The sequence below is a fragment of the Pecten maximus genome, chromosome 10 (assembly GCF_902652985.1).
Source record: "Pecten maximus chromosome 10, xPecMax1.1, whole genome shotgun sequence".
Taxonomy (NCBI): domain Eukaryota; kingdom Metazoa; phylum Mollusca; class Bivalvia; order Pectinida; family Pectinidae; genus Pecten; species Pecten maximus.
The window spans coordinates 27,242,866-27,314,954 of NC_047024.1; the positions used below are offsets into that span (position 1 = coordinate 27,242,866).

Here is a 72,089-nt window from a genome sequence, read left to right on the forward strand (position 1 = left end):
TGTGAAATATGTGATATTTTACGGGAAACGAATAACTTCTGTATTTTCAAAGTGGGTATAGATTGTATTAACTGCAGTAGTTGCTGCATTTTTTTTATCATAAAATTTCATCAAAACTTGTATTATCTTAATAAAATATCATGCTTATAATATATCTCAAACGATAGTCTAAGCGAGTGATTTTGCTTCTTGTTACTTCAACCACGGACTTAGATAACACACACTAATATATGTCCATGCTTTAACCTAAAAACAAAACCAAAACCCAACAGATGCATAAAATAAAAGATGATATAGATATACCTCGCAAGTTTTGATTGTAACTAGTTTATTGATACGATTGCCTTCCAGCTTCCTTTAGCTCAGTCAGTAAAGCAGCTGACCATTTAAGTCATGCAGTGGTCGCGGGCTCGATCCCGGTGGGGGCACACTACTTGCGTTTCTGTTACATTGGTTGACCACTCCAAGTGCAAGCTATAGGGAAATGAGAGGATTCGTCGGGGATAAAACCTGGGTTAATGTGTGTTCGGGGCAAACACGTTTGAAAAGTGAGGAATAGTGAGGCAGGTTTTAATTGTAAATAGTGTACATAGTGATTTCAAGTGGGGAAATTTCCCTTAAGCTTATTCGGTAGAGCGACGGACCAGTAAGCAGAGGGTCGCGGGTTCAATCCCTCGTGGAGTCAATATATTCGCTTTCCTGTTATATATATCATGGGAATATTGTTGCATTGTCTGCCCTTTTACGTTTTTAGTAACATATGAAATATGGCAGTAGAATACTGATGTCATTATTCAGTGCACATGTCATCACGGATATAATATGTACGATCACTTGGAATCAGACAATGCAAAGTAATTAAGACAATGAAAGTCACATCAGGACAAACAATAAGAATTTCAGCTGATATATGTATAGATGTACAGATGTATAGATGTAATACATAGTTTATGTTACAATGTGTTTACACGTTTAGATTTAGATTTTTTTAAATGGGGGAGGGTATAATCACCTATTATATTTTGGCCTAGTTTGTAGCATATTTTGTGTGTCATTCCCCCCCCCCCCCCCCCCCCCCCCCCCCCCCCCAAAAAAGAAATGAGTCTGAATTTCTAAAATGTGGTAGTATATACACACTGCGATATGTCCAAGTATACACGTACATGTTCATAAACTTTAATGATTAACGGCGAGTGATTACTGTCATAGCTGCGCTCTTCTAAGGCTTTGCCTTCATTCATATTAAGAGCGCAGCTCATCTTTAAGACAACACGTGTATAAGCTATATTTCCAATCAATATTCTATGCCCCTTCAACTTTGAAATCGTGTCCCGCGGGAAATGTCTCGCACCTCCAGTAGAGGCAGCCATGTTTGAAATCTCGTTCCCTTCACGTCGAGATCTGAATGATTTCTCTCTCGTCGAAACAAATAACTGAAAGTTTATTCAAATTACTTAATTCTAGAAATATCCACACAACCCATGTCAAAGACCTGATTAATTCAAATGTTACCATTTCTATTTTTCTTTTGACTGACGAGGTATATGTATTTTGCGAATTTGAGATATTTCATTGGTTACCTAAATCGGAACCCTCCCAGTTTCGGTGGATGCGAGAGTAGAATAAGACTGGGTTATTTTTCAGCATATGTGCGTTATATAGAACAGTTTTTAATTGTATTGTCATTAGATAACAGCATTGTAAGCACAACTTTCCAGGTTACAACCGGAAACCCTGAAATATTACTGAGTTGAACACCCCATTCAGAATGGTGCTGTATTGTCTGTATTGTCGTCAAGCGTGACGTCATAAGAATTCAACGTCAAAGATTATGCCACTGTTTCCCGCGCCTTCTCAGCGCATATATTTTAAGAGTTTTTAAACATTGACTACAATAAACTATTAGTAATCAACAATTTGTTTGGATTACAGCTATAAAGTACCTTAATTGGCAAATTACAATTGCACCCAAAATTCCGACGGGGAAAATCTCTCTCCAATATCTTAATCCGACGGGGAATATCAGTACACAAAGTCGCGACTGTGTGATACTTAAGCATTGGGCTTCTTTCATTTGGAAGTTATGGGCTGATGAATGCCAACTGGACAAAGGCAAATTTAATGAAGCGCGCTAGCTCTTCATGTTGAATTTTCCTTTGTCCAGTTGGCATTCATCAGCCCATAACTTCAAACTAAAAGCAGTTCAATACTTATATTTACATTTTACAACGATTGTTAAAGACTATATCCAGGAATTTTGCTCCAACGATGAATGGACAAATTATTATTGTCAAAGACGGAACCACCTTTTCAACAGCCATCTTTCGTTATCGCCGACGTGACAATTATGACGTCACTATAGTAATGACGTTATGGACTCGTAACCTTCAAGTGAGTTTGGTAAAGTGATATAGTGGGGCTGCAGTGTAAATGTAAATATAGACATGTACAAGTATGTCAAGCATCGTACAGTGTGTGTATTGCGCTACACGCGTGTTCAGGGTTCAGTTATCAAAATGTAATAAGTCTAACTGAAAACTGTATGGGTCAAGTTGCTTTCGATCTTATGAAGCTCAATTCCACTTATGATATTGTTCAGAATTAGCGAAACTGCCAACAAACTAAAAAAACAAAACAACCAGAATCTTCCGATAACTGGGTAAATATAGAATTATCTGGAAATAAATGAAAGCATGTGTCATATTGATTACAAATATTTGATATCTGAATAAAAATCAAATAAAAGCCTGTGTACTGATATTCCCCGTCGGATTCAGATATTGGAGAGAGATTTTCCCCGTCGGAATTTTTTCGTGTCATTATAATTGGCCAATTAAGGTCTTTATAGCTGTAATCCAAACGAATTGTTGATTACTTATAGTTTATTGTAGTCAATATTTAATGCCAAAACTCTGTCCATCGTGTTTTGATCGCGATTATTGGGTATTTTTGACAAAAATCATAGCAAATTCGTCGTTTGACAGTAGGGCAACCGGATAATATTGAGCATCAATCAAATACGGCAAGTTTATGAGATTAACGAATTACTGATGTGTATAAAGTAAATAGCGTAGAATTTCGTGGGTACCATCATATTTCCGATTGTATGATAAAATGCCATGTATCACTATAAAACATACCCCAGCCATGTCCTTACGCCCTTCGGGTAGATACTCCCCGTCGGATTTGTAGATACTCCCCGTCGGATTTGTAGATACTCCCCGTCGGATTTGTAGATACTCCCCGTCGGGTTCGTAACTTGCGGTATCACCCGGTGCATATCTTCTGTATTTTCTAAGTGGGTATAGACTGTATTAACTGCAGTACTTGTTGCATTTTTTCATCATAAAATTTTATCAAGACTTGTATTTTATCAATAAAACTTCATAATTAAAAAAATCTTACTGTGTCGACCTCTTTACACCCTGACTTTAAATTACTAGATATTATGATTAACAAGGCATCGTGAAAAATATAGCATAAGTTATTGTACAGTTTGCATCAAAACATTTTTGAATGAGGAGACTTCATTCTGTTTGTATTAGTCTAACTTTCCAAAATCTATGTGATGTTCTATTACAAACTTCCACATTATATTTCTCATTGTCTAGTGAGATAGCACTTTAAATCGGCAAAAGGTCCGGCCTATCACAAGAAGACATGGCACGAACATACCACAGCCTCCCAAAACACAAACACACACTCACCACACGCATGCATGTTGCACGCACGGGAGGCCGTCCTTAAATGACCTTAGCTGTTAATAGGACGTTAAACAAAATAAACCAAACCAAACCAATCATTGTCTAAAGCATACAGTGAGGACGTTAAGTATACCAAAATTCCCAGGAGAAAACAGACTTTGTAATTTGTTTGTGTGGAAAATGAAGCCTGTTTTTCACAACTTGTCCAATACCCACTCTCTTCAGATTAAAAACCTCGATGTTCATAATATATCTCAAATAATAGTCTAAGTGAGTGATTTTGCTTCTTGTTACGTCCTTGCTTCAAAAACAAAACCAAAACAAAACCAAAACCCAAAACATGCATAAAACAAAAGATAATATACATATACTTCGCAAGTTTTAAATGTAAATAGTTTATATAGTGATACGGTTGCCTTCTAGCCCTTTAGCTCAGTCTGTAAAGCGGCTGACTATTAAAACCGGGCGTCGGGGTTCGATCCCGGTAGAGGCACACTACTTGCTTTTCTGTTACATTTGGTGCCGTTGACCACTCCAAGTGCAAGCTATAGGAAAATGAGAGGCTTCATTGGGGATAAAACCTGGGTTAATGTGTGTTCGGGGCAGGTTTTAATTATAAATAGTGTACATAGTGATACGGCAGTCTTGCTTCTAGTGTCGGTGATTGGGGAATGTCCCTTTAGCTAATTATATAAGTCAGTAGAGCGGCGGACCAGTACGTAAGCAAGGGTCGCGGGTTCGATCCCTCTGCACTTTTACGTTGTTAGTAGATCTAGCATATGAAATGTGGCAGTAGAATAATTATGTCATTATGTAGTGTACATGTCATCACGGATATGATATATGCGATCATCTGGAATCCGACAATGCAAAGTGAAGACAATGTAAGACACATCAGGACAAACAATTAGAATTTCAGCCGATATACGTATAGATGTTCTTAGACTGTTATTCTCAGGTCCCTGTGTTTCCTTCTTGATTAACGGTGAGTGATTCAGGTGATTATAGCTGCGCCCTTCTGAGGCTTTGCCTTCATTCATATTAAGAGCGCAGCTCATCGCGCCCAAAGGGCGCGAGAGCGAAGCTCTCTTTCAGACAACACGTGTATAAGCTATATTTTCAATCAATTCTATAACCCCTTCAACTTTGAAATCGTGTCCCGCGGGAAAAGTCGCGCGCCTCCAGTAGAGGCAGCCATGTTTGAAATCTCATTCCCTACACGACGAGATCTGAAAGATTTCTCTCTCGTCGAAACAAATAACTGAAAGTTAGTTCAAATTACTTAATTCTTGAAATATCCACACAACCCATGTCAAAGGCCTGATTCATTTAAAAGTTACCATTTCTATTTTTCTTTTTACGGACGAGGTAAATGCATTTTGCGAATTAGATTGGCTTTAGATATTTCGTTGGTTACCTAAATCGGAACCCTCCCAATTTCCGTGCTGATCAAATTGGATGCGAGAGTAGAATAAGACTGGGTTATTTTTCTGCATATGTGCATTATATAGAACAGTTTTTAATTGTATTATCATTAGATAACATCATTTTATGCACAACTTTCCAGGTAACAACCGAAAACCTAGACTGGATTACCTGCCGTAGTTTTCTACTCTCCGCTAGGCTTCGCTTCGAAAACACAGTAGTAGTCATGAGCGCAGCGTAGCGGAGAGAAATGGTACTAAGGCAGGTAATCCAGTCTACCGAAAACCCTGAAATATTACTGAGTTGAACAACCCATTCAGAATGGTGTTGTATTGTCGTCAAGCGTCATAAGAAGTCAACGTCAATTCTCCGCGCATATATTTTACGAGTTTTTCATCGTCCAGATTTCTGTGAAATATGTGATATTTTACGGGAAACGAATAACTTCTGTATTTTCAAAGTGGGTATAGCAGGTCTCTGGGTATAGATTGTATTAACTGCAGTAGTTGCTTCATTTTTTTATCATGAAATTTCATCAAAACTAGTATTATATTAATACAATTTCATGATTTGTCCAATATGCACTCACTTCAGATTAAAAACCTGGATGCTTATAATATATCTCAAATAATAGTATAAGCGTGTGATTTTGCTTCTTGTTACTTCAACCACGGACTTAGATATACATGCTTTAACCTAAAAACAAAACCAAAACCCAACAGATGCATAAAATAAAAGATGATATAGATATACCTCGCAAGTTTTAATTGTAACTAGTTTATTGATACGATTGCCTTCTAGCTTCCTTTAGCTCAGTCAGTAAAGCAGCTGACCATTTAAGCCATCCAGGGGTCGCGGGCTCGTTCCCGATGGAGGCACACTACTTGCTTTTCTGTTACATCGGTTGACCATTCCAAGTGCCAGCTATAGGCCTAGGGAAATGAGAGGATTCGTCGGGGATAAAACCTGGGTTAATGTGTGTTCGGGGCAAACACGTTTGAAAAGTGAGGAATAGTGAGGCAGGTTTTAATTGTAAATAGTGTACATAGTGATTTCAAGTGGGGAAATTTTCCCTTAAGCTTATTCGGTAGAGCGACCGACCAGTAAGCAGAGGGTCGCGGGTTCAATCCCTCGTGGAGTCAATATATTCGCTTTCCTGTTGTAATGATCGTGTATTTGTTGCACGTATGGCAAGCCGTTTTAACATTTAATCCCATTTCCTCTTAAGGGGATGTTTTTTCACTTAAGTGAAAAAGGAATTTCACTTAAGTGAAAAAAACATAATGCAAATAATTTATTCACCTTAAGGTGAAAAGAATTTCACTTAAGTGAAATTCTTTTTCACTTAAGTGAAATAAAACATAATGCAAATAAATGTTAATATCCCTTAAGACAAAAAGAATTTCACTTAAGTGAAAAAAAATTATGTGCAGACATAATGCAAAATACTTGTCCCTTAAGTGAAATTCTTTTCATCTTAAGGTAAATAAAACTGACCATATGTCCATAAAGTCACTCTGTCCTCCTATCCACCCCATGGTATAATGGAATCAACCCCTTGGACCTGTCAACTAAGAAACAGCGTGAGTAAACTTTAACTTTGATACGTTCTTATCACTTATCATAAGGGAAATAAATAAAACATAGATTTAATGGAATTAAAACATAAGTGAAAGTAAATCATATGGGAAATAGTATTGATTTTACTAACAACAAATGAAGTAGAGAAAAGGTCTCGAATTGGTCAGAAATTAAACCCCCAATGCTTGGTCAATAGATGGACTAGTCCATATCTGATTCATGAGAGTGGGTGTCCGATTTACTCAACAACAGCATTTGCATTATGTTTATTTCACTTAAGTGAAAAAGATTTTCCCTTAAGATGATAAAATTTATTTCACTTAAGTGAAATTCTTTTTCACTTAAGTGAAATCAGAGACATATACTGTATATATGTCTCTGGTGAAATAAAACATAATGCAAAACAAGAAATATCTTTATAAAAGATAAACGGCATAGTTTTAATGCTGGTGGTTATAATGTAAAACTACTGGTGACCAAACCCCAACAAGGGCATAAAATGAAAGATATATAATTGTAAGTAGTTTATAGTGATACCATTGCCTTCTAGCATCGCGTTAGTCCCCTTTAGCTCAGTCGGTAAAGCAGCTGTGCAGTAAAGCCGGGGGTCGCGGTTCGATGTCGTTGGAGGCACATTACTTGCTTTTCTGTTACATCGGTTAAACACTCCAAATGCAAGCTATTTGAAAATGAGAGGCTTCAATGGGGATAAAACCTGGGTTAATGTGTGTTCGGGATGAACACGTTTGAAAAGTGAGTAGTGAGGCAGGTTTTAATTGTAAATTGTGTACATAGCGATTTCTAGTGGGGATTTCCCTTTAGCTCAGTCGGTAGAGCGTCGGACCAGTAAGCAGAGGGTCGCAGGTTCGATCCCCTGTGGCGACAATTATATTCGCATTCACGTTATATATGAAAATCTTGTTGTATCGTCTGCCCTTTTATGTTGTTAGTAGCATATGAAATGTGGCAGTAGAATAGTGATGCCAATATTCAGTGCACATGTCATCACGGACGGGATATGACATGTACGATCATTTGGAATCCAGCAAAGTAAGGACAATGAAAGTCACATCAGGACAAACAAAAAGAAAATGATATACATGTAGATGTAATACATTGTTAATTTTACAAGGTGTTTATATGTTGTTGGGTATTTTGTTTTTGTTTTTAAGGATGTATAATTTACAGTCTATATGACATTGTATTAGATTAGGACTTTATATTTGCCTAGTTTGTAGCATATTTTGCAGACGCGTTGTGTCATTTTTTTTAAATTAACATCCTCTCCCCCTCCCCCCCCCCCCCCCCCCCCCCCCCCCCCCCCCCCCTCAAAAAAAAAAAAAGAAGAAAATATGGTACATGTTCTTTGACTGTTATTCTCATGTCCCTGTGTTTCCTTCTTGATTAACGGTGAGTGAGTCAGGTGATTATAGCTGCGCTCTTCTAAGGCTTTGCCTTCATTCATATTACGGCTATGCCGAAAAATATTGAGGAAAAATCTACTGATGCACTTGTGATACGCCCCCTGTCATCGTTCAGTTTGGATATGGCCCCCATATACAAAGCATCTCCGAAACGTTGATGTACGTATATTTCACTTCCGGTATACTGCTTGTCCTGGTGCATAGGCCTGCTTTATTATGATCGTACTTTCAGCATGTCTTTGCTCCTTACTAACTACGAATACAAAAAACTATATTGTAATTAAGTTTGTCTTACTGATTTTTTTTTCATTCTTGAAAATACTTCCGGTCATCATCATGTCAAAGCGTCTTAGAAACATTGACAACGGAAGTTGAGTTTTCAATTAAAGCCAAACAAAAACGTACGGGTAGTGTGTAAATGTTGGAATGAGTGCAAAACTGCATACCATTTGGCAAATTTATGAACGGTGGGCCGCTGTTGCATCGAGACTTGGTTGAAACCGTTCAAATAGACATTTAGTAAGTATATTTTGCTTGATTTTACATACGATTTGTTGTTATAGTGTCTCTAAGCAGAAATCGTGATCAGCTGATACTGATATATGTATCTTATATTCGTAAGATTGAAAAGAAAATTGGGAAGGACAATTCGATCTCGTTGATGCCATTACGGCGCGGATTTGCCCCCGAGACTTGAAATTGTGATGACATGGAAGCAAAGCGGTTTGCAGACGACACGTATAGTTAACAATTTTCATGTTCTTTTGCGACAAAAACTGTGGTCATATGCTATCGTATGTTTATATAATTACTTCTTAGATATTCAGTTCCAGAAGTTGTTTATTCCTCAGATGAATTACTAGATTATCGACGTCACATGTCTTAATGATAACTAAAACTGCAAATTTCGGAATTTTGTTTAAATATGAAATAATTTCTATTGGGAATGGGGCCCATTAACGGCCCCAAAAAGGCAAGACTCAGGTTTTTTGAATGATTTTTTTTTCGGGCGAGTCAGGAACACCAGTTCGAAAATTTCTATTAACTACATTAATGAATATTTAGTAATACTCAAAATTTGAGTGGGTCCCACAGATACAACAGGAACCTGAGACTCAAATATCTAAAGCCCAAAAATCACTGAAATTTTGCTAAGACATATGTACTACATGTACATGTACCAGTCTCATATTGACGTCCATTGTTGACTAATTAACCACAATGCTTCCATATACGTAACTTGTGACAAATATGTTTGTTAGATAATCCATTTATATATAGCTACATGTTTGTTAGATAATCCATTTATATATAGCTACATTGTTTATGTCAATATGTAAACATATGAGCCAATCTGAAATTGCAGAGACATGTTTAGAGAGATAAGTAACATCGCTATTTCCCCGTACAAGTGGTGGCTCCCTTTATTTGTGACCACTCGAGCATATCCCTTATCGAGAGCGCCGGCCCTGTCCCCTATCAAACACACGCGAGCACAGGTAAATCGGGCTTTGCACATGTGTGTATCGATGTACTGGAACTTAATTGACATGTCCTGATTAATCCGCCATTACATCAGACCAAAACATTGTCATTTTAAATACACACAAAAAGCACATCGTTTTATTTTGGCCACTAAAAAAGTTACCACATTAACCAAAAACTATCAAACTTATGGGATATAGTCTTATTGATCATGCACATTGTTGTCATTTATCCGTATTTTCGAAAATCCATTGGGTCCTATTCGACATGTCCAAGTTTGTAATTAAGCAGCCATTACGTCAGACCAAAACATCGTCAATTTTAAACGCACACAAAAAGCACATCGTTTTATTTAGGACACTACAAAAGTTACCACATTAACCAAAAACTATCATACTTATGGGATATAGTCTTATTGATCATGCACATTGTTGTCATTTATCCGTATTTTCGAAAATCCATTGGGTCTTATCGACATGTCCAAGTTTTGTAATTAAGCAGCCATTACGTCCGACCAAAACATCGTCAATTTTAAACGCACACAAAAAGCACGTTTTATATAGGCCACTACAAAAGTTACCACATTAACCAAAAACTATCATACTTATGGAATATGGTCTTGTTTATCATGCACATTGTTGTCATTTATCCGTATTCTCGAAAACCCCATAGGGACTTTTCGAAAATTGGAGATTCCCGTCGATCTTTCCTGCTGTGTGCTTGACTTTCATACAAACACTTGGACAACAAATTGTGATATATTTCATATTGATGACACTTCTGCACTTTGATATTAATAAAATTAAAGCACATTATTGGATCTTGGTGATGATTTCAAATAGAAATTATTGATAATTATGTGCCTGGTTTTCACGATTTCTCTAATATGGCGTGAAGTGAAGACTGAACCGAGCGACCACAAAGGATTGTGGGAAGGTCAGGGGCCACTATGTTAACACAAGGGCAAATAAAGAGTTACCAATCTCTCTGTATATATATGTCTCTGGAAATTGTAAAGGCAAGTTATTCTTCGGTGTAAGAAAGGAAAAAGAAAACTATTTTAACAAGAGCACTGTATACATATGTACAGTATGTATATGATCATGTAATATATGCCTGTCTGACATTTTGAATTGACCAAGTCTGCAGGTTCTTTTAAGCATATGCTTGTTAGTATTGCAGCTTATATTAAATATATAATATATTGTTGTCAATGAATATTGAATATAATCGCAATGTATAAATTGATTAAAAACATTTCATTTCTAAATTTATACTTCATAAAATCCAAGGTTTAAAGTGCACCCCATCCCTTGGATGACACACATTTTATACAATAATAGAATTATAATATTAACATATATATATGTACTGAATATATATATTAATAATGGAACACTAAATACTAAGTAGTATTTCCTTTAATAATTATTTACAGCTCATGATCAGATAGATGGCTACTGAAACCATACACACGCATTCAAACAAGAAACTTACACAACAACTTAAACTTTAAAATGTAAAGTAAAAGAGTTCAGATTTCAGTTATTATGAAACATTTTTTTCCAACATTAGTTTTATTTTTTTTAAATTTTTATTTATTTATTTTAATTTACATTAAATGAAGATCAGCACACATCTTTGTTTTCATATACAAACTGTTGTATAATTGATATGGAATGTGCATTATCATATTTTTTTTAACTAAATGATAAATCTGCCATCACAACATGATGAACATCAGGTGAACGTCTATGTGTATTGTGTAGCTGAATGTTTTTTATTTCCTTTCCTAGAGAATGGGTCGTTACTCAGGGAAGACATGTCGACTGTTGACCATGTTGTCGATGACAGCCTCCTTCTTCTTGGTGGAGATTATTGTTGGTTATGTCACAAACTCCATCGCTCTTGTCGCCGACTCATTCCACATGTTGTCGGATGTTGTTTCACTAATAGTTGGATTTGCAGCAGTTCGGGTATGTATATGTAATGGTTATATGATTTAAAGCATTGATTATGTATCCTCATATATCCTTTGGTAAGCATAAAATTGAAAATAACTGAAATTTATATAATTTTATTCCAATTAAATTGCTTAATTTGTTGCTGAAGAAATAAATAAGATGACCCTCACCATCAAAACTAGAAGATTAACCAGTTTCTTTGAATCCAAAGTGAATATACTACAACCTGTCGCAGGGAACAAATTCATTTCAGTGTATGCCAAGTTAATGGTCAACATTAATTTTTTTTGTTAGTCCCCTGCCGTTTGAAAAACGGGGGGGACTATAGGTTTACCCTCCGTCTGTCCGTCCGTCTGTCTGTCACGCAATAGTTGTCCGGACAACTCCTTCTAAAGTACTACTCCGATTTTAACGAAACTTGGTATACATGATCAGTATAACATGTAGTTGTGCGTCCCATATTTTTTTCCCCGAAAAACCAATTTTCAAAATGGCCGCCGGCTTCTCATTGGTTGAAGCGTGTCCGGACACCTCCTAAAGTACTACTCCGATTTTAACGAAACTTGGTATACGTGATCAGTATAACACGTAGTTTAAAAAATGGGAAATAAATAGGTGCACTCCTGGGTCAGGCAGGGGACTTTGTATTGCTGTTGCAATACTATCCATCCTTGTTTGTATTTATTTAAGAGAGTGACTGATCAACATCTAAAAATGTTGCCAAAACCACTATATTCTTGTGGTCTTTTAATTTGTGTACAGTATGTCATTATTAAAACATGAGGAACCATGAGCTAATTGTTTCTGACCCTTTAGATTTACAGAACAAATAAACAAATGAAAAAGTGTGTTACCTACAACATTGGGGTAACATAAACATATTGAAATTATGATAAATGTTTTATACTGCATTGTATCAATACTATAGCCGTGACTGATATTTTAGAGGATTGAAGCTAGTAAATAATATTTTCTTAAATTTCAGATTTCCAAGTGGACTACCGAGAAGAATACATATGGCTGGGTGAGAGCTGAGGTGCTGGGTGCAATGGTCAATGCAGTGTTTCTAGTCGCTCTCTGTTTCTCCATCCTTGTCGAGGCGCTCAAGCGTCTGGTCGAAGTAGAAAAGATAGATGATCCGAAATTGATGCTCATTGTCGGGGGACTGGGTCTCCTTATAAATATAATTGGATTGATACTCTTTCATGACCATGGTAAGGAACTACTCAAGTAGCTGGGCATCAACATAAATACTCAATTGTATTAAATTGGAGCAGCCATAAAGCACTGGAGGATATTTTTAGTTGCATTCTTACTTAAACTTATCTTAGATTTCAAATATCATGATAATGATATGTATAATATATATATGTATGCAAGATGTCTTCAAATGTTTCTTCTAGACTGTTATAAATATTTCAAACTAATGTTTTTGTGAATCAGTGTTTATTACTCCACAGGTATTTCAAATTGATATGCAGCTTTTGAAGTTTAGAACTGAATATTTTTGGAAATTAACATTTACTACAGATGCTGACATGGTTAAATATTGTTTAGCCCACCATTTATGTAATTGTTTTTTTCTTCTATATTTTATAAATATTACAGGGTTCACTCTAGGGTGCAATTTTGCAAAATTCTGGCTGTATTTTCATAGAAATCACAATAAAGTCAGTAGTAATACGAGTAAAAAATCGCCCATGCAAAAAAAACATATTATATGGTCCCTTCATCAATCAATGTTACTAATTTAAGTCTGGAACTATTCCGGGTGTATAAAATCCTATGTGCACCTATCATAGTCACCACAGCGCTTGTAGCCTTTAGAAGTCGCATCTAAACGTTTTGATGACGAAGGCGCGATGAGGTGTCTTCTGTAAATGTAGCAAAAAAACATGTGAACTGAGGTAACGATCATGGCTTCAGTTGCCGATATTATCGCAGAATGAGATGATGATATTATGTTTTAAGATTTTGAATGTGATGGTACATGTATACCATTCAATACGTATTTAGAAGAATTGTTGCGAGATTTGACTGACAATATCGGATAGGTTACCCCTGAGACTTGGGAATACAATGTACAAATTTTACCATGAGGCTGTGTCGTAAAGTGTAACGTCAATATTTACGTGTTTGAATACTTGATGCCAAACCTGAAAATATTTACTATTCCAAATTGGGTTTCAAAGACATTTTGAAACAACAAATCATAAATACTATATGTCGCCCTGTGTATTTATTTTCGCCCCACATTCATGATGTCGGCCTGACTGAATATTTCTGCAACAGGTTATTTCAATACTTTTATTATTAGACACATTATTATACAGTTATATAGGTTTATCTACTAAATTATGTATTAACCTAAATCTAGCAGTGAGAAAAATTTCCATTCATATCTCCAAAATCGTATTGAAATTAGGGAGGAGAGATTTGTTTTCTCACTGTGCCTGAGGTCTGGGGTAAACCCTGTATTACCTAGTTAATTTTTGGTTTTTACTTACAACTTCATTTTCAACTTACGGATAGGATATGTATGTTTTTCTCAAAAGTTTCCTAATGCAGTTTTTATCAAGCCTTCTCATTGCCTCATTGTTCATGATTTATTTGTCCGCTTTCGTAGGTCACTCTCACGGAGGAGGAGGGCATTCACATGGAGGAGGACATGGTCACTCACATGGAAAAAAGTATAAACGAGAGGAGGAATCCCTGGTGAAGAAGGGTGGAGCCTCGATAGCTAACAGAGACACTATTGGGTCCAACATGCATCACACTAGTCATATATCTAACATGTCCATAGTGTCCATAGATATAGACAGTGATAATGGTGAGAGCTTGTCTTTTATACTTATCATCATACAATGTTAATTGTTCATTGTACCAAACATCTAATTAGTGAAACATCCGAGACTGTTAATGTCACATTCTTCCACTCAGGACTTTGACAATGCTTCTCAATCTCATTTGTATAATATCTCACCTTAATTTTGTACGATTTTTTGTATTACTTCAAACAACGCTTAAAAAAGAAGGAGACCTCATACTAATCACCCTCAGTCCAATGTACTGATCATGGAAGTAATTCTGTTCACCTAGTAGATGGAAGTCGACTGTGTTACTGCTAGAGATGTCACTCGACCACCCAAATCTACCCATTGTTATTGCTCTTACCACTTGAAAATCTTGGTTTATCAGAATAGCATTTTCCCTCATCTATGTAAGGTGCTGGTTAGTCAACATCTCTAGATTATTGTCATTTAAATTTTCGAAATCTGTGATAAAAATGTACACTCAGAAAATCATATAACATAGTTGTGTAGAATCTGCCATCAAGTGGGGATGTTCAGGGCCGCAAAACATCCCTCAGTTAAATCAGGGCCGCGATACATCCCACAGTTAAATCAGGGCCGCGATACATCCCTCAGTTAAATCAGGGCCGTGATACATCCCTCAGTTAAATCAGGGCCGCGATACATCCCTCAGTTAAATCAGAGCCGCGATACATCCCTCAGTTAAATCAGGGCTGCGATACATCCCTCAGTTAAAACTTAAATCAGGGCCGCGATACATCCCTCAGTTAAATCAGGGCCGCGATACATCCCTCACTTAAATCAGGGCCGCGATACATCCCTCAGTTAAATCAGGGCCGCGATACATCCCTCAGTTAAAACTTAAATCAGGGCCGCGATACATCCCTCAGTTAAATCAGGGCCGCGATACATCCCTCAGTTAAAACTTAAATCAGGGCCGCGATACATCCCTCAGTTAAATCAGGGCCGCGATACATCCCTCAGTTAAATCAGGGCCGCGATACATCCCTCAGTTAAATCAGGGCCGCGATACATCCCTCAGTTAAATCAGGGCCGCGATACATCCCACAGTTAAATCAGGGCCGCGATACATCCCTCAGTTAAATCAGGGCCGCGATACATCCCTCAGTTAAATCAGGGCCGCGATACATCCCTCAGTTAAATCAGGGCCGCGATACATCCCTCGGTTAAATCAGGGCCGCGATACATCCCTCGGTTAAATCAGCGTCAGCTTACTTATATTATAACCTCCAGTGAAGATCCCTGATGTAAAGTCTCTCAAGGGAAGCTGAGAAACAGGTCGTTCTGATCAGGGGAAGCTGAGAAACAGGTCGTTCTGATCAGGGGAAGCTGAGAAACAGGTCGTTCTGATCAGGGGAAGCTGAGAAATGAGCCAGTCTCTGCTGTCACGGTGGTATCCTTGGCTTGGAAAGGAAACTTTAACTTCATTGTTCTGGATGGCATGTGACCGGCCTTTATATGTTGTTCAGTTAGGTAGCCACCAACTACTACAAGGAGACTCCCTTTCAAAATTACCTGTCTATCCATGGGTTAATAAACCCATCAAACAAAGCCATCTTATAACAAAGTTAAACAAATAAAGAATTTCAAACGTGCCTGATATATAGAGTATTAATGGGTCCCCAAAGGAAATCTTACTTTCAAACTGCCTTCATCACCGCCTTTTATGATTTATTTTTATATAGCTGGTCCATCCAGTGCTCAGCTGAACATGAGGGGAGTATTTCTACATGTACTGGGAGATGCTCTGGGCTCAGTGGTGGTTGTTGTGTCCGGATTGGTCATCTGGTTTGTAGAAGATGACTGGAAGTATTATGTGGATCCTGCTATGAGGTAAATCCAGTTTTAATGATATTTACAAATATATTTATTACATATATCATTAAATACAGTTCTTTTGAGGTTATTTTGGAAAAGGGAAGCAAACTGTGAAATTCGTGCCATGTTTGACTAATATCTTATGTTTCTAATATTCTTTTCAGTGTTGCAATGGTTGTAATCATCCTTGCTACAACAATACCATTATGTAAGTACAGAGTCTGCTGATTTTTACAAAGATTAAGTATGAGAAGTTCAGACCACCTAACTGTGGTTTACTTTTGGTGTCTGTCATGTTTTATCATCGAAATCTTTCCCTATCGTGGTTGGGCAATTTGGCAGTTTAATTAAGTTTGATAACTAAAAAAAAGGGGGGGATAATAAATAATCATCAATTTGAAATTATTGGAAAGAAAAAAAGTTCTACTAAAGTTGCTTATATACAAATATTGCTAAAGATCATTAACTTAATACGTCCACCATTTTCTCTCTCATAATTGCATGTTATTTTCAAGTACAATTTTGACTATTGCCACTGGCACCAAATCTTCTTGCAATAGACCACTTAATTCTGGTATCTTTTAGTCAGTGGATAATGAATAAAAAATTTACAAAAATGTGAGACCTGTTATTTGTTTTATTTTTGTTCCAGTGAAAGAGTCTGGGTATATACTTCTACAAGCTGTGCCAGATCACATACAACTGAGGGAAATAGAACAGAAAATCAAAAAGGTAATCTGGCCAAGGTTTATCAATATCCTCTACAGCAGCTAACCACCATTGTCTATTACTGCATGAGCTATATAAACCGAAGAACCGCGGCTCAACATCGTCGGTTCGGTTTGTATATTCCGGATTTCGGTTCAATTCGCTTCTAAAATTATTCAATGCTTAGTTATTGCAAAATATTTGTCTCGGTCAACCAGACGCTTGTTGTCTGCCCACGTAATGATCATGCGGCTAGCTTACTGTGACTTATACAATGGCGGCGAATACGAGGCATATGTCAAAGGTGTGGGATTATTTCCAATTAAAACCAGAACCTGACGACAAAAATAAGAAATCAACCGTGTGTAACTTGTAGGGAAACACCTTTAAATATAAGCACGGCACTACATCTACTATATCATTATCTTAAGCGGAAGCATGGGGTGCAATTAGGAGATCAGCCAAGATCCAAAACCAATGTCGATGTTCTAAACGAGAAAAAAAAAGATCCAAGTCAGGTTGGTCACCGTCGGCTGCTTTAACAGTCGGAAGAATTTACTTGTAGTGTCACATTAATCTTGTTAACATGAACATAGATTCTAAACACAAATAGTGTAAAATGACTTATATATTGAATATACATTGTGTATATGGAGCCGAAAAAAACAGAAAACAGAAACAGAAAAAACCGAACTGAACCGAACCGAATAAATCCTGAACCGTCCCACCCCAATGAACATTATCTTCTGATTCTGACCTACCAGAGTTACTGCCCTTGGTTTTTTCCCGATCATATTCTCTATCAGTATGATATATAGCAATATTTAGCTTGACAGCCATTGGGGGTCAAAAATGTTCGTCTCATAATGCTTTGAATTTTTTATGTCTAGATAGAATGAAAATTCTGTTTGCTGCCCCTCGTTACCTTATTTTTTGTGTGTCTTCCCTATTCTGTTTTTCGACCATTAATAATTCCTAGAGATTTTCTGTGTATATGATATAAATGTAATAAAAAAATTGATTAAAACTTTTGTAGATTGATGGTGTAACAGACATACATGAATTCCATGTATGGCAGCTAAGTGGTAACAAACTGATTGCATCTATACATATGCCAATGCAAACTTCGAATGTTGAGGAATTTGATGCCATAGCTGTGAAAGTGAAAAATGTGTTCCACAGAGTCGGGATCCACTCCTGCACAATACAGCCTGAGTTTGGGGAGGTAATATTTCTTCACTGGTAGTCTGTGTCCAGCAAACTTTTTATCACATACATTGTAAATCCACTCGCTAAAGCAGAAAATAACTTTATTCAAATTTCTGCTTATTCATAATTAAGTGTAAATTTCAAAAATTCAGTTCAACCTAATTATGTTAAAATCCTCTTATAACTTTTGGAAGGAAAAACAACAATAAGTGTTATCAACAAGTTTTTACTGCACTTGGAAATAAAACTGTAGGCAACTACAATAGTGAAATAAAAATTAAGAATAGGAACTTTTTATTTAGATGTTTTTGTTGTTTCATTAATTGAAGGCCAAAGAGGAGAGCATCCGTCCCTGTCGATTAGAGTGTGGACCTGACAAGACCTGTCATCCGGATACCTGCTGCTCCCAGCGAAAAACCATGAAAAAACAAGATGGAAATTCCAAGTCTACCACAGGTGTACAGATGTCTTCTCTTACAGAAATCGAAGAGACAGAAATAACATCGCGTGGAGCAGTATGACACAATATTTCTCCGGACTTAGTTCAATAATGTACCAAAAATATAAAACAAAACTTGGGTTTTAATATTGTCTCTACAATAGCAGCCATTCGAACAGATCACTTCTCAAAGTGTTTGAAATCTGCAGAGTTTGTAATATTTTTTGTTTTTCACATGGTTATGAAAAGTTAAGAACTATTATATGAGTTATGGATAAAATGATTGGAGTAATTATACAGTGACATTTCCAGCATTATTGGTAGCATGTTCTGCTATTTATTGTATAGCATGGGATGTTTGTCTTTTATTTATATTCACAGTTTTCGTGGTTGTTATGGAACCTAAATAATAAGTACAGCAAAATTGGATGAAACACTTCTAAAACTACCCACAACGTTTGTACCATTTTAATAACTTGAAATCAGGAACGAAATTGCCCACGATAATTTCATGTTTTACGGTATAATTTTTGAAAATGTTTCTTCATGGCTGAGATTATGACAGTTTTACAGGATGAAAGTTCAATATACATATCAAATTCAATATCAAAGTTTTTTTGTATTTATTCAAGAGCATTCTGTTATTAAGACCCCTCCATTTCACCATAGTTTGGTTTGTTATGGTCTTTGATAAAAGTCACACTTTTCTATGTGCACTTCATCTGTTTTTGTTTCTTTTTTTTCAATAATCTTGAGGATACATTCCAAAAACCAAATTACACAAAGAGAAACGTCTCATTGTTTACAAATCCTACATTGTCTGCACTGCCCGACACGAAGGCTTTATTCTGTGTTTTTTGTGTTTTTGTAGTTGTTTTATGTTTAAATTGATCAGATATGATAAAACAACACAGTCAATACGAGGTATGAATGTATGTTTCCGAAAAAAAAGGCATGTTGCGGAGAAGACTTCAGCTTTCACTTTGTCAGTGCAATCGTGATCGCTGCTTGGATATGCTGCCATGACAATGACCAAGACTGTGGTTTTACCAGTGTTGAATCAACAAACTTGAACAATTACAACCGAACACTTCTACACTATACCTTATATCTGGAACTTATCTGTAAATAATCAATTGAATTGAAAACGGTCCATTCTATTCATCTATCAGCATTTGTTTGTTTATATATGCAGAGTTTGATACTTAAAACACTGAAGAGTTCCAATACCGGACCATGGACATTAACACTTGCTCTATAAATCGTCCTAGAGCATCCGGTTATCCAAAATCAATACTTATAAAACAGATCAGAGCGTGAAGATATTTGTATGTGAACAACGAAAAGTGCTGTACCTTCTTATGAAATTAGTCAATTAATTGGCACTTTGTCAATTAATGCCAGTTTCTAACATCGTTTAATAACTCTACATGTATAAATAGAAGAATGTACAGCAAGTGTATCACGTTTATTTCTACGAAAAATATTTTAATCGGGTGCTCTGGCCATACTTTCGTGCCGGTCACATGGCCACTCGAGACCACAAGGACTGGAGAAAACATCCAGATAAGGACGTTGAACATTGAAAATGCATGAAACTGAGGAGGAATTATTAAATAATGTATTTATTTTAAAACATAATGATTTTTGTTCTGTTCAATAAAAATTATTGTAAATGCAACATTAACCCACATGCGTTGTATCAGAAGATCTGGAATTTGAGGATTTCAACAGCGTATTTATAAAAGGTGTTGCTGGAGAAGTCTGATAACTGATAAAGAACTGACATCAGGTGTCAACTATTTCAGTCGCTTATAAATAATATACAACGTTTAAGGTGATTTAGTTTTCTTAATGATCTAACTGGTAAACTTTCTACTTAAACATGAAATGTGCAGGAGAACGTTTTTTTTTTTTCTTAATATATGTTTAATTCAAAGATTACTTATTGATAAGTGCTTTACCTCTCATTTCATGCTGTTTACCAATATGTTGAATATTTTAGTAAATTATGATATATAAATGTACCTTGTAATATTAAAAACAAAAAAAATGTGAAAAATCTGGCTGGAAGCCTTGTAAGCTGAACTGCAAGTACATACAAAGTGAAGACACAACTGTTATTTGTTTTTGTATGGTTGTAACAGTGACATAATTTCTTTTATCATTCCAGATTATTTTTTGTCTGGCAGCTAAATAAGTTATTAGTTTTTCTGTTTTTGCTTAATTCTTTATACCTGATAAATCGTAGATACCTAAATCTGGGCACTATTTCAAGGCAAGAATGAAACATTTTTTACTCATCATCTCGCCTCCCCTATCAACGGAAATCTATAAAACCCATTATTACTGCTGCTATTTTGTGTGTGAGTGGGGTGGGGGTGGGGCCTCATTAATGCTATCCAGATAGTATATTTATAGAATAGGTACAAAACAGGAATCCTGTTAAGTTTGCGGATTAGAGAAACCGGGTCACAGAGAATAATGTATGTGCCTTTCTTCCGAGACACAAGCTGAGGGATGAATATGTATACACTTATACACTGTACATAAACATATATGTGATGAGAAAGGATGGTGTGTCAAGGGACTTTTGGGCATTTTTTTTTTTTTTTTTTTTCTAGCTGTGAAATCCCAATTGCGCTTCCATCCAGGCCAACAAGAGTGATGAATACAAGTTTATAAACCTTGATATTTACTTGTTGTAAAATTGTGTATTTATTTGTTAAACAAATCCTGTCAGATAGGAAAAGACGTTCTTTATAGCATAATTTCTGAAAGCTTTGTGAAAGCAAATTGGTTTATATGTAGGTCTGTGTTTTGATTAATAAACGATTTTAAAATAATTTATTTTAATTTTAGACCAGTCATGTATATATACAGTGTATATATATATGAAGTGCTTGTTTATACATATTTGCATTTGAAGGGCCTGATTATAATATTATGTAAATGGCTGACCTTTTTAAAAAGTACTTGTGAAGGGCCTGCTTTTATTTACTGATACAACCTTAATATGTGACTGTTTACTTTACGGGTTGTGTTGGCCTTGGACCAAAAATATTGGTTGAGGGTAAACTTGTGTCGCAATAAATATATTAATATGCATGTTCAATCTTTATTGTTTCTAGTGCCAGGTCATAAGTGAGGAGTTTAACAGCTGTATGGTTATGCTCTCTTGTAATGTATCTATTATGGGGATGAAGATTGTTGATATTTTTGTTATTATCTAGTTCAAAATCTGTTTACTTTTTGTGAATTTAGTCATTTAAAACATCCAGATGCCAAATTTTCAAGTGGTGTTTTTTGTGTTTATAAAACATTTGGTTTCTAGCGTTTGCGTCACAATTATTCTGTCATGAAATTAGTCTTCTTAGACTGACATTACTTTTATAAGTTTCGAAAAATTTCTATCAAAGTACAAAAACTGAGTGAAATGGTGCTATGGTTTCAACAATTCAGCAGCTAATTCTGCTTCTTTTTCTTTTTTTTTTTTTTTATTTGGAATTTCACATTCCTTCACTTGTTTTATTAAATAATATGCCTTATTCCAAACAAATTATTTGTCAATTCTTAATGCCTGTGACTCATTTCTGTAAATATCAATTTGAACATATTATCAGTAACTGTGTTGACTCAGATGTGTATGATAAGTGTTATTGTAAATACATTGATGTGAACATTGATAAGTTATCACCAGATAGATATTGTCAACAGAACAAATGTACATTTTTTTTAGTATTTATATATATTTTTATCAGTAATGATATTTTGGTGTTCATATTGACCAACTCATTGTGGTGTACATTTTCTATCTGTCCTTCTGGTAAACAGTTATCCAACTTATAATTACAGCTTTGAGTACTGCTTAAAAATGTCCCATCATTTTTGACACCAGGGCCACAGGGGCTTGAAAACCTCACCCTCACTATAAAGTTACCCGTCACTATCACTATAGATACCACAGGGGCCTGACAACCTCACCCTCACTATAAAGTTACCCGTCACTTTCGCTATAAAGTTACCACAGGGGCTTGACAACCTCATTATAAAGTTAACCATCACTATAGTTACCACAGGGGCCTGGCAACCTTGCCCTCACTATAAAGTTACCAGTCACTATCACAATAGTTACCACAGGGGCCTGACAATCTTGCCCTCACTACAAAGTTACCTCAGGGACCTAGTACTATTACTGTAAACTTGGGACCTGATACTCTTAGTTGTGTTACCACAGGGATCTGACATCTTCACTAAGGTTTGTTTGTTTTTGTTTAACGTCCTATTAACAGCCAGGGTCATTTAAGGACATGCCAGGTTTTAAAGGTGGAGGAAAGCCAGAGTACCCGGAGAAAAACCACCGGCCTACGGTCAGTACCTGGCAACTGCCCAACGTAGGTTTCAAACTCGCAACCCAGAGGTGGAGGGCTAGTGTTAAAGTGTCCGGACACCTTAACCACTCGGCCACCGCAGCCCTCTTCACTAAGGTTACAACAAGGGCAACAAGGACATCCTCACAATAATGACCCCTCAGGGACCTGACATCTAACTTGAGTTATCACTGGGCCTAACATCCTCGTTTTAAAATTACCATAAGGGCCTGGCTCCCTATTTCTACCAGGACTTGACATTCTTGCTATAGTCTTACCATAGTGGCCTATGATGGTTATACACGTAGTCTTCCACATTTACCACTTCATTTTGTCATGCTCTGTGATGTTTGAAATTCTGCATGAGCGCTTTCATTCATTACGCAGATGCTTTACATTGTTAGGGGCCGCGGTGGCTGAGTCTCGACACTTTATCACTAGCCCTCCACCTCTGGGTTGCGAGTTCGAAACCTTCATGGGGCAGTTGCCAGGTACTGACCGTAGGTTGGTGGTTTTTCTCCGGGTACTCCAGCTTTCCTCCACCTCCAAAACCTGGCACGTCCTTAAATGGCACTGGCTGTTAATAGGTTGTTAAACAAAAACAAACAAACATTGTTAGGCTTACCTGGTTGCCTACATTATAAAGTAACAAAGTAAATGTAAAACGTCTGAAGATATAATGAAAGTGTTTTACAGATCAATGTGCTTTTATTATTTATATTTTTTTCTACCACAATACCCTGTGTTATTCAACTCTCAGACCATCAGTTAATCATTACAGCTGTTGATTAACAATCTGTTTATACCACACGTGGTATAAACTCTGTACGCATTTCGATTGGCTTACACGGTGAACTTTGACCCAAGATGCAATTGTTATTGACGTCATCAATAATCTAATGACGTCACGTCACCGGTACACTTTATTTGCATTCGCGAAAGTATACTTGGCCACGTTTCTCTTTGATTCAAGCCAATATTATTGTGGTAGAAACAGGTCACACGACTCGAAATTGTTGGATATGGAATTTATTTCACACTCGTAAGTTATTTTTTAAAAGTTTCAAAAAACACTCGCTAAAGCTCGTGTCTTTTGTAACTTTTAAAAAATAACTTACTCGTGTGAAATAAATTCCATATCCAACAACCACTCGTTGTGTAACCTCTATATATATAATATCGAACACTGAGTTTTTGGTATTTTTAGTATATACATGTATATATTTATGTATGACATATATACATGTACATTAAATAACCAGCTGAAACACATTTGGACTACCACACATCTTACTCCTGTTTCATTTCAACAAGAATATATATACATGTATGTGTGTATATATATTTTGAATTTTGTTTTCATATATATTTTGAATTTTGTTTTCAATTCTTTAAATGAATTTTCACCATTAAGTCCAAGACTACCAGTCTCTGAAACTGCCATGTTCCATAAAAGACGTGTCTAAATAGCCAACAATGCTGTTTGTATATACTGACTACTTCATATTTAGAGCAATGTGGTAGAATGCTGTTTATCCCGTAACAACGCTTGTTTCACAACTGATATGCTACGTGATAAAATTTGAAACAGTGCATATTTGTTTTTTACACACCGTGGTGTGTAAACCACTTTCAAAGCCTCCGATTGGTCATTTGTGATCCCCAACTAATCTGATTGGATAACTTCTTGCCTTTGACCATGGACTACTTTTACTACTTTCACTTATTTTTGGTTGTCAGTCTTCAAAAGATCATCATGGACATGTTGTTAATGATTTTCTGTGGGTCAATATTGGCATAACTGGGTGAAAGGGGGTGTCCTCATGGAAAGGTAGATAAATCAGGGGTTCATGTCAAACCAAATAGTAAAGGATATGGTAAAAAAGACTACACGCGGAAGTGAGATTATTGATTTGAGATATTACAATGATCATGGTGACCAAAATTGACACCTGACAAATGTAGTACAGAAGATATGAGTCATGCATCTGAAATAGATAATTTGTTTTCCTTCTTTACAAATTATATTTCTGTCTTGTAGGGATTCAGTTCACAGAATTTAGTTGCTACATTGGGATATTTTTAACTCAACCATATATTTGTAAGTAAGGAAGTGATGGGATGAACAAGTTCCTCAACTTGTGACAATTGTTTATAATTTTGTAATCTCGTTACTTAATTTTCTAATTTAGAAAATTAACTAACTAGAGTTGGATAAAAATGATAACCAACCTCCCCTCATTGGGAAATTTTTATTTTCCTTTGTAATCATCATAATCATTGTATATAAGTGTGAAATATAGAAAATATATTTGTATTGGAATGTATGGATAAATATTACTTAGATATGTTGTAAACTTGGTTTGTAGACTAACTAAATGGAATGAAAGTAGGCTTTCAGTATACGGTAAGTGTAACATATGTTTGTATGATTAAACTCACCAGGTATGAAAATCCTTCAGAAATCCGGGTCCTAAACTGAGATTATCTTGCCATCTCGGGGCTGTCTGATAGAAAGGTATTTTTCCACATGATGTTTGAATCTACAGCTACATTGATGAAATATGAAATGCTCATAAATTGCTACCTCAAAAGAAAAAGATTTCCAATCGAACTCCAGACTTATGTTTTTGTACAGCGCTAGTTCCTAAGGGTTATAACTTCATTTAGTGCTCATACATAAAAAAATTATGCTAAAATAGTGAGGAGTCATGTTGGTCTGCGACACAAGTAAAATGATTGAACTGGATGTAATACAGAAGGGAAATAACTCCTCTTTCTGTGATAAAAAGAAATATGTCAATAATGTGTTGTATTATTTTTTCATTAGTCTCCTATCAATGAAACCAGGGGAGGGGGACTATAGCTTTCCTCTGCGTCCGTTTGTCTTTCTGCCTGTGCGTCTGTCCTCTCAGTTTTTGTTTTCTGCACTTTTCTCGGCTATCGAGGGTATGTTGGCAATAGTTGGTATGCAACTTCGGTATGAGTAGCAAAGGATTGAGGATTTTGGGTCAAGGTCACTTACTATTTTTAGGTCATCCTGACCCGAAGGGCGCCGTCCGCCGTCCGCCGTCCACCGTCCGTAAACTTTTCACATTTCAATCTTCTTCTCAAGTTCCACCAGTGGGATTCACATGAAACTTGCCAGAAATGATCCTGAGATGGTCCTGACCAAGTGTTGTTATTTTTCGGGTTGGTCCGAAATCCAAGATGGCCGCCATAGCCGCCATTTTGAAAACACATTTTAAACTTCTTCTCAAGTTCCACCACTGCTGTTGGGCTGAAACTTGCCAGAAATGATCCTGAGATGATCCCGACAAAGTGTTGTTATTTTTCGGGTCGGTCTGAAATCCAAGATGGCCGCCATAGCCGCCATCTTGAAAAACACATTTTAAACTTCTTCTCAAGTTTCACCAGTGCTATTGAGCTGAAACTTGCCTGAAATGATCCTGATATGATCCCGACCAAGTGTTGTTATTTTTTAGATCAGTCCAAAATCCAAGATGGCCGCCATAGCCGCCATCTTGAAAAACACATTTTAAACTTCTCAAGTTCTACCAGTGCTATTGAGCTGAAACTTGCCTGAAATGATCCTGATATGATCCCGACCAAGTGTTGTTATTTTTCGGGTCGGTCCGAAATCCAAGATGGCCGCCATAGCCGCCATCTTGAAAAACACATTTTAAACTTCTTCTCAAGTTCCACCAGTGCTATTGAGTTGAAACTTGCCTGAGATGATCCTGATATGATCCCGACGAAGTGTGGTTATTTTTCGGGTCGGTCCGAAATCCAAGATGGCCGCCATAGCCGCCATCTTGAAAAACACATTTAAAGCTTCTTCTCAAGTTTCACCAGTGCTATTGAGCTGAAACTTGCCTGAAATGATCCTGATATGATCCCGACCAAGTGTTGTTATTTTTTAGATCAGTCCGAAATCCAAGATGGCCGCCATAGCCGCCATCTTGAAAAACACATTTTAAATTTCTTCTCAAGTTCTACGAGTGCTATTGAGCTGAAACCTGCCTGAAATGATCCTGATATGATCTCGACCAAGTGTTGTTATTTTTCGGGTCGGTCCGTAATCAAAGATGGCCGCTGAGGCCGCCATCTTGAAAAACACATTTTAAACTTCTTCTCAAATTCTACGAGTGCTATTGAGCTGAAACCTGCCTGAAATGATCCTGATATGATCTCGACCAAGTGTTGTTATTTTCGGGTCGGTCCGAAATCCAAGATGGCCGCCATAGCCGCCATCTTGAAAAACACATTTTAAACTTCTTCTCAAGTTCCATCAGTGCTATTGAGCTGAAACTTGCCTGAGATGATCCTGATATGATCCCGACCAAGTGTTGTTATTTTTCGTTATTTTTCGGGTCGGTCCGAAATCCAAGATGGCCACCATAACCACCATCTTGAAAAACACATTTTAAACTTCTTCTCCAGGTTCATTGGTGCCTTTGAGCTGGGAATGGATGAGGATGTCAAGGAAGGCGAGCCAACATAGTGTTGTTTTTTTTTGGCCTCGTAAAAACTTTGACATGGCAGCAATATGGCGGCCATTTTGTAACAAGATTGCGCAATCATGGTTTTCGTGAACAACACTTATTTCAAACTTCTTCTCAAATTCCACTGGTGGAACTCAGCTCTAACTTACCAGAAATGATCCTGAGATGGTCCTTACCAAGTGTAGCTATTTATCGGGTCGGCCAGAAATCCAAGATGGCTGCCATGACAGCCATCTTGAAAAACACATTTTATACTTCTTCTCCAGTTCCACTGGTGCCATTGAGCTGGAAATTGGTGAAGATGTTAAGGAAGCAGGGCCAACAAAGTGTTGTTATTTTTTTGGCCTCGTAAAAACTTTGACATGGCAGCAATGGCGGCCATTTTGTAACATGATTGCGCAATCATGGTTTTCCTGAACAACACCTATTTCAAACTTTTTCTCAAATTCCACCGGTGGGATTCAGCTCTAACTTACCAGAAATGATCCTGAGATGGTCCACACCAAGTGTTGTTATTTATTGGGTTGTTCAGAAATCCAAGATGGCCACCATGGCCAACAGTGCCACTATATACTTGCTACAGAGAATGCATACTACAATAATGTAAGGGTTTTAATTTAGAGTCAGATGACCGTTAAGGCCTCTGGGCCTCTTGTTAGCGGATGCCGGTAGGGGACAAGCATGCTTGTTTTCATGGTAAAGTAATGATTTTATTCTTCCATAATCTAATATTCATCATAAACTATCACTGCAAGATAGTTTGTATGACTTCATTCATGACAAAATAGTCTTTTTAGGTCATCTGACCCGAAGGGTCAGGATGACCTATAGTCATCATGTTTCGTCCGTCGTCGTGCGCCGTGCGCCGTGCGCCGTGCGCCGTGCGTCGTCCGCCGTCCGCCGTGCGTAAACTTTTCACATTTCAAACTTCTTCTCAAGTTCCACTAGTGGGATTGAGCTGAAACTTGCCTGAAATGATGCTTGGATGGTCCTGACCAAGTGTTGTTATTTTTCGGGTCAGTCTGAAATCCAAGATGGCCGCCATGACCGCCATTTTGAAAACACATTTGAAACTTCTTCTCAAGTTCCACTGGTGAGATTGAGCTGAAACTTGCCTGAAATGATCCTGGGATGGTCCTGAGGAAGTGTTGTTATTTTTCAGGTCGGTCAGAAATCCAAGATGGCCGCCATGGCAACCATCTTGAAAAATACATTTTAAACTTCTTCTCCAGTTCCACTGGTGCGATTGAGCTAGAAATTGGTGAGGATGTTAAGGAAGGAAAGCCAATAAAGTGTTGTTATTTTTCGGCTTCGTGAAAACTTTGACATGGCAGCCACGGCAGCCATTTTGTAACATTATTGCGCAATCATGGTTCTTCTGAACAACACCTATTTCAAACTTCTTCTCAAATTCCATCAGTGGGATTCAGCTCTAACTTACCAGAAATGATCCTTGGATGGTCCTGACCAAGTGTTGTTATTTTTCAAGTCGGTCAGAAATCCAAGATGGCTGCCATGGCAACCATCTTGAAAAACACATTTTAAACTTCTTCTCCAGTTCCACTGGTGCGATTGAGCTGGAAATTGGTGAGGATGTTAAGGAAGGAGAGCCAATAAAGTGTTGTTATTTTTCGGCTTCGTAAAAACTTCGACATTGCAGCCATGGCAGCCATTTTGTAACATGATTGCGCAATCATGGTTCTTCTGAGCAACACCTATTTCAAACTTCTTCTCAAATTCCATCAGTGGGATTCAGCTCTAACTTACCAGAAATGATCCTGGGATGGTCCTGACCAAGTGTTGTTATTTTTCAAGTCGGTCAAAAATCCAAGATGGCCGCCATGGCAACCATCTTGAAAAACACATTTTAAACTTCTTCTCCAGTTTCACTGGTGCCATTGAGCTGGAAATTGGTGAGGATGTTAAGGAAAGAGAGGCAACAAAGTGTTGTTATTTTTCGGCCTCGTAAAAACTTTGACATGGCAGCCATGGTGGCCATTTTGTAAAATGATTGCGCAATCATTGTTTTCCTGAACAACACCTATTTCAAACTTCTTCTCAAATTCCACCAGTGGGATTCAGCTCTAACTTACCAGAAATGATCCTGAGATGTTCCTGCCCAAGTTTTGTTATTTATCGGGTCAGTCAGAAATCCAAGATGGCCGCCATGGCAGCCATCTTGAAAAACACATTTTAAACTTCTTCTCCAGTTCCACTGGTGCGATTGAGCTGGAAATTGGTGAGGATGTTAAGGACGGGGAGCCAACAAAGTGTTGTTATTTTTTGGCTTCGTAAAAACTTTGAAATGGCAGCCACGGTGGCCATTTTGTAACATGATTGCGCAATCATGTTTTTCCTGAACAACACGTATTTCAAACTTCTTCTCAAATTCCACCCTTGGGATTTGGCTCTTACTTACCAGAAATGATCCTGAGATGGTCATGGCCAAGTGTTATTATTTTTAAGGTAGGTCAGAAATCCAAGATGGCCGCCATGGCCAACAGTGCCACTAAACCTGCAGAGAATGCATACTACAATATTATAAGGGTCTTTAATTTAGAGTCAGATGACCGTTAAGGCCCCTGGGCCTCTTGTTTTCTGAAATTTTGGTGTAATAAAAATTCTCATGAAAATAAAATTCCTACCTGTAGGAGAAGAGTTTCAACTATTATAGGATTCTCCCTGTAACCACAGAGAATGGTGGATTTTTTTGTCCTTGGTTTACAGTAATCACCTCTGAAAAATTTCATGTTTTCTCGAAAAAAATTTAGATATCAAGAAAATTAGCATGGAAATGAGTAGTAATTTTTGCATCGAATGAAATGGTGGCACAAAGATCACTTGTGCCAATTTTCATGACGATTGGTTCATTATTTCCAGCCCATGTTGTATATTTCACTTTAATTGAAGTTTGAATCTTGCTTAGGGTCAGCAGGTTAGGAGAAGTGCAAGTAAATCATTGGTGAATTTCAGTAAGAGAAACTTGATACAGAAATTGAAAGTGTTGGTCGTCACATTACAATCTATGGGAGCGTTCTTTGTAGTATGTCTAGTCTAAATTCTGTCCTTAGATCACTTCACTTCTTTTTAATAACTTTATTATTTGCATTGTTGATATCTAGGGTCAAGGTCATACTCAAAATGGTTCATTCCCACTTGGTCAACGTGTTGTAAGACAAAATTTCAGTATACTAGTAATAAATTCGGTAATCTATTTCAACATATATACAAAGCATGCATAGATCAACCTTACTCCAACAATGTTAGAGGTTTTACACGGCGAGATACTTTTGACAGGCGCCGTGTAACAGTCGGCAAAATAATATCCGATAGAAAAAGAGCCGACCAGCGGCCTCTTATGTTATAAGGGTAAGATCAACCTACTGTCCAATGTTAAAATAGGAATGTCGGATAAGTGAGGACACACTCTAGATCTCAAAATACAGTTTTAACAAAAAAAATATGGCTTGTGATCATAATACACTAGAATAACCGGCAAGGAGTTTGCCGTTTCTAGGGAAAAGATTAATGGATTCTTTCACCCCGTTGGGGGGCGAGACAGGGGAATCTGAAACCGAGGGACGATATTCTTAAGTTGCCAAACATGAGGCACACGCTATTTGACACTGCTCACAATAACGTAACGTAACATTTTAGGGAGCATTGTAGACGGTGCGATGAAAAAACTTTCATAAAAACTGAGAAAAATAGCCAAACATGGGTCTGTTCTGCGAACAAGGATATCTCGCATCAGAGTTTGGCTGGCCAGCACTGGCCAAAAAACTCGGGTTGAGATATCCCTGTCCAAGGAACCGGATCCATGTTATATTCTATTAATCTCCGATTCCTATTGTTCATGATTTCTTGGACCAGTGAAAATGTCACCAAATATATTTGTGATTTGTTTGGATGCCAATATTTGTAAATAAATCTAATTTGTTGATGGACCATGATAAAATTACCTACTGGGTATTTTTAGGTCATCTGACCCGAAGGGTAAACTTTTCACATTTCAATCTTCTTCTCAAGTTCCACCAGTGGGATTAAGCTGAAACTTGCCAGAAATGATCCTGAGATGGTCCTGACCAAGTGTTGTTATTTTTTGGGTCGGTCCGAAATCCAAGATGGCCGCCATAGCCGCCATTTTGAAAACACATTTTAAACTTCTTCTCACGTTCCACCAGTGCTGTTGAGCTGAAACTTGCCTGAAATGATCCTGATATGATCCCGACCAAGTGTTGTTATTTTTCGGGTCGGTCAGAAATCCAAGATGGCCGCCATCTTGAAAAACACATTTTAAACTTCTTAAGTTCCACCAGTGCTATTGAGCTGAAACTTGCCTGAAATGATCCTGATATTATCCGGACCAAGTGTTGTTATTTTTTGGATAGGTCTGAAATCCAACATGGCCGCCATGGCCGCCATCTTGAAAAACACATTTTAAACTTCTTCTCCAGTTCCATTAGTGCCATTGAGCTGGAAATGGGTGAGGATGTCAAGGAAGGCGAGCCAACATTGTGTTGTTATTTTTTCGGCCTCGTAAAAACTTTGAAATGGCAGCAATGGCGGCCATTTTGTAACATGATTGCGCAATCATGGTTTTCCTGAACAACACCTATTTCAAACTTCTTCTCAAATTCCACCAGTGGGATTCAGCTCTAACTTACCAGAAATGATCCTGAGATGGTCCTTACCAAGTGTTGTTATTTATCGGGTTGGCGAGAAATCCAAGATGGCCGCCATCTTGAAAAACACATATCCTACTGTCAGTATACCTTACCCCAGGGTGGAAAGATTCTAAATTCTGATTGATAAGGAAATGCAGGACACCTGTATAATTTGCCCATTTACATTGTTCATTTGGCGTTTGTAATAAGTAGATTTGTGAATTCCAGGTAGTCCGTAAATCTGACTTGTGTTCCAAGGCTTGTGACCATTATTGTGTGTTGATCAAGGTGTGTATAGCTGTTATGTGTTATTGTGATATATATATGCAAGTGGTAAACTATTGATATATATTACATATAATATACTTCTTTTATGGTGATGTTAATGATGTACGGAAAATAAAATATGCTTAAATTTTTATCAGTGATTTTTCTTATTGAAAATTTCATATTCATATTTATACTTAGATTATACATATTCTTGTTATTGCTTTCTTCTTAAGAATTATGTTACATACCTAGATCTACATGTTCAAATCTGTTACTTGATCAGGTAAACAAAATAGCTGAACAGGCAGCCATGATCTCGCACATTCTCTGAAAGTGTTGTAGAGATCATTCCGATTTTCAAATTTCATCTGTTGGTTCCTTTTTAATCTAATTTTAAGACTTATCAGAAAAATAAAAGATGGTCATCTTTGATTTTGACAAGGTAATTGCTGTTTCTTCAGAACTGGATCGATCTTTGGAATCTCATATGTAGATTCCCCTAATGCATAATGTTAAGGGTGTTTTTTTTGGACTAATCGAAAGGTTGAATTAATTCACTATCAATATGATATGTAAAATCACAGAAAACAGTAATGGTAAACATCATAAGATGGTGGCCACTTAAAGATCCATCTAGGACAGAGATAGAGGTGGAAGTTGTCAGGACAACTTTATAATGTTCAAAAATACAGGAAAATTCTTTGTCTTGTGAATTAAAGAGAGAAAGTGAGTCATGACAAAGTTTGCTGGATGGTTAATGGAAACAAGCAATCCCACAATCCATGATTTCACAGGAAACTTACGCAACTGGATTTTCTACTGAGAATGAAGTTGGTTGGACAATGGTAAAAACTGACTATCTACTGTGACGCAAACATTTCCATTGTTGTTGCGATATTTAGTTAAAAAGTAAAATAGGATTACTGTTATGCTATTGAAAAAAAAATCTGGATTTCAGACTTACCTGATTGGAAACAATAAGAAGAATTATTCACAAAGTTAATAGAAAATGTTAGCTTTTGATAAAAGTTTGAGACTGAGCTTAAAAAATCTAGGTCACTGTTACTACATAACATATTTAACAAACCTTACCTCTGTACACCAAGTGTTGATGGGTTATACAGATATTTTTTTGTATACTACTGTGTTTTGTAATCATATCTGGATTAGTTACCAACATTTTTAGGTCATCTGACCCCAAAAAAACTAGATATTATTACATTCAGAACATTTATATCAAGACACAACTTTGAATGAATACATTGATATATAATTTCAGTCCGATACAACCACATTAGTTTATATGGTTATTTCAGTTGTATAGTTATAAAATATGTCGTGCTTTTTCCAAGGATTGTCCTTAGCGTTTTTGAAAGAGTTTATACTTAATTGATGCAGATACGACAGTTTCAAGTAAACTTCTCCGGAAATTTACTGTTCTTATTGAGAATGTGTTTTTCCTTGTTGCCGATGTTACGCGCTTGGGATATATTTTTTAAGATTTTCCTTTTCTACTGTATATCTGCGCTACTTCCTGCCATAGTTTGGCGGTATTACAGCATTTCCTGTTGTATAATTTAACACCCTGTATAATTCGACCACGTCTACCCAAGCTCGTCGATAGGACAGTGTTGGAAGCTTAAGTTTTTCCTATCTTTCGCCGTAGTTGATAATTTTCAGGCCCGGAAGGCGTTGCGTTGGACTCCCTCTATCATGTGTATATTTTTACTTCGATATGGATACCATGTTATGCCACCAATGTATACAGAGGAACAAATGTGTTTTTTTTTGTATCCGTAGATTGGAATGTTCTTCTTAGGAGAGAAACATGGAATTTTCTTCTTTTTTTTTCTTTTTTTTTTTAACTTTCTCGCTGCTGTGAGCTTCTAATGAGAGATTGAAATATATTACAACGCCAATAACGTTTTTTTTTTTTTTTTTTTTTTGAAAGAGGTTTTCCTGCAAGGTTTGACAGTGTATGACATCTTGTAGAACTTGACCCTTTTGTATCCCTCTTCCTATTCTCATCTGCTTACACTGATGTAATTTGAGGAGCTATGTATCGCACAACTTGCTCATATTATATAGGTCATCCTGGAGATCTGTATAGTGTATATTGTATTTTTCAAAGATCTTCGTATCATCTGCAAATAGGTAAATATTCAATTTAACGATGTCTGGCAGATCGTTTATAAATATTACAAATAGTATTGGCCCTAGGACCGATCCTTATAGAATGCCTAACGTTATATTACCCCATTCTGAGTCTTAGAAATGCTAATATCCTGGAGATGATCCGTTCTGAGAAAATAGACGCCTTAAGCTTGTTGATTGATCTTTTATGTGGGACAGTGTCAAACGGTTTTATCATAATCCTTATAAATACAATCAATATTTTTACTATTTTCTTAAACTTTGGTCCATTTATCCATTACCTGTAGAAGTTGGAGGCAGGTACATCTTCCGATAAAAAAACCATATTGATTCTGCGAAAAGTAATTGCTGGCCCCCATAAGTCTTGATATGTGTTCCCGGTTCATTCCAGTCTAGCCAACATTCTGATTGAACACCATTCCACTCTGGCCAACATTTCTATTTTCACATCTTTGCCAGGCTTGGTCATACCTGAGTGACCACCAGGTGAGTCCAGGTAAAAAGTCGTCACTTACCTGTATTTGGTAAATTTCAAATCTATCACTTCACACTTTACTATGGCCAATGTACAGATACAAGTGGATTTTCTGGAGAATGGAAGAGGGGGGCATTATCTCCTAAATGCTGGCTACAAATATTCTATTAAGAGAAGAAGGACCAATAGAGTGTACAAATTTAGAGCATATCAGTGAATCCTCCATCATTTTCGGAGATGGTACATTCTATTCATGGACTGTTCTATCAGTTATATAGGCCTACTTTACGCGGCCGGGTGCTTTGATAGTAAGCACCTATGTTGTTTTAATAAAATACATTTGTACACCTATTCCACTCTGGCCAACATTTTCCTCTACCCATTTCTCACCTAAAATCTCAAATGTTGGCTAGACTGGAAGACACCGTGTTCCCGTATATTCGCTTACAATATTTCACATGGCTCACTTAGCCAACATTCTGAATTTTAAGGTATACAGGTAAGGTATTTTGTTGGTCAAGTGTGACTAGGTGTGAAAGGTAGAACAATAGGAGATAATTACAGGTAAGGCTTTAGACTATTTCATAAAACTTCTAACATTTATGCGAATGTCATCATGATATATTAAGAGAAACAATTCAAGTATTTAGTAATACATGTATTTTTATTTCACATAGAACATATTTTCAGTAATAACACATAATCAACCAGATTTTCAATATACAGTGTACATATATATGCATAGAAAGGACACATAAAGTAACTAGATTTTGAACATAAGCCACTATTTTCCAATTATTTTAATTATAAATATATATTAACTAAACACTAAAAAACATATAAGAAGAGTTGAACTAATTTAACTCAGCACTAGAATGTTTTTTCACGATGCATATTAAACAGTACATGGATGCACTCGCTTTTCGTGTGCAACATAGTTGCTGTAACTAGTTCTTTCACTGTTAATGCTGTAAATGAGATGCAGCATCAGCATAAGTAAGCACATCAATTTGTCCATTTCTGTACCGGTCCTTCAGATGACTTAACCGATAGTCAATGTGGCAGTATTTCCTCTTCTTTGGTCTTTGTTTACCTCCTGCCGAAAGCTGGATTATCTTGGCTTCATTGGTAGCTTGAATCTTCTTCAGCAGTTGAACAGCAACAAAGATGTTTGGGTGCGCATGCTGACAGAGCTTGTTGACCTTGCTGTGCCATCCCTCGACATGATTTGTTGTTCGTGGGCCATCATTGTCGTAGTGGTTCCACAAAAGCTATGTGCTGTCCCTCAATCCAAATTTCCGTAACATAGTCCTTAAGTCGGGTAGTTTCACCGCTAATGTCTTCGTTGTCGTCAAGGGCAGAAAACCACACATCATCCACTTGATCAAGGGGCACCAATGGTAGCACAGCTGCTCGTCTAACTAGAGTTTTTAGTTCATCATCCTGTCTGTAGCGTCCAGCCAGCCCACATCCTTAAACTTTCCTCCAGATCCACTGTGTGTAATGGAAAAAGCATGTTTTCAGTTACTGTAGGAAACACAGTTTCCACGGCATTCCTCGCTGCTATCTCAAAATCCAACATGACTGTCACTGGAGCAAAAAAGTTCCTCTGAGCCACAGAATCTCTAAAGTAAACAGTCTCCTGTACGTCTGTTCTGTCTTGGTTGGTAGTAGAGAAAACACCAAGGGGAACACAGTTGATTCAACACACCCGTGAAGCGAATATAGCTGGCTGAAATCTCCTGGGCAAGAATATAATGTTCCGTCTTCAAACACAATGGAAGAATCACACCCCCACCCCCACCCCCCGTCATGAAGATTGCCATGACCGAGCCTTTTTTTCCAATTAACCGATATTATGCAAGTTGACAACGTTTGATTGGAGATTTCTGTTAGTGGTTCTAATGTTTATATAGCAGTTTTAAGACTGTTTCCTCCTCCACGTTAGTTTGGGCATTTCTTCTTTTATCTTTATTTGTTGAAGTTCAGGTGTGGGTCCTTCCTGTTCTTGTAAAAAAAAACACTACTGAAAAAGTACCACAGTATTTTTGCTTGCTTTCATGACGTTGGCTCATTTCTGTTGTGCCGGGCTGTAATGCGGCAACGAAAAACCTTGATAAATTCGTCAACTGTCCATGGATGGAAAATGTCAAAAAACAAAACAAAAAAAAACAAAAAGTTGTTCCCTTATACTGTATATCTGGTATTTTTCGCCCCAGGTTATTTTCGCCCTTGAGCAACACAAAAGATGTTCGCCCCGTTTTAATTTCGCCCTAAACTACATTTCAGAAATGTCTTTTCCTCGTTCACAATCGGAAAATTCCGTTCGGAATTCTCGATACAATTGCACTCGGAACACTCGGGATTTATCGAGTTCCCCCATTTTCTTTTCTTTGCATATCCCGCTGAGGTGTGAAATGTAATTAGGTGTGATATATACAACGTTTACCTGTGTTCAGATTGACTTTGAGCCTATATTGATTCAAATAGTATCAGGTGTGCATTGTCGATTTTAAGCAAACACGATGAGTAGTAAGTTCTCCGTGCCGTGACTAATTTAGAAGTCTACTGACCAGTGTTTTCTTTTGTTCATTTCTCATCGATGGAAGCCACAAGCGACGGTGAACTCATGAAATCAATATTCACAATGGCAAGAATTTGATGCTATTTTGGGTGCATCATTTTAAAAAAATGATTGGATTTTAAAAGTTACTTAGTATTTATAGCTTTTTATGGAGGCGTTTACGCCTGCCATATTACAATCACCTACGAGTTGTGACGTCACAATCTCTCACTTTCATTTTCGTTATATTTCCTTTCACAGTTCATTTTGTAGTTTCTTTCGGTTCATATATGATGTAGTTGAACTATATATACATTTATGAAAACTATCAAGACTACAAATAAAGTGCTATTACATGAAAAAAAGGTATATTCAGTATAAATTTCTCTTCGGCGGAAGCCCGGAATTTGAGACCTCTGGTGGTAATTTCTATAACTAGGGGTAATGATTCGCTTATACTATTAGTTCCAAGTATGAGGCACGTCATTGTAGTCCGTCATTCAAAGTAGATGTGCACAGAAATGTATTAACTATGCTTATAATGTGGTGAACATTTCAGGAACTATTTTGAATAAACAATAAGAATAATGTCTTGTAAATATCTACACCTGCATCGATTTTTGCAAATCTATATCGAAAATACTGTTTGAAGGGAGATAACTGCGAGATTCTGACGTTACCTTACAGAGGACACTTGTTTAACTACTAGGAATAAAGACGGCATAACAACCAAGCGCAAACAAATTCCCGATTTTCATAATACCCTCCAGGTTTTGGCTAACAACATTTCTTTTGTTTACAACTTGGTAGTTTGTTCACGAGATTTTATGAGATTTGGTCCGATATTTAGCGATCACGTGTTCCGTTTGTTTTCGTGAGCGAGCACTCTGTCAAAATGGAGGCACGTGGACACGGGCTTCACACGAAGCATCAAAGTGTGATGTTTGTCGCTAGAAATTAATATCTATCAACATGAATTAAAGGCAAGTTGCTTACAAAGTTTAAATCTGTTTGTTGACCCACTGAAATAAGCGTTTGTTTATTTAGGACGAAACTGTTTACGATAAGTTGTTCAAGCCTGGCCAGACCACAAAATCACAATATCTACTGCGATTATATTCCGAATTTTCTGACGATCTTCTTATATACTATATGCAGACTTTAATCAGCGATATCAACACCAGAACCCTTCGGATTACTGCGATAACTGATCGAAGTCCCTGTGTTTCAAATCTATGAATCGGTAGACCTAACCGTGATCGGTGATGGCGTGATGGAATTCGATCGTTTATTTTTTTAAACTAAGAAAACTGGCACATATCTGTAGTGGTGGTCATTTGTGCTGTACCTTCCCCGACAGAGACAATATACATAATCTGGGCTTTTGTGATAAGGTTTACTGCAGTAGCTACTCGCACTCGTAATATATATGAAAATGCTAAATTATTATTGAACCAGCTTGTCTTATTTATATATTATTCAGCTCACGATTCAACCTTTTCAAATGTTTTCATGTAATATAACTTTTTGTTGTTTTCATGTAAAATGATAAATACATGTATATCTATTGGCAATCGATATATCAAATCCATATAATATAAGACTTTCTCAAATATCAATATTCCTCATAACTTTCAAAATAAATCTATATTTGCTTTTGAAATTTAATTTAAAATGTTTGATTTTCATGTCACGAAAAAATCCCTTAAAATGATCATCAATCTCCTTATTGGTCTCCAGAAAGTGTGAAAATAAATGAAACTTTTTTGTCAATAATTCTATTTATTATGAATTCATGTATAACCATTTAGGTTTTTTCCAATGTTGACCTTTAAAACTATATACATGTATATACAAGCAACAATCTGTGGGATGTCAAATAACTCCTTTAATGTATGTGTAAAAATTAAGTATATATATATATCATACAAAACATCAAACTTCTAATATGGTAGATATGAAACATACATTTACGCTGACTGCCTGATAATATGATACAATTTGTACAGAGTTTACAATCCTTTGACATTCAGCTCATAATATACACCATTATAATTTGATCTGTCGTCATGCGTCGCTCTTCTTCTTAAGACCAAGATATCGCAGAATGGTGTACAAAAGGTTCTTAAGCTATTTTATCAAAATTGTTAATTTCATGGCCCCCTATGTGTCGCATTCCCCCTGGGGAGAGGATACATTTTACTATTGTTTATATAGGAAACTCATCACACATATTTTAGCATAATTTGTTTCATTTTCATTGGAAATTGGTTAGCACGTGGTTAGGGCAAACGTTTCTCAATGATATATTGTCAGAGAATGTCAAGGCCAACGACTTGTTATGGGTTCGAATGTCAAAAATAAAAATCTTATATTGATTATTTTTTTCATTTCATATGAAAGAACATAGTCCACTGAAACAGAATGTGCATATTTTATTGTCATCAGATAAAAATATGGCAGAAAGATATGGCACTTGGAAAAGAATCATAAAGCTATTTTCTCCAGCCAAAATTAAAAAATAATCCAAAATTGTAGAATAAAGGTTTCTGCTCTTTTATCTATAATATATACATGAAGGCTTGATGTTTGGCGCATCGATAACGTATGGCTGGCTACAAATGTTATACTTATATTTGACCTTGACCTTCATTTAAGGTCACGGGGGGTCAAATGATGAAGAAAATTCAAAGTTCTTTCAAAATTATTAATTTGGGTCACATTTTAAAGAATCAGCCCTTTTAAAGGTGTGTGCAATGTATCAAGGTCAAATAATCAAAATGACGCAGATATGGCACTTTTAAAAAGAAATTCCTACCAAAATGAAAAAATGACCCAAAACTGCACATACACATGAAGGCTGGATATTTGGCAAACAGATACATGTAACATGTGTAACTGGCTACAAATATTGAGTTTATCTCTCTGACCTTGACCTTCATTCACATTTTAAAGAACCGGCTCTTATGAAGGTGTGTGCGAAGTTTCAAGGGCAAATTATGAAAAATGATGCAGACATGCCCTTTAAAGAATGTTTTCTTGCCAAAATCAAAAATTATCCTTAAACTGCAATTCAATTGTTGGCTCAAAAGGGGTCAATTTGGCTCAATTGACATAAATAACTTCTTCTTTGAAACTAAGCAATCGATATAGCTCATACTTGACTGGTAGCATCCTTTTGGGTAGGGATTCAAAATTGTAAAAATGGTGGGGTTGATCCCCGGGGGGCAGGGTCAAAAGGGGTCAATTGGTTTCTCTGAAACTAAGTTATGGATATAACTCACATTGGTGTGGTAGCAATCCCTATGGGGTTGTACCCAAAGTCAATTTCATTTCATGGATTAATTGCACAATTTGGTATAAAACCTACATGTGTATGGTAGCATGGTTATGGGGTGGGTATTCAAAATTGTACGAATGTTGGGGTTAACCTCCCGGGGGCTGAAGGATGGGACCAAAATAGGTCAATTTCGCTAAATTGACATTTTTACACAATCCTGATGTAAAAATAGGCCCAGGGTCCTTTCCCCACCCCAAGGGACTTATACAATCATATTGAATTGATATCTAATATGAAAGTTTTCTTCAATATTTTGCATGTAAAACGCTGTATATTTATATACAGTACCTATAGCTACTAGGCTATTATCTACATCTTGGTGGTAAATTAAAAAGCAACAAATCACAGTTTATTGTTAATATTGACATTGGATCTATTAAAATAGATGGAATTGATATCTAATTTTGAAATAATTGTCCTTAAAAATGAGGTCTTTGTTAAAAAAAAGTGTAATAACTTTTAAAAGCTGTCAATCTAATTTTGATATTTAATTCTAAGATCAAAATAGAAAGGAATTAACAATTTTGTTAACAAGATATTGAAAGACATTGTACACTTTCAACAAAAAAGTAGCAGACACTCCCTGTATTTTCAATACATATCGTGTATTGCTATAACTTATCGAAATGCATATCTTATTGTTTTGTCATTTCTAATACCCAGGCCTATAAAATATAAGTTTGTTTTAAACACATAAATGCAAATTTTGAACTACTTAAGTATAAAAGATGGTTTAAAGTATGAATGTTAATGACATGTACCTAAGTAGACGTTGATTTGAAAAAATTTAAAATGTTTGACTTTTTAAGTAAAGGTTTGATTGAAATAAGAAATGTTTAACTTCTTTTAGAAGTAGGTTTGCAACTTTTAAGATGGTTAAAACCATTATGTACATCGGAACAGTCTAAACCATTACATTCATCAGGACTGTGAAAACCATTATGTCCGGTTGGTTTGACACATTTAAGTGGAAATGTTTAGTCATGTTGATATCAGTTTAATTTGTATTCTTGCTTTATTTCAAATATCTCCTTTTACATCTGACTAACGCCTCCTACAGTACTTTCAGTACTTTGATTTAAAAATCAAATATACTAAACCTAGTATGCTGTCTTAGCCCATATTCTCGATTTAACTCCACGTCATATTGCAAATTTACTAGGCCTAGATCAGAGACCTATATACAGTATATAGGTCTCTGGCCTAGATTTAGATCTGGATTTTAATTCACATGCATAGATTGGAATAAAACAATAAATTATTTTATAAATTTCGTGTAAATATATAACACGTGTTGCTTGTAGTTGTATAGGATAACACACACTTGAAAAGTACGAGGGTATGTTTTGGATCAGACTACAATTAGCCTATGTACGATAACGTGTAAATCCTGCAATTGAGCTTGAAATTTTCGCCGTCATCTTAAATTCGCCCTATCACCAAAGGGCGAAAATAGCAAAAATTAAACGGGGGCGAAAATTACCAGGTATACAGTATTAACTGGATTTTACCGACATGTACGCGGCACTTAAGAATCTTTCATATTATCTCATTATTTAGTATTGTTTTGTGTACCGGGTTTTCAAGATAAGATAAATAGTTATCGATATCATTCTGCATGTAAGATGTCTATAACTACATTTCAAGTAAAACTGAGATGTGGTACAATACACAAGTCTGTAACTGTATTTATACTGGATAATGACTCAATTTAATCTCCCTTTTTGAAGAGCTAAGTCTGAAATTGCGCAAGAAAATGAAAAGGAACATTTAAATTTAACATCGAGATTGGCATCATCTTAACGACATTATAAATATCTATTTAGATAAAAGTGACGCCATCATATGCATTTTAATCTTTATAAAGATATGATATTATATATTTATAAGAACTATTAAAATTAAAATAATTTTAGTGTATATCCCAATCCGTACATATTAATATGCAACAAACATTTTCTCGGAATCGACATAATCATAATGTAGAAGTCTGAACCACAGAGAAGATATGTGACCGCCAAGAAGAAATGTACCAGTGTTGTCTCTTAATTAATTAATACATAATTCAACTTATAAGAATTTCTCTGGAGTGCCCTCGGATTTCATCAATCAAACATTGCAATACTTGTATGGTACAACATAATATCCTGTTGGTCTTGATAAGAATATGTAGCACAGTGATGTTATATCAAACTACATTTAGTTGTTTAAGTTATCAGGTTAGCATAAGAAAATAATTGTTTGCCGGCGAATTGATGCGGACCATCAAGGTTTTCTTGTCTGTTGTTGTTTTGAGTGATTGATTGTCTGTTGGGTCAAGATAACATCCAAGATGTCAGACTTGGTTGTTTATTTCGACTAAATGTACTTCCAAATTACTTTAGACTGGTATTTTCACCTGCTTTCAGAGCAATTAAAAGTTCTTTGTGCGAAATGAAAGGTTTTATTGTTGACATCACTGTATATAACATAGTAACAATGATAATGTAAATCACATCATCATCATTTATGGATGCATACAAATGTATAAAAAAAGAATATATGAGTATTTTACATAAAATGATATGTATTTCATGGATATATAGCCTTAATAAGCCAAACAGAGGGTGTTTGTATACATTGTGGGAGTTGATAGGTGTGTTATAAAGGGCATTAGTGAATATGTATTTTATCGGGGTAGGTCAGTATTTTATGGGGGTAGGTCAGTATTTCATGGGAGTACATATTACTTAATTGGTGATGATTTGTATATTATAGGGGGTAGGTCAGTATTGTATGGGGGTAGGTCAGTAATTTATGGGGTAGGTCAGTATTTTATAGGAGTAGATATTACTTAATCAGTGATGATGTATATTATAGGGGTAGGTCAGTTTTTTATGGGGGTAGATCAGTTTTTTATGGGAGAAGATATTATTTGATTGGTGATGATATGTATATTATAGGGGGTAGGTCAGTTTTTTATGGGGGTAGGTCAGTATTTTATGGGGGTAGGTCAGTTTTTTATGGGAGTAGATATTATTTGATTGGTGATGATATGTATATTATAGGGGTAGATCAGTTTTTTATGGGAGTAGATATTACTTATATGATGATACATGTATGAAGAATATTATAGGGGGGGGGGGGGGGAGGTAGGTCAATATTTTATGGGAGTAGATATTACTAGCGGTGATGATGTATATCCTTTAGGGTGGGCAGGGCATCCAATTTGTCAAATGTTTTGAGCCTACAGATTTCTGAGAAAAAGAACATGTATGCTAGAGGTTGTTTCTGTAAGAGGCTGTATGATAGAGGTTGTTACTGTAGGAGGATGCGTGATATAGGTTGATACTGTAGGAGGCTGTATGATAGAGGTTGTTACTGTAGGAGGATGTTTGATAGAGGTTGTTACTGTAGGAGGATGTATGATAGAGATTAGTAATTCTTTATTGAGGACTATCTGTAGCAGATATAAAGATGATGATGATATGGTATGAATTTATTCACATTACAAACATCAACTCTAATGTAATATATCACTTAGGGAAAAGAGTTAATTAAATATGTTGATCCACCCAAAATATTTCCCAACACTGTCTATTTAGAAAGTTTGAATTTTAACAGTTGGTCTCGCTATATTGTGAAGTATTTTTTCTACACAAATTGTATGTACATCTTGTATGTATAAAAGTTAGTCATATGTATCTTAAATAACAGTAAAATTAGTAAAATTCTATAGATTTTATATATCAAGACAATTAAGGAACAGACATGTTCAATTGATTTAAATATGATTTAGGTAGATATAACAAATTTATAATGTAAGGTATTAAATTAGATACAGTATATCAGTAATATATCAGAGATTTATATAAATATTTGCTGGATATATATAGATGTAGATCTCTGTTGATGTAATTTTCTGTACAGGTAACAGGAACCTTAATTTACCTGTTCTGGAAAGGTACCTGTGTACAGCTAGGTTACATGTAGTAAGCACTCAACTGTTAAAACCTAGAATGTTTACAGAAGTTTTTGTGAAAATAGCATGACACCTTTATTATAACTGAATTTTATTTGAGGCATTTATCTTATTTGTTCAGGTATATATCAAAGTAATATTATCTATATATCCTCATATAAGCAATGAAAATATACTTGTATACATGTATATATATAATTACAAAACAAAAGGTTTTAAGCAGGGTAAAACATCTTCACTTAATGCATCATAAGTTATATATTTTTAAGTTGTTAAGTATGATTTACCCCAAAACTCTAATAAAATCTTCTTCTGCCATATTGATTTTAAATACATGTGTCTATGACATTATATTTCTTGTACTGAAGTACAAGTTTAATAATCAATTAAAATATATACATGAAATCAGAGATCTATATATAACTAACTACATTTGTATATATATATATAGTTATATAGAATTCTTATATACTATATTTGTTTATTTAAACCAGAAAAAATAATAGTATATACATGTATATCATGTTTAAATGTACACAGGTTAATTAATTGATACTAAATTATTAACATTATAAGCTTTCTTTAACCATATATATTATACGTTGTGTAGGCCTGAAGGCCACACCTGTGTGCTGGTCACCTATAGCAACAGGTCATGATCTCACCTTTGCAGCTGATTATAATTAGCCACCTGGCCCCATCATCAGCTGTGAGAATGACCCCCTATGTATTACCAACAGGACTGACATGTAGGAATTATGTATAAGAGCTCAGATGATTTAATAATGCTGTTAAGTTTGCTTTTATATAAACTGTTTCATCTCTAGTTAGGGGGGATCAATATTTTATGGGGTAGGTCATTATTTTATGCATGAAACACTGACCCGGGTCGGTATTTTATGGGTGTAAATATTTTATATGACAGGGGCTCGCACTATTCGACGATATACACGCTCTATCAGTGGCGTAGCTAGACCTGTTTCGATGTGTACGCAGATGTGGTGCCGAAGGTACCAACTGATTTTTATAGGCCTTTCGAGCACTTTAACGTGTTCTAGTGCGAATTTTCTGGTATAATAAAATAAAGAACAATTACTAATTGTAATGGGAAACATTTACAGAAGTCCCCCAAATGTCCCCGCAGTCGCTGTTTTCGCCATCCATCAAAACCACTAAACACCAATTTTCAACAAAATCGAATAATATTTAAATTTCGACAAATCGGAGCATAGTAAATGACGACCATTTTGTTGGTTACGATAGTGACCGGTGTCCCATGATATACCTAGATACCAAATTGCAGAAAATCTGACAATATCTGAAGAAGAAGAATATTTTAGCGTAGTTGCATTGTTAACTTAATCTCCATGTGTTTGTCACCAGGGACAACTTGATGGTGTCATTATTAGTTATTAGCAGTTATTCTTTCCCCTATCGCACTATGTCTGGGTATTCTGGTATTTTCGGATTAGGCTTGAAGCTATACTTGCCGCTGGCGCGGAGGCTATGTCCATAACAGGATACAAAAAAAATGGTACCTTTACCGCTGTGTCAGAAACACAAAGAAAATCTCTTTGACTTATGTGTACGAACTTGCGTACTCGCATATAGGAAGCTACGCCCCTGTCTATGCACCGGCATCGTAATGCTGTGGTCCAAGCTGATTGTGACCACAAAACACATTACCACCACGCCTTGTACATCACACAAACATTACTATATTCTACTAAAACCTGACATAGCTACCGCCGTTTTAAACCTTGATAACCTTTCTTAATTTGTTAAGTACATGTATATAATATTACACATGTGAATAATTGGATTCTAATCAAATTCTAACGGAGTTGATTTAGATGAGATATAAAATGAAATATCGTCAATAAGTTTAATTTATTATCCTTGATAGATATATTTATGTAAATATACACCGTTTCAATATCGGTATGTGGATGGCATCAATATTACCCTGTAATGAGAAGTAATTAATGGTGAGATATTCATCATGCAATGGGATATCTTATCCTCCTACATAGAGTACATGTGATCACATATGGCTAGCATGCTTGGTCACTATTCCTCGTGTTCAGTGCGTGATCAGCATCTTTTGTTCCAACCATTGGTCAATTCGGCTGCAGCAGTAGTTCATCCGACTCATGATCATTTCAGCCATATGTTTCAGCGCTTGATCACCATCTATGTGGCCAGGCCATTGGTCATCGTCGCTTAAACAAACATATTGACGTAAATATATAATCTGACTACGCATAGAAACATATATCGCAGATAAACGCTGAAAAATAGGATTGGAGCCATAAGGGTGGGTAATCAAATTAAAGCCACATACTCCCAAACATTCTAGTTGCACACATGTATTAATGGCAATCTAAGAGGCTGATTTACGTTCTACCAACATTAAAATGACCATTGGCCTGAACGCTTGGACGGAGTGAGTCCTTGAGACATCAGTGTATAACAAGAAATATCTTTTAAAAAAGATAAGCGACATAGTTTTAATGCTGATGGTTATAATGTTAAACTGCCGGTGAAATAAATTAACGATCTAATGCGTTTCAGCACGGATAACAAACTTATATCAGTTTGAATCATTTTTTTTTAATCAGGAATGTAATTTTATCAATATGTCATTTGAAAAGATTCATCCACTTATTCAGTTTTTAACTGCATATCTGCATTTTGCATTTACCGCTACATTGACCAATCACATACTTCATCTTGACCAGTACCGCCACCTGTCGCGTCATATCCGGGGCCAAAAGAAAATTATACTCGCCACATTTATTTTTATCGCGAGAGTTGTCACGAAGCCGATAACGAGGCCATTACAACGTGCGCTGCACATAAACTATAACATGACCGTTGTTTACATTGTTATCGAGCATACGTGATATTTGCCTACTAATGCTTTCATTTAAATATATTAACATAATATTCGCGTAATAACTGAACAAAATAAACAAACATAGTTTACATTTAAATACTTAATTTTAAAATGAAGCAATATGCATACAACAAAACATCATGCGATAAAATTTTAGATGGGTAAAGTTGACAATGTTCGAAAGCTAACCAGCAATCCAATAGACGTCCGGCAAAATCAGAATTCGAGTCTATTCCCGTTTCTTTTCTCGCTAAGTTCCAACGAATCATATCCTTTTCTAAGGAAATACTCGGGTTTTGCCGATTCCACTCACTTTTGCGTCTTTTTTTGGCAGAATCTGTCTGCGTTTTCCAAGGTCCACGCGTTCCACCATTTTGTAAGGACTGTAAAACCCGCCGTTGCATTGTTGGACTAATTTTCAGAGAAACTAGGTCCGGCAGACACAGTTATTATTTTTGGGAATTCCCCGTATACTTTCATTAATACACACTTTCTTTCAGTTTCTGATTCACGATAGTCTGTTAGGTATGTATCAAGTCCGAAAACTGTAAAAACCTCAAAATGTAAACATTGATATTTGTTTCTTCGGGAGTATGCGGCTTTAAAGCTTGAATTTTCCATTTTAGCGCAAAAAAGGGCCAGGCCTCATTGTTCAAAAATGAAATTGAAATTGATTTAGCACACTTATGTTTGAATTGTATATTTTCTTGGTATCTTTTATTTAATTACCGGATGTAAAAATACAACCGATGTCAATTAGAACGAACAGTTTTGGACATGTACTAAAAGAAAATAACTATATTTATCCAGCAATATGTCCATTCCCAGTAATAAGCCCAGCTACATGTATGTTTATTGTAGTTTTGCTTACCAATACTATTGGATTGCCCTACAATAAGCTTTCTGTGGCTACAATGAGTCAAATGTTTAACATGATATAGGTTAAAACTTACCATAATCAGAAAAATATCTTTCAGCTCGATTGGTTTGAGTCCACGATTATTCAAATAAAGTAAACCAGATGTCCAGCATTTGATCCCTAGTTAGCTTTTTGTAATTGGTGCCCATGCATAGGGACTCGGGGAATAATGATTAGCATTACTTTCACAAGCATACATGTATCTATAACTCTGGAAACTCGAGGATAAGATATTTATAACTGGGTGCACAAACATACTCCATTACCAATTCTAGCCTTATTTCCCCCGTAAACAAATTAAAAATTCCCAATATTATATCCATAGATTAAAACTTCCGCAAACAGAAAACACAGAAAAATAAAACCGCAAATAATGCTCATGTGTACATAAAATTGATGACCAGAGACAAGGACAGTCAATTTACATGGTCATGTTAATGATTGTGTCATATGTTGCCGTGTAAATTCTAGCTGTATGCTACATGTAAAATGTTTCCAATTTTGTTAATCGGAATTTCCCAATATACACAGGAAAAACACTGGCATAAAACTAGTAAGTCAGAGGTCCCTTGTTTGATCCCTTGATGAAGCATTCAGCACAGTCCAATTCTGGGTTTTTTTAATATCACACTCTGCCTGTACTTTTTCTGTAAACTCGGTTCACAGACATAGTCATATGCATCTGGTTATATGTTTATAGAAAACTCAACAGGGCCTAATATTTATTCCTATAAATGTAAGCCTAACCTCAGGTATCTGAAAACATGTTCATTTTATAACAATAGCCTTATTTATTTCTTATAGACAGATGTATAGATAAATAATCTGTATTTCCCCATTTTCACGAGATTACAAATAGATGTAGTGCACACGGGGGTAACTCCGATACTCGCTATTTCAATTAAGTAATGATAATAAATCTTCATGATAATGATCATGATCATGATTATGAGAGAAATATGAACTAAAATTCAATAAATTAAGTAAAAAAATAACAATAAAAATGATAACAATATATATCATATTAGTGAGGATAATGATAAGTGTGATTATTTTTGGGGTATCACAAGGTAAAATGTTGTAGATAAAATGTTAACATTCACTCCCACACGCGCACAGACTCTAATGATTATCAGATTATGTTAAACATTCACTTTGACTTTAAACATATTTTATTAACCAAAATCCGTGAAAAGGATCAGGCACAAGTTATAGCAACTTATGAAGCCATCGACTTACAACAATTATACAGACAAACAGATGACAACACAGACTGTTAATTACAATACATCAATAAAATACTAATTTGTATAAAGTCAATATCATAATTAAACATGTCAAAATCTTCCGCTGGATCTAATAAAAATGTGCACTTGATTAAAAACGTCACAATTTAAATCCAAAGACATATTTTCATTACCAAACAGTAGCAATCTTAGAGATACATTCATATTCAAACTACATAAATGATTAAAAAGGGCACCACGGGCATTTGAGTAGGTCTGGCATTCAAAGAAGAAGTGATAGGCATTCTCACAAGGGTAACCACAATTAATACAATTTGAGTCCTGAACCAGGTTTGCACAGTAAAGATCATATTTGAGAGCGCTGCAATTGTATCTCAATTTAGTATGGATAATATTAAGTTTTAGTTCTCCACTTAAATAGTAAGGGGGGCTGAATAATGCACGTTTGAAATTAAAGCGGATTTGAAAGAAGAGAAGGGCATGGATCTAATACCATCGCAAAGAGCATTCCACATCATCAAAGATGAAGGTAGAAAAGATTGCTTTGTAACTTGGGAATTCTATAATTTTCACTATTTCCAAAGACCGCGTCTGTTTTCTCCAACGGTAGTGGGAAGTAGATTTGGAGTATAATGCCTATCCATTTTACAATTCAATTATAGTTTTCGTCTTTTCCTCTTGTCTAAAAGAAATTCTAAACCTGTTTCTGTATATAATGACTCGCTTCTAGCATATTACGGTAACCCAGTAATTATTCTAGCAGCTTCACGCTGAGCCTTCTCTAACTTTTCCGAATCACATAAAGTACACCCATCCCAAACTTCACATTCTAAAACTGGTAATATGTAAGTTTTGTATATTCTTAAAAGAGCATCCCGCTTCAGCAAATATTTAAGTTTTCGTAAAATATTAATTTTCTTCATTACCGACTTATAGACTTCATTCACATGATCAGCCCATTTTGCATCTGTATTTAGAGTGACTCCGAGGTGCCTGTGCATGCTACTAAAGTTTAAAAATGGCCATCAAAAATTAATTCAAGATCTTCATCAATATCATTTGAATTTGATATGAAAATAACTTGTTTTATTTGGATTGAAAGTAACAAGCCATGTGTTAGCATATCTATTTAAAGATTCCAGGTCCCTATTTAAAAAAAATTAAAATAGATTGTATTTCTAGACAGGAAGATGAAGATACTTTTAGAGAAGTGTCATCATCAAAGAGACGTGTTGTAGCTTCTAGTACTTCAGCGATATCGTTTTTATATATTAGGAAAAATAGAGGTCCAAGAATTGACCCTTGAGGAACACCGGCATGTATCCAGCCAAAATCAGAAGAACAATTATTGATATAAACTTTTTGTCGCCTGTCGCTTAGGAAATTTTCAATCCAAGATAGAAAGTTTCCAGAGGTTCCAAATGATTTTAACTTGACTTGACTCCCACACGCGCACAGACTGTAATGATTATTAGATACAATAGTTATTCACCTTTACAAGTGACGCCATCAATGCTGACGAATCTGCGTATCAAATAATTACAAATAATGAAAATAAACACTCACACGTATTACTTAAGTAATGTACAAATACAATGTATATGACTGAATAATTATTTGTATGCAACAGTTCTTCACCTTTACAAGTGACTCCATCAATGAAGACAAGACCGTGTATCAAATGATTACAATACGTAATAAGATGTTTAATACATGACTAAAAACTAAATATGAAGACCGGAGACTTGTTTGCATGACACTATTTTCTGATTTTTTCAACATTCTTGGCTTTGCTGATGTTTGTCTTTTTCTCTGGCCTGCCTTTTAGCCGCAAGTTTGTTTGGTCTTTCGACAAACTCAATTGTGGACGCCCAAACAAATTCTTATTTCTGGAATGTTTGAAACAAGTCTCAATTGCAAGTTTTCTTTGCCATGCAAAGCACGTCTCAAGTGCAAAATTCGGAGTCAACTAGAACAGGTAGGCTATGTTGCTTCCAATCAGCAACCTGTTTCAGCCGGTTGTTAATAGATTCTGCGTTATTATTGGTCAGCAGAGAAGAAACATCTTTCTAACGAAGAGCTGCAATGACATGTGCACTAAGTTTTGGTTCTAGGTATTTTAACCAGTAATTTCTTAAATGTTCATTCTGATCAAAGAATGGTTGGATATCACCTACCCTAGCGGAATAATCAAGGTCATCTTTACTAAAAAATAATAAACAAACTATTGCATCTTCAGCAGGCAAAGATGGTCTTGATTATGCATTGTCTGGACTATAAATTCGTCCCTATTTTTCTTAAGAATTTTGTTAAACCTTCCTTCATGTGTTTTACAAGAAATTGCCCCGTGGAAATCTGCTTTTAGTGCATCTGCCATTGCGTTCTCTTCACCAGTTCCGATTGTGCCGTTTGTAGTGCCTTAAATTGATCCAAATGAGAAATGAAGTAATTATATGCATTTGTTTCCCCATTTCAATGCAAGAGAGTTGGTCCTGATATGATATGGTTCTCGTCGGTTTCTCTATGAACCACGTCTGTGTAAGATGCTTGTGTAACAAAGCATTTCTTCAGATTGAACGCTCTGTCTATATTCCTATGATGCTTCCCCCTTCTCCAATACAGTTAGATTTCATATCTGTCATTTGTTCTGCATAGTACAGAATGATATTTTGCAGTCTGTGCTTCCCATGGTCAACATGGACTTCCTCTCCAAAACCACTGAACCAAATAAAATGAAATTTGTCAGGGAGCTTTTATGGCTTAAGGTCGACTAAAATTGTTAATTATATGGTCCCCACCCCAAGGGGCCTAAGGGACGTGGCCAGAAAGGGTTAAATTGGCTAAAACTTCAAAAAACTTCTTCTCTACTCTCAGATATGATGGAATTAAACACTATTCATAGATGGAAGGGTCCTAAGGTGCTTTACCAAAATTGTAAATTTCATTACACTGGAGTCTCACGTTTGTCCCTGGGGAGGGGATAAACTTTACTATAGTTATATAGGGAAATCACATTTTTGACTATCATTTGTTTGATTTCTATTGGAATTCAATCCAACCTAATATTATCAGCATGTGATGACAACTTAATGGTATGCATATGTTGGCCCTTACTGACCCCTTAGACTGATCGGCGGGCTAAAAAGTGTCAATTTAATTTATTGAAATATTTCAAATCTCGGGTGACCGTTAAGGCCTATGGGCCTCTTGTTTTTACCACTTTGTTTTGTTATCCTTCCTTGATTAGTTACCAGCACATTTATTGAAATCAGCCATGCGTGAATTTCAAAAAAAAACTTTTTTAAAACTTTACTCGAGGTTTGCCATTTGATACTTCATACACTTTATCACTTATTATTTAATTTTGAATTGTATAGATTAACACAATACGACATCTGTAGCAAGAACAGAGGAAAATGGCAAGCTCGAAGTTGGTGTATGGTTATTTCAGTTGTATAGATATCTCCCATAGTTCGGCGGTTTATTTAGCATCATGTATAATTCGATCATATCTCTCCTAGCTCGTCGATAGGACAGTGATTGAAGCTTAAAGTTGTCCTATCTTTCGCTATAGTTGAGAATGTTCAGGCCCGGAAGGAACTGCGTGTGGACTCCCTCTATCATTGGTATATGTTTACTTCGATATAGATACCAAATTATGCCAGCATAATTCAATCGAGAGTGCACAAGACATTTATAAAGATGAAGAAATGTGTTTTGTATCCATAAATTGGAATGCTCTTAGAAGAGCAAACATGTGAATTAATTGTTTAACTTTCTAACTGCTGTGGGCTTCAAATGAGATGTCGAAATATACAACGCCAATATCTTTTTCTTGTGCTGTTGTTTGGAGAGGTTTTCCTGCAAGGTTGTATATGACATCTTGTAAAACTTCATCCTTTTGTGTCCCTCTTCCTATTCTCATGATGTGCTTACATTGGTGTAGGTGTATTTTGAGGAGCTATGTATCGCGCATCTTGCTCATATTAAATATTTTTTAGATCTTCCTGGAGCTCCGTATATTGATTATTGTTGTATACAAATTTAAAGATCTTCGTATAATCTGAAAAGAGGTAAATTTCCGATTTAACGACAACTGGCAGATCGTTTAAAATTATTACAAAAAGCATTGGCCCTAGGATAGATCCTTGTTGAATGCCTTAAGTTATGTAATCCCATTCTGAGTCGTAGAAATGCTGATATGCGGGAGATGATCCGTGGGACAGTGTCAAGCAGTTTTTGGTGATCAATATAAATACAGTCAATAATGTTACTAGTTTCTAAAACTTTGGTCCATTTTTCCAATACCTATGCAGGTACATCTTCCCATGCAATATATAAGAAGCCATATTTGTTCTGCGAAAAATAATTCCTTGCCTCCATAAGGCTTGTTCTGTGTTCCTTTATAATCGCTTACAAAATTTCACATGGCACAGAGGTTAATGAAGACTGACTAGTCTATAATATCCCGTCATGCATTTGACCCCGTCTTGAAGATTGCGCTGACCCGAGCCTTTTTCCCAATCAGTCGGTAGTATACCAGTTAATTTTTAGTCCCCTGCCGTTTGAAAAACGGGGGGACTATAGGTTTACCCTCCGTCCGTCCGTCCGTCCGTCCGTCCGTCCGTCACGCAATAGTTGTCCGGACAACTCCTTCTAAAGTACTATTCCGATTTTAATGAAACTTGGTATACATGATCAGTATAACAAGTAGTTTTGCATCCCACATTTTTTTTCCCGAAAATCCAATTTTCAAAATGGCAGCCGACTTCTCATTGGTCGAGACTTGTCCAGACAACTCCTCCTAAAGTACTACTCCGATTGTAATGAAACTTGGTAGACATGATCAGTATAACATGTAGTTGTGCATCCCACATTTCTTTTTTCAAAATGGCCGCCGACTTCTCATTGGTTGAGACTTGTCCGGACAACTCCTCCTAAAGTACTACTACGATTTTAACGAAACTTGGTATACATATCAGTATAACATGTAGTTGTGCATCCCAATTTTTCTTTTCGAAAATTCATTTTTCAAAATGGCCGCCGGCTTCTCATTGGTTGAGGCGTGTCCGGACAATCCTAAAGTACTACTCCGATTTTAACGAAACTTGGTATACATGATCAGTATAACACGTAGTTTAAAAAATGGGAAATAAATAGTTGCACTCCTGGGTCAGGCAGGGGACTTTGTATTGCTGTTGCAATACTATCCATCCTTGTTGTTAGTGGTTCTGATATTGATATTCTTGTATTGCAATTCTTGTACAAAAACACTACTGAAAAAGTACCACAGTATTTTTGGTTTTCCTTTATCCGTTGTTGTTTTGACTAATTAATTATCTGTTGGAGCGAAATAAAGAACCGAGATTTCAGACTTGGTCTTTTTACTTTAGACGAGAACGGCATCGGCCAAATTCTCCTTCAAAATGGAACGCCACCCCGGCTCACACCATTTGACGATATATACACGCTCTATGCGCCGGCATTGTAATGTTGTGGTCCTAGTCAATGCCATCTTCGCTAGCCAAGGCTTCTGATTACGTTACACTACACGAATCCTTGGCAGATATAGTCGTGTTCAAACCGTCCCGCCCTTGAATCCCAGGGCACCCAATCAAATCGCGTTTTACATCCAGGCTTGGTTTCACAGTAAACAAAACTTGCGGCGCCCAGTGCAGAGCTACATCGTCGACTATGTCATGACATTTTACCTAAAAACAGAGACGTAAAATCATTGGTAAACATTCGCAGTGATTGATTAATTAATAGAAGTCGTTGATCACATATCTCATCAAAATGACACAAGCCTCCATGTGCGTTTGTAAACATCACCGATGAAGTAAATCGGTAACGTTCGTCTTGATTGGTCGAAAATTCCATGTGTAAAGGGTGGTAATTTCGAATCTCCGCTAGAGGGCCAGAACTGACGCCTATATCTGCCAAGGGTTCGTGGAGTATCACGTAATTAGAAGCCTTGGCTAGCGAAGATGAGTCAATGGTGACCACACAACTGACCACCACCTCTTGTACCTCACACAAAATCATCAAACTATACCGTACGGATTTTGGTTGGCGTCTTAAAGCAGTCATACCACTTTATATGTGACCCCTCATTCAGCTACCGCCGTTTTAAACATTGATAACCTTTCTTAATTAGTTAAGTATATAATATTATACATGTGAATAATTTGGATTATAATCAAATTAAATGAAGTTGATTTATAAAATGAAATATCACCAAAAAAATTAATTCGTTCGTGATAAATATATTTATTTAAGATATTCCACTTTTTAATATCGGTATGTGGATGTTATAAATGTTATCTTGAAAGGCAAAGTAATGGTGAGAAATTAATTTTGTAATTGGATACATTTGTATCTTATCCTCTTACATAGAGTGCATGTGCTCACATATGGCTAGCATGCTTGGTCACTATTCCTCGTGTTCAGTGTGTGATAGGCATCTTTTGTTTCAATCACTGGTCAATTCGGCTGCAGCAGTAGTTTATCTGACTAATGGGGGCCGAATCATCTGAGCCATATGTTTCAGCGCGAGATCACCATCTATTAGATCTGGCTAGGCCATTGGTCACCGTGGCTTAATACAAATATATATGATATTATTCGGTCGATTGAAAGAAAAACTATAAAACCCCAACACACAATTACAGAAAATATGCCTGGAACAAATTTATAGATAATCTATTTCAGGGATATAAGGTATACATGGAACAAAGGAATACACTCACGCGAACAATCATATTGTAAGTGATTCAGTGAGCATTTGAATGTGACTAAGCTATAAGTGGATTAATAATTTGTGATTATGGTATAGGCATATATACTATATGTACTATATCTTAGGTCTTTAGAATGCTAGATACGGTACAAATTGATATTCCTGACAAATATTCAGATATAATGTACATGTTTGAACTGAATACTGAAAAATATATAAAACAAATAATAATAATAGGGGCCATATTCATTAAGATATCTTTATTCGTTTATATATCAGATAACATAAATGTCTGTATTTGAAATAAAGATATTTTAAATCAAACAGCGTTTTTTTTTTTTTTTTTTTTTGCATGTAAATAGAAATGTCTATGTTTAATTTGAATATTGCTAAATAAATATACAGTCTGTATCAAATCTTAAAGGACTGTTAGTTATAGTGCTTCTGTATTGCTGTACTGTAATAACCAGGAATATTCAACAATACATTTGGGAAATGTTTATATTGGATAATGCTACTGGCCGTATGTACATGCCAGGTATGTAGTGATCAGTTTACACTCTCCACAGTATAAACACTGACCATGTACACGTAGTTTAGGCCCATGTGGTTGTGTTTACAGCAGCAGCAAAGGCTGTTGAAGCCCCTAGATAATCTTTATTTCCCCATTTTCATCTTTACAAAAAGATGTAGTGAACACGGGAGTTATTCCGATACCCGCTGTATCAATAAATTTATAATAGTAAATCTTTATGATAATGATTATGAGATAAATATTATATTATATATAGATAAATATGACCTAAATGCTAAGTTATTCCAAAAATAACAATAAAACAATAATAATATACAGCATATCATATTAGTTAGGAAAATGATAAAAGTAACTATGTTTGAGGTATCACATGGTAACATATCGTTTATAAAATGTTAAACATTCACTCTCACACACGCAAAGATTGTAATGATTATCATATGTACAACAGTTCTTCACTTTTAAAAGTGACTCTAGCAATGAAGACGAGACTGCGTGTCAAATAATTACAAATTATGAAAATAAACACTCGTACATATTACTTAAGTAATGTACAAATATATGAAACAGTTCTTCACCTTTACAGGTGGCTCTTAAGCTTGCAATGAATACGAGACTGCGTATCAAATGATTACAATTATAAAATGTTAAATTCATGCAAGACTAAAAACTAAATTAGAAGACTAGAAACTTGTTTGCATGACAATATTTTCGACAATCTAAGTCAATCGTGGAAGCCCGAATAAATTTGTCATTGGGTGAGGAACCTCCTGATTAGCTTTTCTTTTTCTGGTGGTGTTCTTAAAATCCTTAAATCTGATTTCTGGAAACTTTGAAACTAGTTTCAATTGAATTGCAAGTTCCCTGTGTCGTGCAAATAACACGTTTCAAGTCCAAAATTTGGATTTTGGAGACGAGGAAACCTTGTCAACTAGAGCACGCAGGCTATCTTTCCTCCAAACAGCAACCTGTTTCAGACGGTTGTTAATAGCTTCTGCATAATGAATGGTCTGTTAAGAAGAAATAACTTTCTAACGAAGGGTCGCAATGACCTGTGCACTAAGGTTTGGTTCAAGGCATCCTAACAAGTAATGTCTTAAACGTTCATTCTGATCAAAATGATCGGCATATTCAATGTCATCTTTGCTCAAAACTGTTGCATCTTCGGCAAGCAAAGATGGCCCTGACTATGCTGTGTCTGAACTTCGTCCATGTTTTTCTAGAAATGCCCTTTCATGTATTTCGTGCATAACAAGAAATGTGTCCCGTGGAATTTTGCTTTTAGTGCATTTGTGTTTGCATGATCAGTTCCTATCGTGACGTTTGAAGTGCCTAAGATTGATCTTAAATAAAAAATGAAGTAATTATACGTTTTTGTTTTCCTATCTCAATACAAGAGAGTTGGTCCTAACATGATGGGGTTCTCGCCGGTGTTTCTGTGAACCACGCCTGTATAAGATACCGGTGTTACAAAGCTTTTCTTCAGATTGCACTTCTACCACTGCAACAGCAATGGTAAGATATTTATGTGAAGTTTTCTTCTCTTTTTTTTATCATTTAGTACAGTCTGCCTGTACATTAGGATGTGTCCCCGAAATCGGCTTGTCACTATCAGCATTGCCGTTAGGTTTGTTGATTTGTGTATTTTCTTACCACAATATCCTGCAAGTGCCGGGTATTTTAGATGTTTCATGTTAATTGGTGTTTCAAGAAGTGTTGTTACACATTTTTATACCCCTCGTCACCTTTCAATGTACAATAGTACATCAATTAAATTCTTTATTAATCGTAAAATGAAGTGATAATCATCGTCGATGTCAGTAAGATACACCAGGGACATATATACGTCCCTGGATACACAGGGCAGGTTCGAAGATGACTAGGTATGTTGCATAATTCGTGGATTGTGGCATAATTTGGTCATACCTATGGCAAGCCGTTTTAACATTTAATCCCATTTCCTCTTAAGGCAAAAGATGCTTCAAATTTATTTCACTTAAGTGAAATACTTTTTACCTAAAGGTTAAAAGACTTTTTTTGCATTATGTTTTATTTCACTTAAGTGAAAAAGAATTTCACTTAAGTGAAATAAATTTTATTCATCTTAAGGGAAAATCTTTGTTCACTTAAGTGAAATAAAACATAATGCAAAAGCTACTGTTGCGTAGATAGGACACCCACTCTCATGAATCAGATATGGACTAGTCCATCTATTGACCAAGCATTGGGTGTTTAATTTCTGACCAATTCGAGACCTTTTCTCTACTTCATTTGTTGTTAGTAAAATCAATACTATTTCCCATATGATTTACTTTCACTTATGTTTTAATTCCATTAAATATGTTTTATTTATTTCCCTTATGATAAGTGATAAGAACGTATCAAAGTTAAAGTTTACTCAAGCTGTTTCTTAGTTGACAGTCCAAGGGGTTCATTCCATTATACCATGGGGTGGATAGGAGGACAGAGTGACTTTATGGACATATGGTCAGTTTTATTTACCTTAAGATGAAAAGAATTTCACTTAAGGGACAAGTATTTTGCATTATGTCTGCACATTTTTTTTTTTCACTTAAGTGAAATTCTTTTTGTCTTAAGGGATATTAACATTTATTTGCATTATGTTTTGTTTCATCAGAGACCTATATTATATAGGTCTCTGATTTCACTTAAGTGAAATTCTTTTCACCTTAAGGTGAATAAATTATTTGCATTATGTTTTTTTCACTTAAGTGAAATTCTTTTTTCACTTAAGTGAAAAAACATCCCCTTAAGAGGAAATGGGATTAAATGTTAAAACGGCTTGCCACATACCCGCCTACACTGGGCGAATTAGCAAAAAATGAGAGGTGTTTTTCCTGTCCGTTATCCTTGCAAGTTGTAGCCAATTTATCATTTTTTGCGTGGTCCGGTTATTTTCCTTGAAGGACAGCATTATCACATTAAAAAAAAAGAGAGAGAGAAAAATGTCTCAACCGTTCTTCCGATCCCGTCTTCGGCGTTCATTTTCTATAGAAATTATCGTTGCCCGGGTGTAAAATTCATCGACGTCCATGTGTAAGCACCGGTGTAACGTTGAAAATGGACCCCTATGGAAAATGGAACCCGGGGGTCCATTTTCAACGTTACACCGGCGTCCGGTCAGTACGATTGAGCCCGGTGGTGTATGCTAAAGTTCAAGAGAGAAAAAAACAGATTGAAAATAGAATAGGTAATAGAAAAAAACTAACCAAAAATGCTGAAGACATAGATTATATATTGAATATACCATAGATCAGTTTCTCAGAATAAGATATTGCACCATACATGTGTATGTCTTCGATAGAAATCTATCTTCTAGCGTTGTGACGTAGGTCCGTGCCCTGTACATGACCCCAAGGTAACTCTCTCGCTAAAAATAACTTCAGTGCGATTAATGTCGAATTTTGATTGGTTGATATTGTTGCATTTTAAAAAGGGAAACGAAAGCCGGAAAGTGTCGGTCGCATATATATATCACCGGACACTTCCCTGACAAAATAAATTACCGGACACCACTTTCAAGGAATGCAGACCTTTTATCATATCAAGTAATAACATTTACATAAGGTATATTATCAAATAGATATATTGAATTCTTTTTTGATAAATAGACGATAATATTTTTTTCATACAAATCGTAGTGCGTATATTATATGTTAACTTGCGAAATCACTTACAATACACAATATATCATAAAACCTGTATAATTATCCTAATTATGATTATAATTGTGTAACTTTCAAATATATAGTGATGTATGGCTGGCGACTGTCTGGAATATTTTATAAGTCCACATACGACCACGCGTACGTGTATACCTGTCATTCAAAGTTCATGATAATAAATTGTCATTTTAATTTCCACCGATTTCAAGTCTCACAGGCGATATTCCAAATCGACTGCAGGTAAAGTATTCATGATTTGGGAAGTAATGTTTAAACGTTCCACAATAATAACGGATTTTTTTTCTTTTTTTTTTTCGGCATAGCCGTTTAATTTTCTTTTGGCCCCGGATATGACACGAAGGTGGCGTTACTGGTCAAGATGAATTATGTGATTGGTCAATGTAGCGGTAAATGCAAAATGCAGATAAGCAGTTAAAAACGAAACAAAGATAAGATTGTATGCGGTAAATGCAAAATGCAGATGTACGGTTAAATACGAAACAAAGATTAGATTGAATGCAAGCTGAATAAATAGATTATCTTTTTAAATGACACATTATTAAAATCATATTCCTGATTCAAATGCAGTCTTATTATTTACAAAAATGATTCAAACTGATACAATTTTGTTATTCGTGCTAAAACGCTTTAGTTCGTTACTTTATTTCACCATCAGTTTTACATTATAACCGCCAGCATTAAAACTATGCCGTTTATCTTTTTTAAAGATATTTCTTGTTATCATTATTATTTAAACATAATTATTATTTTATTGTACCATAAACATGCAAAGGGATTGGGCACAAGTTTTCCAACTTATATAAAGCCCTTTTCCAAAATCAGTATACAACACAAATATTCACACAAGATGAGATGAATTAAAATCAACTGATTTTTTTTGATTTTTTCAAAATGTGAGTTTAAGAAGATCTAGAGATGGGGTGATAATTAGTAGGAAATGGAGGGAGAGAATGTAGGAGTGTCCTTAATTTACAATTTATTTTTTTAATTTTTGAAGAATTATAAAGATATTTTTGACACGAAAGTTTTAAAGTATTGTTTTTAGACAGAGTGAGTGATCTTTCTCGACTCAGTTGACATTTGTTAACATTACGCTTTTCATACTTTCAGCTGTTCAATGTTGATCATATCTTATGCCATGCTTTGCTTTTACCGTTGTCTTTCTTTTCCTACTGATATATCCGTTTCGCAAATATCATATGAATCGAGAAAGATAAAAGACGCTTTCCTTAGTTATATATGTATGTGCATATATATAATTGAAGAGACACATTGGATTAAAGGAAGAGAAAAAGCGCTGGTAGCGAGGGTGTGATAGAGAGAGGGGAATAGTGCGGAGGGAGATACAGAAATCAAAATCTGTATCATGAATATATTACTCAGTGTTCTGTTTACCTTTTTCGTTAATGATTTAGAAATTGAATTTATAAAAAGTAACTGTTCGTCGATTGAACTTCAAACTATTAATCTTTTCCTACTTATGTATGCAGATGATATGGTGATTCTATCTGAAACCCCGAAGATTTACAGAAATCGTTAGATTCATTAGAAGAGTATAGTAGAAAATGGAACTTAACTGTTAATGTTAGTAAAACGAAAATTATCATCTTCAGGAATGGTGGATTAATACGTAATAACGAGAAATGGGTCTATGCGAATGAGGAAATTGAAATTGTTGATGAATTTAATTACCTTGGTCTTACATTAAATTTCAACGGTAAATTTACAAAATCTCAAAATAAACTTGCAGAACAAGGACGAAAAGCTTTGTATGCCGTGAATAATATTTGCAGAAAAATTTTTTTTAGTGTTGAATCTCGCCTTTCTGTTTTTGACACTTATGTTAATAGTATTTTGATGTATGGTTCGGAAATCTTGGGACATCATAAAGCCCCTGCTATTGAGAAACTTCATATTTCATTTCTCTAGTCATTACTTGGACTCAGAAAATCAACAAATAGTGTTTTTTGTACATTGAACTTGGAAGATTTCCCTTGTATATATTAAGAAAAATAAGAATGTATAAGATAATTGTGTACTCAACGCATGTTATGATGAGATGTTGGGAAATAATGACCCATGGATTCTTAATTTAAAACAGGAACTTTTCTCTGTCGGTCTTGGGTATATGTTTGAAGAAACCAGTAAGGGTTCAGATCAATTTTATAGTAATGTATTTAAACAGCGTCTCTTCGATAATTTCCAGCAAGAATGTTTGATGAAAGTAAATTTGTCGTCAAAAGGAATTTTATACCAAAATCTAGTTGTTGATATTAAACTTCAGTCGTATCTTTATAAACCAGTTAATTCTAATTACCAAAACCTTATTTCAAAGATTCGTTTGTCTGCACATGATCTAGCTATTGAACGTGGAAGATATATTAATATTCCAAGGCATGACAGAAAATGCAGTTTATGTGATGATAACGATATAGAAGACGAGTACCATTTTATTTTTAAATGCAAGTGTTACGCAGACATTCGTCTTTATTTGATTAAACCATATTAGTTTCAAAAACCCTAGTATGTTTAAACTTATTCAATTACTCAAAGTAGAAAATACAAAAGAACTAAACAATTTAGGAAAATACCTATCACTAGCAAATAAACGCAGGAAAAATTTGTTAGCAAATCTTAATTAAAATATGTTCATTTTGAACTTATTTGATTAATGATATATTTTTGATTTTTTCTTTAAAATTGTTTATTGTTGTTGACCGTAGATGTATGTGAAGAGAGTAAGAAGAATTTTGTAGAATGAATGATGAATTTAGTGGGTGCCTTTGTCGTTAAATGTATGTATAAATTATATTATGTTATCCAATAAGTTGTAAAATTGAATTGAATTGAATTGAAAGTGTGCAGACATATTAATTGTTTAGTGCTAGTTTTATGCACTCTTGAGTGTGGTGATGGATTTTCGACACTAAATAGGAGAACAAACAAGTGACTTGATCCACGCTATCCTTGGGGTCGAAACGCTAATGCTTAATTAGCGTGCTTATACACCTTAAAATATAAGTTTACAAATATGGTTGGTGAGCCCCGCTGTTGTCAACACCCTAACCCCTATTGTGTATCACTGTGGCCTAATTGCCTGCCTTATGGACGTTTTGTTACCAAACATCTGCTACGGATTTGTATGTAACCAAATTTTTACGTAACAGAATTAATGTCTAAAAATAAGTATATACTACAACGGTCATTGTTAGGGAATTACGAATCTTATCTTTTTATTTACTTATCTGGAATATTAAGCTATTCAAGTGTCAACATGTGTATATGTATATTATCACAAAATCAGATTTTATTTAATTTTTTTCAGAAAAAAAGAATATTTCTGTAAAATATAGAAAATGAAAACAGAAGATACAGACGCAGAAGCGGACGGCAGTGTTCGCCCAGTTGCCTGAGGAGGGGGAAGATGCTGACGTAGAAGCGGAAGGCAGCTAGTGCTCGCTCAGTTGTTTGAGAAGGGGAAGATGCTGACGGCAGCGGTTCTTCAAATATAGTAGACTGCAGATGGATTAAATGGAAACACACCATGCACTCGCACGAAAGCATTGCTAATATTTAAAAGTTATTTAGAAGCCGTAAAGGCAGCCTATATGTCTTTGTTTTGTCGGCCGCTCACGCAATCTCGATCTCTTAAATTATATAAAAGAAACGTTTTCATCGAACGCCTTATGTTTCGCGCCAAATATATATCCGTATTTCGTTGTTGTTGTTTTTTTTTTTACATTGTTACAATACCGCCTGTTACACTTACAACCTTTTACTGATGTTAGCATAATATTAGCGGCTTTTGCGACCCACTGAACATAATTATGTGACTTCTAGTTCTTGATGATATTTGAGAAAGTTGGCACACTTAAATATGATCATTAATAGCAAAATTCTTCTATTACGATGTAGAAACTATGGGGCTTATTCGTTTATGCGGACAGACTGGTTCGTTAGTTTTTAAATGTTATATTTCAAACATATTAACGGACTTGCAAATGTTAATACAGGCATTGGAAGTCTTTGTAAAAGCTTGTGTGAAACAATATATAGGTCCGTCTTTATTTCATAAACGAACAACACCGGTCCAACTAGTCCGACCGTTTGGGCCGCAAAAAAAACAAAAACGGCCTTGTACTCTTACGGTGAAGTGACAACTTTTATTGCACATGCGCGCTAGCATCTGTCATAGGTCTCACGAATTACCGACAAGAGCCGACAAGATCCGACAAGAAGACAAGAAGCCGATATGCCTGTTTATATGGTGGCTCGTTAGGGCCAAGTATCAAATCTCGCATTCTCGCGTTTTCGACCTAAGGTCGAGAGTACGAGAATGCGAGATATGATACTTGGACCTAAGGAGCCACCATATGTTTACGCTATGACTTATAACCTGCCTTTACGAAATCTGTCACAGGTTATAAGTCATAGGTAAACAGACATATCAAATGTTTAAAAATCGATACAATACACTAGCTGATCCCCCCCTTTTAGGATGAGGAACAACTTGTATGATGGCCTTAAAAAAACACCTTTGTCAAACCCCATCCCCGCTTATTGAAAATCTTATCATCACTGAAAGATTGCTATAATCATTTCATTTTCAGAAATTTTGGCCCCAAGACCCCTCGCCAAATAAAAATTCGGCTCGCGCCTAAGGCGCTTACATTACCACTTAATTACTGGACCCTCTTCCCTCCCCCCAACCCCCACCCCCTACCTCCAAACACCTCCTTTTCAAATTCCTGGATCCGCGCCTGCAATAGGGATTTGGTCCTGTATACCCGACTGACATTACTTAGACACTATAAGCAAAATTCAAATGCACATTTTGTAGATATGGTCCCACACCATGTGTTGTGGTGCCTTAAGGTTAAAGTTCTATCTGCCTGTCTATTTTCAATTCAATCACCAGCCCAAAAGGTTACTATGTTCGTTTGAATGAATATGACATTTAGGCCTACTTCATTAAAGGTCACGGGGCCCCAGACATGCAAAAACCCTGTAAATCTTCTACTCAATAACCCAGAGGTAAAGAGACCCGATATTGGGCCTGTGGTATGCTGTGGTATGCAGAAACAAGTCATGGACAAGTCCCCCCGGGAGAAAATTTGAAATATGGACTTCAAATTGTGCAATTTGGTCTTATTTGGAATACTCTTTGTGAACTGTCGATTAAACAAATAATTAACGTTTTTCTTCTTAAAAGAAATATCCATATCTCTCTCATCAACGATTTTGATCGCACAATGTCGGTTGTCATATTATATGTATGACATAGAATTTATTTGTATTCTCTGTATTTGATAATAATCGTTGCTTATGTCACGTGCAACGTGCTATGCTGGTGATCGCGTAATCGTACATGTACATGCAGTTTCGTTTCTAAATAGTACATGTATATCCTATACATCATCTGATTCAATTAAGTTTTGTTTTTAAATAAGTATAGTACTTATACTAGAACCCCGAAACCGGTATCCGGATGTGTCGATGTTGCATATATATTACACACATGGCATATACATTGTGTTTACGAATGTAAACAGTCTGATGACCAGGCTTATTTTGTTGTTTGTAAAAAAAATAGACTAAAAATAGTAAAAAGTTTTAAGGAAGCCAAGAACAAACAATTACATTAAAATTTCTTGACTTTAATACACATACTTAGGAAAATGATGTGCAAGCCCGGGCTTATGTGCTTACATGGCAGCTACGCCCCTGTAGGGTCAACGAGACGGAGACAGAGAGAGACATACGGATGCACACGAACACCGACTGACGGAAGAACCGGAACGTAAGAGAAAGGCAAAATCCAGGTAAATACAAGTAATATAGGTAGATATGTGACAACACTACAAAAAGTTCAATTTAATGTTATACTTTGAGATGTGAAATTGCATATTGAATTACATAACATCAATCATAAAACATACTTGGCAAAATATTTCAAACATATTCTATACACTTTTTGCAGGAGTTCTATAAGTTTATATATATATATATATTTTTAAATCTTAACTCTTAAGTCTACATAAGCTGGACATAGTACATTGTAGTATAAAATGCATTACACCTTCTGCAACATTTTTTACAGATTGTATATGTACAAATTCTTTTGTCTCTCTAAACTATATATAGTGCCCAGACTCAATATAAAGACTATTTATATTAGAGAGTTGGCCTGTATCAAAAAAAAAAACCTTAATATTTATTCCGTTTGTGAATTCAGAGATTATGTCAAATTATATTGAATTTGACATGTATATCGAACATACTTGTAGCAGAAAATTTACCGCTTAATACTGTACAGGATTTTACATTTTCATAAATTGATTTAGCTATATTTAACAATCAACCCTTAACTCCACTACTCCATAATTTTTGACAGAGTTTATCGTGAGTAACACTATCAAATGCCTCACCATAATCTGTTATAAAGTATTTGTTATTAATCTGTGTTACGCAAATATTGCATCATCATCATCAGCTTTAATTCTCGAACGTGGGTCGAAAACGTGAGAATGAGGAAATGCGACGGCGATACAGCGAACCCGCTAGAATGCGAAAAAAAATGACTGCGAGAATGAGAAAACGCGAGATTAATCTCGCAATCGCGATTTCACATTCTCCCATTTTCGACCTAAGGTCAAGAGAGCGAGGATGAGAGATTTGATAACGATCCACCATAGTAAGAGATCTTTGTTCAGAAGACGTGTAAATAACATTAGTGACATCTCTACTGAAGTGGATTTGTGATATGGAAGATATATATAAAAATAACCATATTATATTAAAAATATTAATACATCTAACTGATTTATCGCCTTATTTTTTTTAATTCATAGGTTTAATAGTTTATTGACTTTTAGCCTTTCGGCTAATCAGCATGAATATGTACAATACATGATACAGTACAAAATGGGTAGGTGATTCATGGTAATACAGACATACAATGTATTCATGGGAATACACGCATAATTTATGGAGGATGAACAATTTGGACATTTGATCTTAGGTTTGAAGCAGCAATGAGAATTTAGAGAGATTATTTAATTGCAAATATCTTGACTAGCTTGAACATGGATAGGCGTATTTTTTTTTTTTTTTTTTTTTATATCTGTCAATGTTGGACATACGAGAACGAAACGTAAGTCACCCTCTATATCCCCCGAGTCACATTTCATACACAGTCTTTCATTTCTGGGTAATTTTTCACATCTACCTTTCTCTATGCGAAGGTCATGCGATGATAGCCTAAAATTTGCAATAATTGAAATACACGACAAAAACATCAATCAGACGTTGTTTAACATGCAATGTAAATTGTTGTTTGAATACGACATTCTAGTTAAACCAGACATACCCTAAACCTGAAGACGTTAACACTGTGTTCACATTGCTGAGCCATTGATTTTTGTATCAATTACAAATAGCATATCGTTGTACCAGGCTTTAAGAATGCAATTATCTGTCTCAAGTAATTTTAGCCAATATTTAACAATTCTTAGTTTGCATATTAATGAAAGTGGTAATCTGCAATGTTCAGAAATAACATATTAAAAGAGTACATCTTTCACATTAAGTAGTCGTGTACAAAAAATTATATGTATATTTTCAACATCAGCGGCGGCATAAAAGCCCCTAAAGTTCAAACCCATAGTTAATACACTTGCTATCACTACACTGTGTCAAATACATGTAATTTAGTCTCAACATTCAAAACATAGTCATAACATTCATAATTCGGTACACAGATTTTCGACCTCGCTGACTAATAACACGCTTTTTATTAAACTTTCCATTAAAAAATGATGTGACACCTAGATAGTTAAATGAATCAACAACTTCAATTTCTTTCCCGTCATAATAATGTCTATCGGTATTAAGCAAATTGCCAGCATTGCGAAAAACAACTTTTGTTTTCGTCACATTTACTTTGATATTTATTTATTTATTTATTTATTTATCTAAAACAACATAAGTATAAAATATCACAGTCAGTTATGCATGAAGCACAGACTTATATATGTGTGTACAAGATATTAAGCTAGTGGAAACGGTATTCTTTAATCATTCTCCCAGTGAACAAAACAAGAGGAAAATAAACACAGATCTTTCACAGTCTGGAACAAGCTCAAAAGACTTAAAATTGCATTGAATCCTGTTCAAAACACTATGCTTTCTGGCATGTATGCGACAGTGACAGTAAACCTGATCGGACGAGATGATCGCAGATTACGACCAGGTACAAAAAGATAAATAAGGACAGTCAAATACTTTCCATGAAGTACTTTAATCTTTTAGAGTGTAATCCTCCCTTGGACTCGGAGAACAGGACAGTGTCTTCAACATACATAACCAAATATAGTTCTATACATGTATCTCTGAATTCTACACCTTCATTTGTTTTCATAAGTAACTCATTCTCAAAATCATTAATATAAAGAGAGAAAAGTCAGGGAGATAACCCTTCTCCTTGGATGAGTCTATTACTAACGTTGAAAATGTAGACAACTCTGACTTGTATTTTACGCATGACTTTACATTTTCATCAATTGATTTAATAACAGTATACATTTTGCCAGTGACCATATTTCTGGTTAATTTGAAAAAAGAAAAAAAAAACAATAATTTCTTGCGATTAATACCGTCGAAAGCCTTTTCATATTCTAAAAAAAACAAAACAGCATTTTTTTCTTTTGTAATATGAGTACTGGTTAATTGCTCCGTGAAGTGACAAATAGCATCAGTGAACCCAAAACAAGGACGAAAACCAAACTGGGCATCTGAAATAATGTCATCCTTTTCTGACCAAGCTATTGGTCTGTTATTTAGAGCGCAGGTCAACAACTTAGACAGACAGGTTAACAAAGGTATACCTCTGTAGTTATGTGTATCATATCAGTATTACCTTTCTTGTGCATAGGGATAATAACACCATGTGACAAACATTCTTGAAATACACCTCCAGTGAATATCGAATTGATTATCGCTTTAACAATGGCACAAAAATAATCTGAACATTCAACAGGTTGTCAACGCCTGAAGACTTATTCAATGTTTATTTTTTCAAGACATTTGAAATTTAGTCCTCAGTGCTTTCATGGTCTAATTAATTGAATACACACTCGCTGGGATTACATTCATCGTGGATGATATCGTTATCATTATTCTCGCGATCAAAAATATTTTTGAAATGTGTATAAAAATCTCTTACTGACAAATTACTAGCAGCATCTGCATATTGTTTCTGAATAAACGATAAAATTGTTTAGGCGTCAATATATATCAGTATGATTGATTCACCGCATTATTTACCTGTACAGGTAACAGAACTTTGGATTTACCTGTACGGTTTGTTCTCCTTTCTCCCACTTTTCGGAGATCAAAAGAATGATATAAACACTTGAGAACAATGGCACGACAATTATAGTCTGTTCTGGGAATGGGCATATAAGCAGGTATATATTTACCTGTATTATCACATTATCAAGTACAACCACTATATAGATCACAATATATCCGTTTATTATATTAAAGGCGGCCGTCATAGTAACGGTATTGTGTATATTTTTTATTTATTTTCTTATTCATTTTTATTATTTCTATTTATTTGTTTTTGTAATAATGATATTTTCCAGATTCAACTAACCAAGTTCAATTTCAAAGCATAATACAAAAATTCTGAAGCATATGACAATTAATATTAGGAGAAAGAAAGATAGTATAATTCATTACTTGCATGCATTTGCATCATTGTACGTGATATGTGCCTAAAGTGAAAATGCTTAAGTAACTAATAGTAATTAGCAGTTAATAGTAATTGTTTACATGTATGCATGCAAGGAATACCTGGCACATACACTTAGCACTGGACAATAGATGATAGATTATTTATAAAATTTTAATATGCATACACATCTAGTAATACTTGGCACTGGACGATGGATGATCAATTAATAATAATAAAAAAAATAAATATGCATACACAACTAATGAAATAGCCGTAGTTCTTTTGTCATTTCAAAGAGTGAAATATATATAATATATAAAGTTGTTGTACTATAGCTGTCTTCTGTAAATCAAGTTGATGAAAATGGTATGGTTTGTAAAAATTGATTAAATAGTTCAGATTCAGATTCAGATATGTGTATTAGAGTGTTACGTATTGATACAGAAAATATACATAAAATACAAGCATCATTTCATTAAAAACGTTAAAATGTATCAACACCCAGCCATATTTGGCTTATGAGACACTACTACAGTAAAATCTTGAGAGTCAATTAATATTAAGACTTATTGATAAAAAGTGTTGTCTTCTTTGGTACATATCAACAGAGACATCTGTATATATGTCTCTGATATCAAACAATAACCTGGCGACATCTTTTTGCAAATTATCTTCTTTCATAAGAAATATTAATTTTTCTTTGCTGTTTGAAGCATTAATTAAAATTCTGTAAATTAGCATGCTTTATTAAAAACTAAAAGTCTCAAGTCAGAGTAAAAATCGTAAAAATGGTAAAGAAATGAGATGAATTCGAAGTTTGTGTAAAATGGCGGGAAATGTAATGTCGGAGAATACAGGTAAAATCCAGGTAACGTGGGAGAACACAGGTAAAATCCAGGTGAGGTATATATCAAGCAGACTATAATGACTGTCCCATTATACCTGTCTCCCTATGTTATTTCTAAAAAGTGGGAGAAAGGAGACCCTGTACAGGTAACCTAACTGTTAAAACAACACTTCACCTATATTGTTTACATAAGATTTGGGGACAACCAAGTTCAAGTCCTTTAATACTTTAAGCCTTTCGGCTCATCTGTAGTCTTGACATGTTTAAGTCAATTCAATCAGAGACGCAAATTCATGATATACAAGTCTCTGATTCAATTCAGTTCATTTTTTTCTATTGGCCTCCAGGGGAAGGAGGGGGTGGGGGGGGGGGGGGGGGGAGCTTTTTCGGACGAGGATTTTTTTAACATATTGTGGTAGAAATTTCTATATTTCACTGGCAACACTGAAACAGTTTTCTTTCTTGTCGGTAAAAGTTCGTGTCTGCAACATTATATTACAACCGACCACAAAAAAATAAAAATGCAAGAAATAACAAATAAAACATTGCATTAATAAATAA

The 72,089-nt window shown here is 35.6% G+C and overlaps 2 protein-coding genes across 2 annotated transcripts; one reads left to right on the forward strand and one right to left on the reverse strand.

Annotated features, from left to right (window-relative positions):
* Positions 1-8,509: 8,509 nt before the first annotated feature.
* LOC117336138 (zinc transporter 1-like) lies at positions 8,510-23,662 on the forward strand. Its single transcript, XM_033896522.1, has 9 exons — positions 8,510-8,653; positions 11,416-11,595; positions 12,569-12,797; positions 14,210-14,413; positions 16,103-16,250; positions 16,400-16,443; positions 16,888-16,967; positions 17,980-18,168; positions 18,482-23,662. The coding sequence occupies exons 2-9, from the start codon at positions 11,419-11,421 to the stop codon at positions 18,671-18,673; spliced, it is 1,263 nt and encodes a 420-aa protein (XP_033752413.1). The 5' UTR covers positions 8,510-8,653; positions 11,416-11,418; the 3' UTR covers positions 18,674-23,662.
* Positions 23,663-35,939: 12,277 nt separating this feature from the next.
* Positions 35,940-36,858, reverse strand: LOC117336618. The gene is given in 3 exon segments (XM_033897230.1): positions 35,940-36,297; positions 36,299-36,504; positions 36,744-36,858. Coding segments are annotated over 3 exon segments (624 nt in total). The 3' UTR covers positions 35,940-35,994.
* Positions 36,859-72,089: the final 35,231 nt, after the last annotated feature.

What these genes read in the sequence shown, in the direction of transcription:
- LOC117336138 (XM_033896522.1), top strand. Translation starts at nt 11,419, where the DNA reads ATGGGTCGTTACTCAGGGAAGACATGTCGACTGTTGACCATGTTGTCG. An exon ending in GATACTCTTTCATGACCATG is followed by an intron (nt 12,798 to 14,209) that starts GTAAGGAACTAC and finishes CCGCTTTCGTAG; the next exon opens with GTCACTCTCACGGAGGAGGA. An exon ending in TATGTGGATCCTGCTATGAG is followed by an intron (nt 16,251 to 16,399) that starts GTAAATCCAGTT and finishes TATTCTTTTCAG; the next exon opens with TGTTGCAATGGTTGTAATCA.